The 72,089-nt window shown below is 39.2% G+C and overlaps 1 protein-coding gene and 1 pseudogene across 1 annotated transcript; both read right to left on the reverse strand.

Moving 5' to 3' along the window:
- Window positions 1–1,352: 1,352 nt before the first annotated feature.
- Window positions 1,353–34,957, reverse strand: LOC107779684 (caffeoyl-CoA O-methyltransferase 3-like). The gene is made up of 5 exons (XM_016600155.2): window positions 34,822–34,957; window positions 2,426–2,505; window positions 2,169–2,309; window positions 1,768–1,903; window positions 1,353–1,646 (listed from the first exon to the last, which is right to left on the reverse strand). The coding sequence occupies exons 1-5, from the start codon at window positions 34,903–34,905 to the stop codon at window positions 1,353–1,355; spliced, it is 735 nt and encodes a 244-aa protein (XP_016455641.1). The 5' UTR covers window positions 34,906–34,957.
- Window positions 34,958–35,622: 665 nt separating this feature from the next.
- Window positions 35,623–43,370, reverse strand: LOC107779682 (serine carboxypeptidase-like 7; annotated as a pseudogene).
- Between the last annotated feature and the right edge of the window lie 28,719 nt (window positions 43,371–72,089).

Genomic DNA, 72,089 nt, shown 5'->3' on the forward strand with positions numbered 1-72,089 from the left:
GGGATGTGTCGGGATGGTTTCTACTGTTGTTATCATTAAATTCCGCAATTTATGTATATTATATCATGTTTTATTACTGTTTATGATAATTAACTATTTAAAAGAGGTGTTCCGTTTTGGTCTGGCTGGCCTTGTCTTCACGAGATGCGCCATCACGATCGGGTTCGGGGTTAGGGTCGTGACAGTCAAACTCCATAGCTGGGCTCTTCAACAAATACTTAGTCAAACAGTAAAATCTTATATTCTGGATCATCTCTGTTATTTCTTGAAACTTCTCTTTCATTAGTTGAACTGCGGAAAATATAGATGATATTATACTAGCTTTGAGTGCCTGTTAGCATAATATGTTCTGGTTTCTTTTTAGAGGCTTAGTCCTCCGGATTTTGGCACGTGTTTGTTAGGCTTTTCTTATCATATTTCATTTTTCTATCTTAAGGAAAGATAATATATTTGCCATAATTAATTTTACTTTTTACGAAAAGATTTATTTTTATTTTTTATATTTGACTTGTCTTTTTTCATAGAGGAAAAGATTTTGATTTTTATAAATTAAGGATAAGTAGCATGCACAATGTAGTATTGAGAGTCTTGTTTAGGGGAAAATTTGTGAAAGAAGTGTTAGCCTACCACTTGTGTGTACTTTTTTATGATATTGTTCTCTTAATATTTTGTACCCTCTTTCATACAGTGAATGAATTACTCATCTCCGCATATGAACGTAGGTCAATTGATAAAATCATGTTAAATGTTTGTCTCTTTTGGTATATTTTCTTTGGTTGTATGATTTATCGCTGTTTAAGATTTGTTGTACTAGCTTCCGCATGACACCACTATAAGAATGTATTTTTTAGCTTGATTCTTGAACCAATCTTTAATATTGTGTGACGGAATTTTGTAGCTAACTTATGTTCTCTTGTGTTATGAAACTCTAAAACTCAAATATTTTCGTGAGAATTGTTATATATTGCCTACATTATAGCTTTGGACATTTGATCTTTATCCTTGAACCTTTTCAGTTGATAAAAATGAATTGTGAAATAAACAGTAGGTAATATAGACAATGCAACCTTTATCAGAAAATATAGAATTTACAAAGAAGGTAAATAACGAATGATTTAAAACAAGGGAATTTCATGAATAATAAATCCTCTATTGCCATGAGCCATGTGGCATGCCTTCAATTCTTGATTGCCACTAAAAGCATTGCTGGGCTAAACCAACCAATATTATATGCTTTAGGTCAAGCTTGTATGATTTTTCTTAAAATGCCTTACACCATTAAGAGATTTCTATAGTAAGCTTCTAATTTTTTCAGCTACGACTTTGTTAACACAGCCAACAAATACTGTATATTAACCAATGTGGTGGCAGAAGGTGATGCCATCACCGACGGAAAGTTGGCAGATTTCGATTCTCGGATCAGCAACCAATGCCTTGTTGGGTTCTAATAAAAAATCCCTATAATACCTAACATATTTCCTAAGGGGTACATAAGAAGGTGCTACAACTGATCCATTCCAAAGGGTGTTGTTATATCCAATTAGTCCACCAATCTTGACCAAGTCAATCAATATCTTGTGATAATTCAAGTAGTTTTCTTTACCAGCATCCACAAATATGAAATCATATGTTTCATGGTATTTGCCCTGTTAATTATTGCCACCATTGTTTCATACAAATTAATATTGATGTCTTAAAATAGAGAAATAGTAATCAAGCATATAAGTTAATGATGTTTAATTTATTCAGGGGACTTTAGGTACTTATGTCTTCAAGCATTTGGTCAAGAACGGGAAGTGCATGACCTTCTTTGAATTCAATCTTGTGAGCTAGTCCAACTTTTTCAATTACTGGAAGACCAATCTCATAGTTTTCTCGATTGATATTCATGGCTAGAATCTGAATCAATTTAGCAAATTAACGCAAATCTATTAAGTTCAATTAAAAAAGACAGTCTAGTGCACAAAGCATTCCGCATTCACGCAGGGTCCGGGAAGGTTCGCACCCTTTAGGGTGTGATGTAGATAGCCTACTCTAATGCAAGCATTAGTGGCAGCTTCCGCAGCTCGAACCACGACCTATAAGTCATATGGAGAAAATTTTACCGTTGCTCCAAGGATCCCCTTCAGACTGCAATCAATTAGTTGGTAAAAATTATAATTATCTTGCCATCATCGGGAAGAGCCATAGTAGTAGCAAGCAAATAGTAACCAATAAAAACACCAATTTCCATAGTATTCTTGGCATTGATGAGTTTGAGAAGCATGCTCAAGAATTGGCCTTCATCAGCAGAGGTGGTCATGATATTCCTGTTTTTTCCAAAATGAATATTTTCATACTTAACTCCAACTAGAAAATTACCACATTTAAGTATTCAATTTGGTTGAACCAAAAGTTAAAAGGAAATTAGGAGAATGTTAATTACCAAGGGTGTTTTGCAGTAATCTCTCTTAGCTCTTTCATGGGTTCAGGCTCTTTTGGATAGACGCTTGTGTCAAGAATGTACTGTTGAAACACAATTCAAACAATTAAAAAAACTCAATATCTTAAAAAAGATTTTTTTTTGAAGGGAGCCTTATCATAACTGGTAAATTTAGTACCATATGACCAGGAGATCACGGGTTCGAGCCGTGAAAATATCCTCTTGTAGAAGAAATGCAGGGTAAGTATTAATAAGTTTCTTTAGGACTGCAATATTTATGTTATTTTCCTGCAGTTTGTATTTTTAGTTTTATTAGGAGTTAGTTATCATGGTTAGTTCCATGACTTAAAAGTATGGTCATGATCTATTTCAGTTTTTTTTAGGATATGTTTTAAGAACTTATCTTTCTACAGAATTAACTGAACTCTTTGTAAGAGCTCAACAGATTCTTGGTTAATTGATATTGGTTGCACTAGCCACATGACTCATGACAGGAGCCCATTCAAGGAGTTGAAGCCCACTGAAATATCCAAAGTTAGGATAGGTGTTGGCCCAAGTAAATGTGAAGTTTTGAAGACTGACAAAAGAACTCAGACATGGACCAGGTCAATCTTGTGAAGCACAGTCGTGATCAACCCAAACATGTGAGATGCACGTAAAGGAGATAAATCTAACTTATCAGAAGTAATATCTCCTGATCATGATAAAAAAAGTTGCATATTCGATAAGGAGAAAGACCCCCTTACACAAAGAGAACACAGTTTAGGAAGATGATAGAGTTAGAGTATGAGATCAACTAGAACTCTTCCACCATGGAAGAGTAACATCTGTATCCTATTCAATCTCTAATTACTAACCCCTTAACTATCACTGTTATTCTCTTTTATAGGTAATGCACATAAACAGAAGTTAAATGTTAATTGAGAGCAAAATAGCAAGGCAGTTTTGCAAGCAATTTATGTGTGATTCAGCGTGCAATCCTGAAGCTACTTGAACCAGATAGAAGAACCAGTCCAAGCATCTATATTTTATTCTAGTTCAATTGTAGTATGTGATTTTACATTGTACCTTTCAGCTTATTTAGAAGCAATTGCATTAGGGACTTAGAGTTTTCAAGTTAGAGTTAACTTGAAGTTGTCGCAACAGTTGAGGCTGTGTGCTACAACGGGATTAGAGTTAATCCTAGGTTTACAAAAGAGTTTTTGTAAATGCAGTTTTTGGCTCAGTGATTTTTGTGGAGAGTTTGGAAAAATCCTACTGGAAGGTAGGTCGTGGTTTTTTCACCTTTTGAGCCAGGTGTTTTTCACGTAAAATCTCTGTTTTCTTTATTTTCTGTACTATTATTCTGCAACAGTAGTAGTTGGAACACATAGAAAAACCAAGTCCTTCCATAATCAGTTTAAGCGAAAAATTGGTCACCACACAAATCACCCTTTCTTGTGTGGTATTGAAGTATTAAACATCAATTAGTATCAGAGCTGATTATCCTTGAAGAGGCTAACACCTTAGGAACAGATCAAGATGAGTGCACCACCTGGAAACTAGGAAGGGCAATCCACTGCTAGGCCTCCACTCTTTAATGGCCAGTACTATTCCTGGTGGAAGAACAGGATGAGATACCACATCATAGTAGACGACTATGAACTCTGGAACATAGTTACTGATGGTCCTCTGGCTACTACAAAGAAGAATGCTGAAGGAGTGGACGTGCCAAAGACAAGAGCTGACTGTACTGCTGAAGATTTGAAGAAATGGGAAAAGAATGGCAAGACCAAGAAATGGCTTGTGTGTGAACTAGGTCCAGATGAATACAACAGGATTCAAAGTTGTACCACTGGTAAAGATATATGGGACACCCTAAAAGTGGCCCATGAAGGAACTCATCAAGTAAAGAGATCAAGAGGAACACTTCTATATTCTCAATATGAGAATTTCACCATGAAGGAAGGAGAAACCATCCAAGAGATGTACACAAGGTTCACAACACTAACAAATGAACTTAAGTCTCTTGGAAGAATTATCCTTGAAGAAGACAAGGTTGAGAAAATCTTGACAAGGGTCTTGCCAGTAACTTAGGATAGCAAAATCACGGCTATTCAGGAATCAAAGTACATTGCTACCCTCAGGTTAGATGAGCTGATTGGAAATCTCACTGCCTATGAACTGAGAAGGCAAACTATGAAGATGGATGCACCCAAGAAGGAAAGAAGCCTGGCTTTTAGAATAGCTGAAGGTGCAGACTTAGAGGATGATGAAATGGCTGTGGTCACAAGGGATTTCAAGAAGTACCTAATGAGAAGAAAGGGTTCTTCAAGAGGTGCAACCTTCAACAAACCAAGGGCTCCTGAAAAACAAACCTACGAGGGCTGCTACAAATGTGGTAAGACTGACCACATGATAAAAAATTGTCCCCAGTGGGAAATTTAATGGAAGAAGGAAAGGCTGAACAAAGAAATAGGAAGAAGGAACAGGTTCAACCCAAAAGGAACAAAGGATCAACAAAGGCTATGGTTGCTGCTTGGGGAGAAACCTCAGATGAGGATTTAGAAGACGAAGCTGGAGATGAACAAGCACATATGGCCATTGGAGAATCAGATGATGAACAAGAGGTACGTGTTATTCATCTCAAAGATAAGATTAATTTTTTGTCTAAAGAAAGGCTATCTAAATTGCTTCTAGACTTCATTGATGAGTCTGAGGACATAAACAAAGAGAAGGAACAACTGTCTAGGGAATGTGTGATCCTAAAAGCCAAGTGCAAAAATTTGGAATTTAGGGCTAGTGAAAGTGATAGTAAAAATGCTAAGTTGAAGAACTAGGTTCTTGAACTTGACACCAGTGTCTTAGAACTTAGGTCTAAAAATTTAAAACTAAAATTAGAAACAGGTAAGAAGAAAGCTGATCACACACATCTCATCTTAGAAGAAAATCTAGGAAAATGAAGGATGAGTTGTACAGGAAAAATGAGCAGATAAGAGTCCTAAAAGAAGATCTAGGCATGGTGAAGCATGGACTAGATAGAACTTGCAAATGGAATAAGTCCTCTGATGCACTATCCTGGCTACAAGAGCACCACAGTATCAACAAGAGAGGACTTGGCTATGGGACCCCAATACCTAAGTGGGATCCCAAAAGCAAATACATCACACTTCCTAAAAACAAAATCTGTACACACTGTGGTATGACTGGTCATTACAAAAGTGAATGTATTGCAAAAGAAAAGGCCAGTCAAAAGAACAAAACCTTTGTTCAAGAGAAAAAATAGGCTACCTAGAGTGGCCAAAAGGAATTTAATTCACCCCTTTGCCTATAGAAAGGGACCCAAACTAGTTTGGATTCCTAAGACTAATCCCTGATTTCGTTTTGTAGGTCCGAGTGAAGGGAAGTAGCCAAATATGGTACATGGATAGTGGCTTCTCAAAGCATATGACTGGAAGTAAGAACCAGTTCTTTTCACTTGAGGATCTAAAAGGAGGTAATGTCTCCTTTAGAAATAAGAAGAAAGGTGAGATCATTGGGGTTGGAAAGGTAGGTAAGACAGACTCACATTCCATTGAGAATGTCTACTTGATAGATGGCTTGAAATATAGCCTAATCAGTGTATCACAACTGTATGACAGAGGTAACCTGGTAGCATTCACCTCTACCAAATGTTTTATGATTAATCTTACCACTGACAAGATTGTTTTGCAGGGAAAAAGAGTTAACAATATTTACATTGTAGATATGTCCACTTTTTCAGAAAATGAACTCACTTGCTTGAGTGTGTTGGACAATGATCCCCTCATGTGGCACAAAAGACTTGGTCATGCAAGTCTGAATCAACTCAACAAATTAGTCTCCAAGGACCTGGTAATATGGTTACCTAATATCAAGTTCAAGGAAGACAAAGTTTGTGAGGCCTGTACAAGGGGGAAGCAGGTAAGATCATCTTTTAAAAGCAATGAAAATGGTAAGCACAACTAGGATGATGGAACTAGTTCATATGGATCTCTGTGGTCCAATGAGAACATTGAGCAGAGGTGGTAAGAAATATGTGCTGGTACTTGTTGATGATTACTTTAGGTTTACTTGAGTATTGTTTTTAACATCTAAGGATGATGTATTTGACATGTTTACTGCCTTTGTTAGAAAAACTCTGAAACAACTAGGTTATCAACTTGCAACAGTTAGGTCTGATCATGGAACTGAATTTGAAAATGCTAAGTTTGCTGAATTTTGTGATGAGCATGGTATAGATCATAATTTCTCTGCCCCTAGGACACCTCAAAAAAATGGAGTAGTTGAAAGAAAGAATAGGACTCTTGAAGATATGACTAAGACTATGCTTCTTTCTAGTAAACTGCCCCATAGCTTCTGGGCAGAGGCTGTAAATACTGCATGTTACATCACTAATAGATACATGACTAGACCTCTTGTAGAGAAGACTCCCTATGAGTTACTTAAAGGGAGAAAACCAAACATATCCCATCTTAGGGCATTTGAATGCAAGTGCTTTGTGCACAATAATAGAAAGGACTCCCTAGGTAAGTTTGATCCTAGAAGTAATGAGAGAGTATTCTTGGGATATTCTTCACATAGCAAAGCTTATAAAGTGTACAAAAAAAGAAATTTATGTGTAGAAGAAAGTGTATATGTAGTTATTGATGAAACTAACATTCTCTTTAAGAGACAGGAACATGAAGCTGAAGCTATTGGGCTGGTAAAAGAATTCAGTGAAGTCATAGCTCAAGTTGAAGATGCACCAAAAGAAGAAATATGTGATGGAACAGGTTCCTCCATCCAGGGCAACTTGACAGGGGGAACTGAACAAAGAAGAACTGAAACCAATCCCCTAATGGAACCTGTACACGAGCCTGTTCCTCAACAACAGAACATGGGTGAAACATCAAACAGACACTAGTTGGTTGTGAAACCTTACAAGTATCAAAGTTCTCATTCCATTGAGAACATAATTACCGATCTAACATCTGGAGTTAAAACTATATCACAATTAAAGAATCTATGCGCTTTTGATGCTTTCTTATCTCTTATTGAACCTAAAAATGTTGCTGAGGCTTTGTAGGATGCAGATTGGGTAAATGCAATGCAAGATGAACTCAATAAGTTTGAGAGAAGTCAAGTTTGGCATCTAGTTCCAAGACCCAAGGATAGATCAGTAATTGGCACTAAATGGGTCTTCAGAAACAAGCCGGTTAAGATGGAACAGTTACAAGGAATAAGGCAAGGCTGGTGGTCCAAGGTTATAGCCAAGAGGAGGGCATAGATTATGATGAGACCTTTGCTCCAGTTGCAAGACTGGAGGCAATAAGACTCCTCATAGCCTTTGCAGCACACATGAAATTTACTCTTCATTAGATGGATGTCGAAAGCACCTTCCTAAATGACTACCTAAAAGAAGAAGTGTTTGTCAAACAACCTCCAGGGTTTGAAAGCAAGGAGTGTCCAGAACATATGTACAAATTAGACAAGGCTCTCTATGGACTCAAGCAGGCTCCAAGAGCATGGTATGAACAACTATCCAAATTCCTACTTGAACATGGCTACAAGAGAGGTAAAATTGATAGTACTCTATTCCTGAGAGAAAAGGTGTAGGGCTTTGTGCTCGTTTTCAGGCAAATCCTAAGGAATATCACTTGACTGCTGTCAAGAGGATACTGAGATATTTGAAAGGCACTACTCATCTTTGCGTTTGGTACCCTAAAGGTAGTAACTTTAATCTAGTGGGGTATGCTGATACTAACTATGAAGGTTTTCTTGTGGATAGGAAAAACACCTTAGTATGGCTCATTTTCTTGGTTCATGTCTGGTATCATGGGCCACTAAAAAGCAGAATTCAGTGGCCTTATCCGCTGCTGAGGCTGAATATGTTGCTGCTACCTCTTGTTGTGCTCAACTGTTGTGGATCAAACATCAGCTGATAGATTTTGGCATTGAAGTTGGTTGCATCCCTATCTTTTGTGATAACACTAGTGCTATAAGTATGACAAAGAACCCAGTTCATCATAAGAGGACTAAGCACATAGATGTTAGACATCACTTCTTAAGGGACAACTATGAGAAAAGATTAATCACCATAGAATTCTGTGTTACTGATAAATAAATTACTGACATATTTACTAAAGCACTGAGTAAAGAAAGCTCTGAATGGAACAAGTTAGAATTAGGGATGATTAAGATCACCTAATGGGGTCAGCTGAGAATGCACAATGAAAAATAATTGAAAAAAAAACTGAATTTGTTTTTTTTGGCTAGGAAATCTGGAACTTATGTAAATACCTAGATTAATTTTTACTCAGTTTCATACTGTAAATAGTATACTCTTGTGACATGTGTTGATATGACTCACTGATCTCTAACAAAATTTTCTCTATTATGGTAATTTGAGGCATGATCAAGAGAATTCTAAATGAAGAACCTGGTTCATCAGTATTGGTCATCTGAAAAAATGAGGTATGTTTTCTATACTCTGCACAATTAGAAATATAAATATTTAAATCATGAGCAGAGTCCTACATATGTTCAAAAACATAAGAAAATCCTATCCGTTTACTTTTTGAACCAGTTCTGTCTCTACTAGAGTTCTCACCATGTAAAATGCCTAAAATCTAGGGAAGTTTAACTGTTCATTCAACCTGCAATTTTAGGTTGATTAGTCCTCTAATTGAATGTAAAAGCTACCATTAGTCATTTAATAGGTCTCCTTCTTTAAATATCCATCATTACCTTCTGCCACCCTCACTATTCCAAACCGTCAAAAATCCATTTCGCTCTCAATTGTTCTCTCTTCCAAAAGCCTAACTCACAAATTCTCTCAAGAAGTCAGTTACAAGATAATCCAGGCACTCCTCCACCACTCTCCTCTCCTGACTCCTCCACACCACCTCCAGCCAGCACAACCAGTCAACCTAGGAGAATAAGAGTAAAATGCTTGCTCGGAAAACGGTGGCAACTGGTGCTCTTTCAAAGAAATTGAATGAGAAATTAAAGTCAAGCCAAGCCCAAGATTCTTAGAACTCAGATGATTCATTAAAATCTACTAGTGAGGGAAAAGGAACTGGGTCTTCTGACTCTGAGAAGGCTCAAAACTCCCATTCTAAGGTAAGTTCTGCTTTGACTGAAAATTTAGAAAATAGGTTTGTTTTGGTTGGGTCTGTCAGGAATGTGGAATTGACTGAATTGGGAAGTAGAGGAGGTAAAAAGAAAATTGAAAAGAAAAAGAGAAAGAGGGTATATGTGTTGATGTGAGGGGAAAAGGGAAAGGAGTGGTCGGTTCTTCACCCACTTCTGAAGTGATGGTACCCACTATTTGTGGAGTCGATCATGCATATGTGGAAGAAAGTGGCAAGAAGTCAGGGGAAGTGGTTCAGGGGAAGCTACTAAAGGGTTTTTTAATCTAAGTTCACAGGAAGATGAACCTGGTTCATCTATTGAGGAGATCCTAGTAGACCTTCTAAAGAAAGTGGTACCGGTTATGATCCAAAGAAAAGGAGAACTCCAACACCAAAAGCCCCAGTGCTGCAAAACATTCCAAAAAACGAAAGGCTTCCTCCCCAACAACTACTGAAATTCCCTTGCCAAAGGATAGAGCCACAAGAAGTAGGGTGAAACAAAGTGAGAGTGAACTACAAAAGACTTTGTCTGAAAGTAAGAAGAAGAGGATGGATAAAGGAAAAGGTATGGTTGCAGAGTCCTCTGAAGCTGTTGATGTTGAGGAGATGGAATAGGTCCATCAGGAGGACCATACAACAATGGAGGTTCAGACCCCCAAGCCCAAAAGACCAAGACTTCTTCCAAGAAGTCTTCATCTGTGTCTAAGGCTGTTGAATCTTTATTGGCTAAGAGGACAAGGTTTGTAGTGAAAAACAAAAAAGTTAGAGTTTCTGAAGATGAGGAATGGAGTGGTAAAGAAGAAAGTGAGTCTGATGGTGAACAAGACAAGTTGACTAAGTTTGGCAAAAGACTTAGTGGAACCAGGAATGGTTCGTTTGGTTGATGCCCTAGCTGTTTAGGGCTGGAAGGACATGGTCCTTCAGATGGATGGAAGGCTAGCCAGGAATGAGATCATTGAATTCATGGCAAATGCTGAGGTCAATGATGGCAGAGTCACCAGCCAAGTAAAAGGAGTTTAAGTGACATTTGATGCATAGAAGCTGGGAGAGATTCTTGACATCCTTGCTGAGGGATATGATGACTACACCAGGCAAAAATGGCCAAGTCTGGATTCCCTTCCTCCTGCCCTTGAAATCACCAGGAGATTCTGTGATGTTGAAAAAGTGACTGAGGCCAAGTTTGTGCACAAGAGTGAAACGAAGCCATAACACAAAGTCCTTTTTGAGTTTGTCAACAAGTGTCTACTGCCCAGGCAGGAAAGAAGGCATATTGCTAACTATATGGACTTAGTTCTGATGGAGTGCCTTGAAAGTGGAAGGCAAATCAACTGGCCTGCATTCATCATCAAGCTACTGGACAGGGTTATCAATGGCTCCAAGGCCCATGCCACCCCCTATGGATTTATTCTGACTACTATTCTGGATCGATGCAAGGTGCCTCTGAAGAAATGGGAAATGGCCACAAGCAAGGACTACTTTGGAATTAATACTCTGATTGTTTGTGACTATCTAGTCAATGTCATTCCAAATGAACCCGGTTCATCCAAGAAGACACCTATCAACAGTAAAGTCAGGGCCTTAGTTCAGGAAAGTGAGGCTAAGGATGCTGAGATAGCTAGGCTGAAGGCTCACTTAGCAGAGGTTGAAACTGAGCGGGATGCTCTCAAAACTAAGCTTACCAAGGAAAAAGAGAAGAATGATGGGATTCTTCACAATATGATAAATCTTATCCAAGCCCAAAACCAACCCTCTAGATCCCCCAAGCCTTAGGAATTCCAGCCTTTATCTCCTGAACCTGTCTAGTACCATCAGTGACCCAGATTAGGGATTTCTCTTTCTTTTTGCTCATGTTTTGAATTTTTTTGCTTTCTGTTTGTGGATTGTGGTAGCAACATATCTTTTATCAATGATATCTATTGTTTTTTCTCTTGTTGACTGTTAATATTTCCTTGATAGTTTAAATATGTCTGCCTGATCATTGATGACTAATCCGTAATTGCACTTGCAGTTGTCCCAGTGGCCATGAGTACTTAATAAAATCTGGGACTCACACTTTGTTTATGCAACTTTTCGATGATGCCAAAAGGGAAAAGAGATATTGTGCTTTACATATTCTGAATATGTGATGTTTATAACCTAATTAACCTTATCTTTGATGATAAGTGAATTTTGTATTGATGAATAAGCTGAGTTCTTACAAGGCCTAAATGAGTGAAAATCATAGAGTTTGTCATCATAAAAAAGGGGGAATTTGTTGGCCCAAGTAAATGTGAAGTTTTGAAGACTGACAAAAGAACTCAGACATGGACCAGGTCCATCTTGTGAAGCACAGTCGTGATCAACCCAAATAGGTGAGATGCATGTGAAGGAGATAAATCTAACTTATCAGAAGTAATATCTCTTGATCATGATCGAAAAGGTTGCATATTGGATAAAGAGAAAGACTCTTTACACAAAAAGAACACAGTTTAGAAAGAGGATAGAGTTAGATTATGATATCAACTAGAACTCTTCCACCATGGAAGAGTAGCATATATATCCTAGTCAATCTCTAATTACTAACCTCTTAAATACCAGTGTTGTTCTCTTTTACAGGTAATGCACATAAGCAGAAGTTAAACGTGAATTGAGAGAAAAATAACAAGGCAATTTTACAAGCAATTTATGTGTGATTCAAACATGCAATCCTGAAGCTACTTGAACCAGTTAGAAGAACCAGTTCAAAACATCTATCTTTTATTCTAGTTCAATTATAGTAGGTGATTTTACATTGTACCTTCAGCTTATTTAGAAGCAATTGTATTAGGTACTTAGAGTTTTCAAGTTAGAGCTAACTTTAAGTTGTCGCAACAGTTGAGGCTGTGTACCACAACGAGATTAGAGTTAATCCTAGGTTTACAAAAGGGTTTTTGTAAATGTAGCTTTTGGCTCAGTAATTTTAGTGGAGAGTTTGGGAACATCCTACTGGAAGGTAGGTCGTGGTTTCTTCACCTTTTGAGCCAGGTGTTTTGCACGTAAAATCTCTTTGTTCTTTATTTTATGTACTTATTATTCCGCAATAGTAGTAGTTGGAATACATAGAAGAACCATGTCCTTCCATAATCAGTTTAAGCGAAAATTAGTCACCACACAAATCACCCCCCTCTTGTGTGGTATTGAAGTATAAAACATCAATAGAAAATGGTGACCATCTTTCTGCCAAAGGAAAAGGAACCATAGCTATCAAGACAAATGCAGGCACAAAGAGCATTTTAGAAGTTCTTTATGTACCCGACCTTGATCAAAACTTGCTAAGTGTAGGACAACTACTTGAAAAAGGATTCAGAATTTACTTCGAAGATCAGCACTGTCAAATCAGTGACGTGGCTGGACGTGAAATTTTCAGGGTGAAGATGAGAGGAAGGAGTTTTCCTTTCGATCCAACTGAGAAAGAGCAATTGGCTTATTCCACCAGAGTAAGTGTAACTGAAATTTGGCACAAAAGATGTGGCCATTGTCATCTACAAGCACTGTTGCTATTGAAGAAGGATGATATGACAAGAGGGCTACCAACTCTAGTTGATCATTTACCAAGTTGTAAAGCTTGTCAATTTGGTAAGCAAAACAGGAAGCAATTCCCTAAAGCATCATGGCGGGCTTCTCAAAGGCTGCAACTGATTCACACAGATATTGCAGGACCTTAAAGAACACCCTCCTTAAAAGGTAGCCTCTACTATGTTATTTTCATTGACGATTATACAAGATTCTGCTGGATTTTCTTTATGAAATACAAATCAGAGGTGGCTGGAATTTTTGGAAGTTTAAGAAGATAGTGGAAAATCAAAGTGGTTACAGAATCCAATCCCTATGGTCTGACAATGGAAAAAAGTATAATTTTGAAGAATTCAACAAATTTTGCGAGGAAGGTGGTATTGTTCTTCAGCTCACTGCCCATACTCTCCATAGAAAAATGGAGTTAGTGAAAGGAGGAATAGGTATATAATGGAGATGACAAGGTGCATGATGCATGAAAAAGAGCTGCCGAAAAGCTTTTGGGTTGAGGCAGCTAACTCGGCGATATTTCTCCAAAACCAACTTTCCGCTAAAATATTGCAGAATAAAACTCCATTCGAGGCTTGCTCATTCTCCAAAGCCTACAAATTTTATGATCCACAAACAGGAAAGATGATCCTCAGCAGAGATGTTCACTTTAATGAGGAAGAAACGTGGGATTGGGAGAATAATCAAATTCCAATCAAAGCATCAGAGAAGCAAGCATCTGATCAATGGGAAAATGAGTTAGTGGATCATCCTCCAATTAGAGGTACAAGATTACTTTCTGATATCTACCAACAAAGTAATATGGCAATTTGTGAACCTGCTGGGCACGAGGAAGCACTTCAAGATACAAATTGGAGAAATGCTATGGAACATGAGATGTTAATGATCATGAAAAACAAAACCTGGGAGTTAGTTTATAGGCCAAAGGATAGGAAGGTCATTGGAGTAAAATGGGTGTTTAGAACCAAGCTTAATTCTGATGGTTCTATCAACAAACACAAGGCTAGGCTTGTTGTCAAGGGGTATGGCCAGAATTTTGGTGTTGACTACTCAGACACTTTTGCTCTAGTAGCCAGGTTGGATACTATTAGATTATTGCTAGAAATAGCAGCACAAAAAAGCTGGAAGGTGTTCTAGCTAGATATCAAATCCGCATTTTTAAATGGTATGTTGGAGGAAGAAATCTATGTAGAGCAGCCAGAGGGTTTCAATGAGCAAGGACAAGAAGAAAAAAGTTGTCTTCTTAAAAAGGCTCTTTATAGCTTAAAACAAGCTCCAAGGGCTTGGTATACCAAGATAGATGAACACTTGTTGAGTTTGGGATTTGTAAGAAGTATGTCTGAAGTTACCCTTTATGTCAAACATAAGGGAACTGATCTTCTTATAGCTTCTCTTTATATTGATGTGTGATGACCCAAGTCATCACTTGTTTTAAAAAGAAATTCTGCATTTCGAGACCTTAAAAAGTCTTTCTGTCTCACCTCGATTTGTGTGCGCAGTCCAGGAGCATAATCAGAAAGCTAATATGTGAAAATCTGTGAAAATTGATGAATCTTGACTTTAAAATAAATTAAGTTGACTTCGGTCAATATTTTGGGTAAACGGACTCAGACCCGTAATTTGACGATCCCGGAGGATCCTTAGGAAAATATGGGACTTGGACATATGCTCGGAATCGAATTCCGAGGTCCTAAGCCCGAGAAATGAATTATTGTTTTCTGGAATATATATGAGTTTTTGAAAATGAAATGTATTTAAAACATGATGGTATTGGTCCCGTATTTTGGTTTCGGAGCCCAGTACAAGTCTTATATATGATTTGAGATGAGTCTGTGAAATTTGCTAAGAAACAGACTTGAAACGACGTGAATCAGACCGTATTTGAGAAAATTGGAAAATTTGAAGTTATTAAGAAATTTCATGATTTTGATGCTAATTTCATAGTTGTTGATGTTATTTTGGTGATTTGAATGCACGAGCGAGTCCGCATGATATTTTTAGGTTGGTGTACATGTTTGGTTTGGAGCCCCGGGGGCTCAGGTGAGTTTTGGATAGACAACAGAGTAGAATTGGACTAGGGAAAATTGCAGGTTTCAGTTGTTCTATTATAGGCCTGCAGGCTTCGCATGCGAGTTCGCAAATGCGAAGGTTGTGTCGCAAATGCAAACATAGCCCAGGCCAACCTACCTCGCAAATGCGATGTTTCCCCTTTTGGCCAGTCGTCGCAAATGCGACATGTTGATCGCAAAAGCAACTTCACAAATGCGAGCTTAGCAGAAGTCTAGGTTCTAAATTGTGAACCCCGATCGCAATTGCGATACCTACAACCTGTAAATTCATAACTTAGACGCATTTCAACCATTTTTCACAGTCTTTCAAAACCCAAACACCCTTGGGCGATTTTTCAAAGGCAACTTCTTCTCCAACTTGATTGTAAGTGATTTCTAACTAGTTTTCTTCAATCCTTAACATCTTTTCACATGATTTCAACTCAAAATCAATAGTTTTCATGGGGGAAATTGGGTGTTTTGGGTAGAACCTAGGTTTTTTTCAAATTTTAGGGATTTGGACCTCGATTTGAGGTTCGGTTTCAAAACCAATTATATATTTGGGTTTGTGGGGGAATGGGTAATCAGGTTTTGGTTCGAACCTCGGATTTTGACCATGTGGGCCCGGGGGCAATTTTTTAATTTTTGGGTAAAACTTATTTTCATGCATTAGAATTGATTTATTTAGCATTTATTGATGTAATTAAGTAACTTGTGGCTAGATACAAGCGAATTGGTGGTAGAATCAAGAGGTAAAGCGATAGTTGAGACTTCAATTGTGTTCGTGGCATCGAGGTAAACGTTTGGTCTAACCTTAGCTTGAGGGATTAGGAGTCGAGTCCTATTTGCTATGTGGTATTTGTTGAGTACAATGTATAGGCATGGTGACGAGTATCTATACGTTGGTGTCTAGCATGACCATGACTCTTATATTGTGATTATTATGACTTCGTTGTATTATTCATGCCTTGGTGATGATTTCTATTGTTGGTCAAAGTTTGTGGAAGTAATTGTGTTATTTGAACATTGAGGAGAGTTGGCTCAAGTTGTATAATGAAATGTGAAAGTATAAGTGGCAATTGAACCTTTTAGAGCATTGGCTCAAGTTGTGAAGTGAGTTGTGAAGTAAAAAGAGAAAAACAAAAGAGAATCATTATATTGCCTCCCTTGCCGGGATACTGTTGATATTAATATTATCTCCCTTGCCGGGAGGTTGATGCTTCTTTTGATATTGTTCCCTTGCCGGGACTCGATTGTTGAACTATTGTTCCCTTGCCAAGATTCTTATTGTAATTTCATTCATTTCCTTGGCCTATTATTTGTGATTGTTGTTTGGGTGAGGAAGAGTGTTAAAGCACGAAGGGTGATACCGTGTATTGTTTTGGTGAGAGAGTGTTAAAGCACAAAGGGTGATGCCGTGTATGATTTGTAAGAAAGAGTGTAAAGCATGAAGGGTGATGTCGTGCCGCACGATGTACAATTCCGTGCCGATTATATTGATTATATGGTGAGGACGAGAGTAAAAGCACAAAGGGTGATACCGTGCACATTTTCATTACTTGATTGCTTTGGTGAGGATGAGAATAAAAGCATGAAGGGTGATGCCGTGCACTATTTGATTTTTGATCTTTTTTGTTGATATCTGAGATATGTTGTTCCTTTTAATTACTCGTTGTCTTTATATTCTAAATTGATAGTCCCGCGCAGCATGTTTCCCCTCCCATACTTGACTTTATATTATTGTTCTTCTTTTCCGCTGTATATAGTTAAATTGCACAGGTTTATTTGGTAGTCTGGTCCTAGCCTCGTCACTACTTCGCCGATGTTAGGCTATGCACTTACCAGCACATAGGGTCGGTTGTGCTGATACTACACTCTGCACTATGTGCAGATCTCAGAGCAACAGCTTTTGGACCGTAGCTTGGGTGGCTGCCTTCATTCCACACGGAGATCCAAGGTAGTCCTGCAGGCATCCGCAAGCCCTGGCATCTCCCTCTATCCCTTTATCATGTTTCATTTACTTATTTCAGAAGTAGCATATCTATTATCTTTTAGACTTTGTATGTAGTATTCTTAGACCGTCTATAAAACTATGACACCAGTTCTGGGTAGTTGATGTTCAAACAGTTGTATTGGATTCATATTTAGATAGTTTATTGCTTTTCTTCCGCTTATTGTAAATTCTGTTGTCTACACGTTATTGCTTCATAATTGTTAAAGAATATAAAATGGGTAAAATGGTAATTTGTTCAAACCGTCAGCTTGTCTAACTCATATTAGTAGGCGCCAGTACGACTCCCAAGGGTAGGAAATCCGGGTCATGAAAAATTGGTACCAGAGCTCTAGGTTACATGGGTCTCACAGTTCATAGACAAGCTTAGTAGAGTCTGAGGGATCGGTATGGAGATGTCTGTATTTATCCCCCATAGGCTACGGAGTTAGAAAAAACTTCACATTTATTCCTTCCTGTCATGCAGTTTGGTTTTTCAATACTAATTGAATTTCTACTCTGTTCTTTCGCAGATGGCGAGAACAGGCGCTTCCTCATCCACTGACCAGCAACCCAAGCCCCCAGCAACAGCTCCCACGAGGGGCAGAGGGCGAAGCCGAGGTTGTGCTACAGGCCGAGGTAGGGGCAGAGCTCATCCCAAAGCAGCAACACCAGTGGTGGAGTCTCAGGTTGACTTTGATGATGAGGTTCCGACCTAGGCAGTTCCGGTGGGCCCAGATCAGGTCCCAGAGGGGTTCATTGCTACCCTAGTACTCTAAGATGCTCTGGTCCGTCTAGTGAGCCTTATGGAGAGTGTCACCCGAGCAGTCTTGCTTCCTGTAGCACCAACCGTCTCTCAGGCTGGAGGAGGAGCCCAGACTCCTGCTACTCGCAATCCGGAGCAGGTAGCTCCCCAGTTTCAAACTCCAGCAGTTCAGCCATTTGGAGCAGTTCAGCCGGGTGTGGTAGCTCATACCGGTGATGGAGCAGCTATGTCTGCCGATGCTTTGTGGAGGTTGGATAGGTTCACCAAGCTCTTAACTACTACTTTCAGTGGTGCATGTTCTAAGGATCCCCAAGATTATCTAGACAACTGTTTCGAGGTTCTTAGGAACATGGGGATAGTGGAGACCAATAGGGTCGATTTTGCTACTTTTCGCTTGTCTGGATCCGCCAAGACTTGGTGGAGAGATTATTGCTTGGCTAGACCAACCGGATCACCAGCTTTGACTTGGGATCAGTTCACTCAGCTATTTTTGGAGAAGTTTCTCCCCATCACTCAGAGAGAGATCTATCGGAGGCAGTTTGAGCGTCTCCAGCAAGGTTCTATGACTGTTACTCAGCATGAGACCAGATTTATCGACTTGGCTCGTCATGCTATTATCATACATCCCATCGAGAGAGAGAGGGTGAGGAGGTTTGATGAGTTTTCAATGTCTTAGCCTTATACTTCCTTTGTTTTGATGATATAACAAACTTATTATGAAGAACCAGATAGAGAATCTGTTCCACAGGATACATTTCATATGAACTTGTCAACAAATGGACGAACGACCACAGAGAGAAACACAACAGGGACCTGGTGACCTGGTCCCTTAGGGTTCTCTAACAGAAGTACAGGTCAAGTGCACAACTGGAATGTAGCAGAAGAAAGTAACCATCAGGCAACTGTTACAGAAGAGGAACACAACCAGGACCTGGTCCGTTGGTGTGTCCTGATAGAAGTACAAAGTCCACTATCCAGCTGGAATGCAACTGCCCAGGAGTGGATGTGCAGATAGTGCAGCAGTCACTTCTCATTGGGAAGAAGTACACCAAGAGTTGACATCACTATCTATTGTGATATCTTTTGTGATAAAACAACCTAGTGCAAGACACGCCATCACTTGTGCATTCAGTGATATTCTCTCAAGAAGAAAAATTATTCATCCGGCATTGAAGTCACTGGTTTGGCAAGAATAAGAAGATAACTCCACTAAGGATCAGTTTCTAAACAAGTCTTATGTACATTCATAGTTGAGTTGTAATCTTGTTAATTGTTCTACATTGTAATTCCTAGTTTGCTTTCTCAGAAGCGTTGTCTTAGAAACAAACCAAATTCGTTAACTTTAGAGTTTATGTTGTGACTAGGAATAGTCATAAGTTAAATCCTCTGTAACTAGGAGAGTTAGAGAGTGGCTTGTGGTGGTTGCATCATAAGTTAGTTTGAAGTCTTTGCAATAGGGTGTTTGCAAAGTGGCTTGTAATAGGTAGATTAAAGTTAGTTGAGTTAAAAGCCTACAAGAGTAGGTCGTGGTTTTTTGATCCCATTGTGTGGGATTTTTCCACGTAGAAAATCTCTTGCCTTCTTTACATTCAGTCTTTATTGCATTCTACGTATCAGTCTCATAGAGGACCAGATACTCTATAGTTTGGTGGACTCATATAAGCTATCAATTGGTATCAGAGCGGGTTCCTCCTATCAGGCTAACACCTAGGAAAGATCCTAAATGGATGCTTCACCAAACTTTGAAGAAGGACAATCAACATATAGACCTCCCAGATTCAATGGTCAATACTACGGCTGGTGGAAGACTCAGATGCATGATTTCATGATGGCCGAAGATTCAGAGCTGTGGGACATCATTTGTGATGGTCCTCATGTTCCCATGAAGAAACTTGAAGAAATAGGAACGTTGGTGCCCAAAGGTAGAAGAGAGTACAATGACACTGACAAAAAAGCTGTAGAAAAGCTATCGTGCCAAGAAAATCTTAATGTATGGCGTAGGACCTGATGAGTACAACAGAGTATCAGCTTGTGATACTTCCAAATAAATATGGGAAGCCTTACAAACTGCACACAAAGGAACCACTCAGGTCAAACAATCCAAGATAAACATGCTCACCACTGAATATGAGCTCTTCAAGATGAAGGATGATGGGTCCATACAAGATATGCACACCAGATTCACCTCCATCATAAACGAGCTTCACTCACTTGGAGATGTCATTCCCAGAAACAAGCTTGTAAGGAAAATTCTCAGTGTTCTACCTAGGTCTTGGGAAAGTAAGGTAAATGCCATAACTGAAGCTAAAGATCTACGGACTCTGACCATGGATGAGTTGATTGGTAATCTGAAAACATACAAGATGAAAAGAAAGAAAGACAGTGAAAGACGAGAGCCTAAGAAGGAAAAGAACCTGGTGCTTAAGGCTAAAAAGAGTGATTCAAGTGATGAAGATAGTAACATGGCCTATCTTACTAGGAGATTTCAAAAAATGGTTCGAAGAAATGGTGGCATACCAAAGTGGGGCAGTTCAAGTAAAACAAGGAACACCGATCTCTGTCACAGATGTGGAAAATTATGGCATTTCATCAAAGACTGCCCACTCGCGAAATATGAGTAGTACAAGCAAAATCCTGACAAAGCGGGAAAAAGGAACCTATATCCAGAGAAAAGATTCAATCGAAAAAGTGATGCAGACAATATCATTAAGCAGACTCTTGATGCTTGGGGAGACTCCTCAAGTGAATCCGAAAGGAAATTAGATGCAGAAAACAGTTCCATGATGGCAGTGGAAACTGAAGCAACAAAGTACGATTCACTATTCACGCTGATGGCTCAGTCAGATGATGATGATGAAGAAGATGAGGTAAACTTCAGGGATGTTCTAAGAAATCTGAAATCCTATTCTTCTAAGAAGCTAAGATCTTTATCAAATGTCCTAATTGATGCTTACTAGTCTCATAAATGATAAGGAGATCCTGACCATAGAACTAAGAGAGGTCGAACAATCTAGAGATGATCTAGTAGTCTTTGTAGTGGACTTAAATGAGACCATAGCTAATCTTGAACAAGAGAAGGAGGCCCTGAATGAAAAAATAACTAGTTTGGAAAATGAGAGAGACGATCTGATGGTAGTAGTTGTTGATCTAAAAGAAATAATACAAGGTCTTAGCAATGAGAAACACACTTTTGAAGAAAATGTTGCATCTATTGAAGAGGAAAGGGATGACCTACTAGTGATATGCACTGATCTAGAGGAAACCATTGAGGGACTCAATAGAGAACATATGAATGTAAGTCTTGGAAAAGGGAAGGAATTAGCTAGTGAGTCGCACATCTTGCTCGAAAAGGAGTTAACTGTTGTAAAAACCAATCTCTGCAGTGAACTCGAGAGGAATCAGCAACTCCAAACTAGTTGGAAAAAGTAAGAAATGATCTTGAGAAATCCCTGAAGTAGACCTAATCCTCAGATGTCGTCACTGCCATGTATCTCAACAATAGTGGGAGCAAGCAGGGCATTGGGTTCCAAAGGGAGAAAATTCCCTACAACCCACACATCAAGTATGTCACTATACCTGATAACTGGCTATGTACCCACTATGGAAACAACATGCATTTTAAATAAAATTTCCAGGCTAGGGTTTAGTCTGCTCAAAAGAACAAAGCATTTACTGATAGAGTGACTACTAGCAAAGGACCAAGTACCACTCGCAAAAAGCGGATGCTGCCTGCGTGGACTAGGAAATCCCTCATTCATCCTTTTTATAGTAACAAGGGACCCAAACTAGTTTGGATTCCTAAATCTAACCCTTGATGTGCAAGTGCAGGGAGTAGTGAGAGGAAGCAGGCTGCGATGGACTATGGACAGTGGATGCCTAAAGCATGCAGCTGAAAATATCATGAATTGCTTCTCACTGAAACCCCTACAGAAAGGGAATGTATTCTTGAGAATAAAGTAAAGGGTACATTCTCAGTGAATGAAAAGGCAGAAAGGTTCCTTTAGCATTCGAGTGGGAATAAGCACTATGTGAATGGCCTAAAAAGGGTGCGGTCACCAATCTGATTACTCTCCAAGTAGTCTCAGTGAATGAGGGTAACAAGAATAGTCACTCCTGCTAGTCATTAATATCCACAATATGGCGGTATGAGATGAGTGAAGTCACAACCACGGCATGAAGGATTGGTATATGCAAACTTCTCACCTCTAAGACCTAGTCAGCGGTCTGCCAAACTCAAGCATCACCTGGACATGAGTTCACAAAAATAATGAAGGAGGGGGAGAAGGGATCATGCACAATTACACCAAGGACTCCACAGTAACATGGCGTAGCTGAAGGAAAGAACGGAACTAGAAAATGCTGCATAGATTATGCTCATCGCCTATGGAATCACCAAGAAATTCTGGGCAAAAGGAATGAATACTACTCTCTACTTTGAGAATAGGTGTCGAACCAGGTCCCTCTGAAATCAAAAAAAAAACTCACCAGGAACTGCCAATTGGAAGAAAAGGCCTTGTTTCTAACAACAGGAAGGATCAACTTGGGAAGCGCAATGCAAAAAGGCGAGTGAAGGAATCCTTCTGGGGAACAACCCACAAAACAAGGCCACAAGGTCTCCAACAAAGGAAGCACTAAATGGAAGGAGATGCTTATGGGGTATTCAACAAGACACTCTACCTTGCCAAGAAATAAACCGTGAGGACTAATATGATGAACCAATCCTGTCTCTGGGAAATATCTGAGGCTTCAAATTAGGAGGATAATAAAGTAAGCAAGAAGAAGGAAACTAGCAAAAGACAACACAACATAATCCTCCATATCTCACAAAGAACCGGGTACGTCACTTGCTACCACTAAAGCTAAAGGAAGAAGTAAAGATGCAGCTCATGGCACTACACAAGCAGCAGAACACAAAGTGTGGGGAAATCAAATTAACCTCCATATTTCTCTTTTCAACCAACTTCTGTCTCAAATTGGAAAACCAAAGTGCACCTATCATGATGAATACCTTATCTTTCGGGAGACAATGAAGCAACGAAATGACCTCATCAACACCTGGAGAGAAATTGCAAACACATTGAAGGGTGAGATCTTCTTCTAAGGGCCAATATGAAGAAGGGATTGATTGGGGGAAAGGATTGCAAAACAGAAGACCAAACTCCAGATATCTACATCAAAGCCTCAAGTAGAGAATATTTCGGATAAATCAAGGTGAAGACAGGGACACAAAAAACTAATGAAGAACCCGATCCTCCATTTGTTGACTGTGTAAGACACTGTCAGGTAAAGGTAGCTAAAGTGTTTTCTAACCAAGACTAACTCACATCAATACCATTGTAGGTAAACACGCATGACGATCATAGAAGCTAAAGGTACAGTTATGAACTGCAAGAGGCGAGCTGCTAAAACTTTGTTCAAAAGATTGCTCTTGGCATCAGCTTCCTACATCTCAGGTTAGTAGTAATGTGCTTAATTTTGCATGCCATTTCTAAACAAAAAAAATATAAATATTTTGTAATTCAGCTGCCACTTCATCCTACTTTTCAACGTCTGTGTGTCATGTCTTGTTCGTCAAATCCTTTCATCCTCTCTACACGGTAACACTTTCCCACAAACCTACTGCCATTTTCAAAATTATTCAGAACCTGTTTTGCTCTCCACTCATCATTAGTTATTCTTCCAATAAAACTTTCTTTCTCTCTCACGGAAAGTCATGAACCTTCATCTCCCGTGTATAGCTAGGATTCTCTTCCCATCTATCTCTTTCTCTCTCTACTCGTCTACTAAGTACTCATCTAATGGCGGTCGAACAATCTTATCATTCCCTCGCCATTAACATTGTTCCCACTTCTTCATTATCTTTGAAATAATTCCTTGAGCATCATTATTTCACACCTTCAACCACCTTACACACTTCTGGCTCCCCCTCCACCCTTACAGTTTTTTCATTTCTAATAAACCCTATTTACCATTATTTTGAGAATCATATGTCTAGTCAATCCTAGGATCTCATCAAAGACCACACATGAGGTCTTACTACTCGAGTATCAGAAGCCCCTGAGGATGATCCTGACCAGTACCTGAACACCTCCATGTTTGACTCAGTGACTCTCAAGGAGTCACCAGAAAAGCAAGCAGCTCATATGATTATGTCTATATCTGCTAAGAGTTTGATGAATGAAGGAGTATATCTCTCTTCTAAGTATCAGGGGGAAGACATGCCATTCATAGGAGATGTAAGAACCACAACACTCCTCGAGTCCTTGGCTCATGAGATATTCTTAGAAAAACTTCTGATGAACCTGATTCACTTCCATGCAAACTCACTCCTGCACCTCCTGTTCATTCCAAGCTCTTGGAGTCTTCTTCCAAATCACCCATCACCAGGTCCCTACAGTAAGAGAATTTTGAATCTTCATTGTAGAAAAGTAAGAGGAGTGTCAAGACAAGGAGAAAGAGGAAAATGAATCCAAAGGATTTCATCAAGAGTGTATCAGTAAACCAGATAGACAAAGATGCTTCTAGGGAACCTGGTTCCTTAGGGAAAAAGTCTATGAAGATTAACAAAACTGTTAAGGAACAAAAAGGGTCATCCGTGAAGTACAACAGCAAGTCTAAACGGAGTAAAACAAAGCTAGCCATGTATGAGGACAATACTGTGGGGGCAGCAAGCTGGAAAGGAAAGTCTGCCGAAGGGACTAGCAAACAAAAAGGGGAAACTGTTAAGGAACCTGGTTCAACAAGGTCCTTGACCTGTGATGGTGTTCTATGGAAGCAGAGATTAAGAACTCAAAAAGTGTTGTGGGGACAAACATTTGATCCAGCAGTTTCGGAGATGGCATGCATGAGACAAATTCTGAAGATTGTGAAATTTCAATAATGGGAACACCTGTTTGAAGGGAGCATGCCTCTAGTATATGAAGATGCAGTGCAAACCTTATACGCATCTCTCTTCACTGTTGAGGGGGATCATATATGTGCGCTTGTAAATGGGGTGGATATCATGCTCGACGCTTCAACATTGGGAAAAATTCTCAGAATTCCGTGTGAAGGTGTGTCCTCAGTTAAGGATGTCTGTGGAATAAACTTTTGGAGAGCCATCATAAAAGAGCAAGCTATTCAACAGGGGGAACAGGTCCATAAGAAAGTATTGCTTCTTGTGTACCAGCTTCTCTTTGAATTGGTTAATAAAGTACTCTTACCCTGCTCTGAGAGACGTTCCATTGCTACAAAATCAGATTTGGTCCTGATGGAAGAGCTTGATGAGTTTGTGCCAATCAATCTGCCTGCAATCATGATAGATCATATGCAGAAGGTGGCAAATTTTAAGGGTGGCAATCATGGGTTACCTTATGGCTTTCTCATCACTCAAGTGTTCAGATTCTATAAGGTTCCCTTGAGAAATCCCATAGTGGGCACACGCAAGAAGACCTCCTTTAAGACCACTCTAGAAGAATGTGACTTTATAGAAAAAGTTGGTGGAAGCATCTCGACCATTTCTCAGCTGATAAACGCTCAAAATACAGCTTCTGAGGAAATAAGAAGGCTGAGGGCTCGAAATTCCATACTGGAAACTCAGCTTAGCCAAGCAGTTAAAGGAACTGATTCTGTACATGAGGAGGTTGCCCGACTGAGAAAGGAAAATAAGAGACTTCGAGCTCAACTACTTGAAGAACAACTTGTTGTAAATGCTAGACTAGACCTAGTTCTCAAAATCATTGTTGTCTCTTCCTCCAAGCCTCCTTCTTTTAGTGCTCCCTAGGATCCTCCCTAGTGTCAAGCTAGTTTTGCTCCAACTTCATGTGGCTATTGTTTTACTTGTGCTTACTTGTTTTTGTGATGGCATATTGAACTTAACCATTACTACTCCTGTATTGCTCAGTACAATGTAAACATTAATAAAATAACTCCCCTTTCTTTATATGTATAATATTGTGCTCCTCCAGCTTCTCTTTTATGTCATGTTGTGTGCACATATGTGGCATGAGCTAGCTGTGTTAGACTTCTTTATGCTTATTATCTGCTTGTGCTCTTCGACACACTTGTTCTTTTTAATGATGCCAAAAGGGGAAAAAGAAGTGAATGATGTTGTTGGGTAATATTATGCCTGATATCAAAAAAGGAGAGGGGGTCTGAGATTGAGGGGGAACTAAAAATGACAAGGAGGGGAGATCTAAGATTAAGGGGGAACCGGTATCTCATCAATTCAATTCTGATCCAAACAACTGCTTTCCATGCCTAAGTTTGTCATCATCAAAAAGGGGGAAATTAATGAGTTTTCAATGTCTTAACCTTATACTTCCTATGTATTGATGATCTAACAAACTTATTGTGAAGAACCAGATAGAGAATTTGTTCCACGGGATACATTTCATATGAACTTGTCAGCAAATGGACGAACTAACACAGAGAGAAACACAATAAGGACCTGGTGACCTAGTCCCTTAGGGTTCTCTGACAGAAGTACAGGTCAAGTGCACAGCTGGAACGTAGCAGAAGAAAGTGCCCATCGCGCAATTGTTATAGAAGAGGAACATAACCAGGACCTGGTCCGTTGGTGTGTCCTGACAGAAGTACAAAGTCCACTATCCAGCTGGAATGCAACTGCCTAGAAGTGGCTGTGTAGCAGTCACTTCTCACTGGGAAGAAGTATACCAAGAGTTGACATCACTATCTATTGTAATATCTTTTGTGATAAAACAACCTAGTGCAAGACACACCATCACTTGTGCATTAAGTGATATTCTCACAAGAATAAAAAGCATTCATCGGGCATTGAAGTCACTGATGTGTCAAGAACAAGAAGATAACTCCACTAAGGATTAGTTTCTAAACAAGTCTTATGTACATCCATAGTTGAGTTGTAATCTTGTTAATTGTTCTACATTGTAATTCCTAGTTTGCTTTCTCAGAAGCGCTGTCTTAGGAACAAACCAAATTCGTAAACTTTAGAGTTTATGTTGTGACTAGGAATAGTCATAAGTTAAATCCTCTATAACTAGAATAGTCATAAGTTAAATCCTCTATAACTAGGAGAGCTAGAGCGTGGCTTGTGGTGGTTGCATCATAAGTTAGTTTGAAGTCTTTGCAATAGGGTGTTTGCAAAGTGGCTTGTAATAGGTAGATTACAAGTTAGTTAAGTTAAAAGCCTATAAGAGTAGGTCATGGTTTTTTTATCCCCTTGTGTGGGATTTTTCCACGTAGAAAATCTCTTGCCTTCTTTACATTTAGTCTTTACTGCATTCTACGTATCAATCTCATAGAGAACCAGGTACTCTATAGTTTGATGGACTCAAATAAGCTAACAAGGTTCATTGAGGGACTTATCCAGCCTATTCGACTTCATATGGCCAAGGAGGCAGGGAGTGAGATTTCTTTCCAGGAGTCGGCCAATGTGGCCAGGAGAGTTGAGATGGTTCTATCACAGGGAGGTGGTCAGGGTTCTAACAAGAGGCCTCGTCATTTCGGCCAATTCAGTGGTACCTTGTCTGGAGGCAGTAATTCGTATGGTAGAGGACATCCTCCTAGGCCTTTTCAGTCAGCACTTTAGGTTTCTCACGGTGCTTCAGGTGGTCGTAGTTCTCAGATGTAGTATTCTGATCAGCAGTCCTACAGTGCACCACCAGCTCCTATCAGTGCACTGACGCTTCAGAGTTTTCGGGTGGTCATTCAGGTCATTAGGGTCAGTAGTGTCAGTAGCCGAGGGCTTGTTATACTTGTGATGATGGGTCACATTGCTAGGTATTGCCTTCGAGCATCGAGCAACTCTGAACATCAGGGTTCCTGTGCCATGGTTCAGGCACCGAGTGTTCCACAGCCTGCCCAACCAGCTAGAAGTGGGGGTACAGGTGCTAGAGGTGGAGGTAGAGGTATTAGAGGTGGAGCTCAGGTTGCTAGAGGTGGAGGCCAGCTAGCAGCAGACCATCCCAGAGATTTAGTTCAGGGTAGTGGCGCCCAACCTCAATGTTATGCTCTTCCAGCCAGGCCCGAGGCTAAGGCTTCCGATGCAGTTATCACAGGTATTGTTCTGGTTCGTAGCAGAGATGCTTCAATTTTATTTGATCTGGGATTTACATACTCCTATGTGTCATCTTATTTTGTACCGTGTATAGTCATGCCTAGTGATTCTTTGAGTACTCCCATTTATGTTTCTACACTGGTGGATGATTCTATTATGGTAGATCGAGTCCATCGTTCATGTATAGTTATGATTGGGGTTCTTGAGACTCGTGTTGATTTGCTTCTTCTGGACATGGCTGATTTCGATGTCATATTAGGGATGGATTGGTTATCAGCTTACCATGCTATCTTGGATTGTCATGCCAAGACTGTGACCTTAGCCTTGCCGGGTTTACCTCATTTAGAGTGGAGAGGGACTCCTGGTCGTTCTACCTGTAGTGTTATCTCATATATGAAGGCTCGGCGTATGGTCGAGAAGGGGTGTTTGACCTATGTTCGTGATTCTAGTGCTGAGGTTCCTTCCATTGATTTTGTGCCCATTGTTCGTGAGTTTCTTGAGGTATTTCCTTCAGACCTGTCGGGTATGCCACCCGACAGGGATATTGACTTTTGCATTGATTTGGCACCGGGTACTCAGCTTATTTCTATCCTGCCGTATCGTATGGCCCTGCCTGAGTTGAAAGAGTTAAAGGAGCAGTTGCAAGACTTGCTTGAGAAAGGCTTCATTAGACCTAGTGTCTCGCTTTAGGGTGAGCCGGTGTTGTTTGTTAAGAAGAAGGATGGATCGATGAGAATGTGTATTAAGGTTACAATCAAGAATAAGTATCCATTGCCGAGGATAGATGATTTTGTTTGATCAGTTTTAGGGCGCCAAGGTATTTTCAAAGATTGACTTGAGATCTAGCTACCATCAGTTGAGGATTAGGGCATCCGATGTCCCTAAGACAGCTTTTCGCACTCGGTACAGGCATTATGAGTTATTGGTGATGTCATTCAGGTTGATAAATGCCCCAGCGGTTTTTATGGATCTGATGAACCGAGTGTTCAGGCCTTACTTGGATTCGTTCGTGATAGTCTTCATTGATGATATCTTGATCTATTCCCGCAGCCGGGAGAAGCATGAGCAACATTTTAGAGTGGTTCTTCAGACTTTGAGAGATAGTCAGTTGTATGCTAAGTTTTCAAAGTGTGAGTTTTGGTTGAGTTAGGTTACATTCCTGGGTCATGTTGTATCAGCAGAGGGTATTCAGGTTGATCTGAAGAAGATTGAGGTAGTCAAGAACTGGCCTAGACTAGCATCAGCTACAGAGATCCGGAGTTTCTTGGGATTGGCAGGCTACTATCGTCGGTTGTGGAAGGGTTTTCATCTATCACAGCCCCAATGACCAGGCTGACCCAGAAGGGTGCCCAGTTCAGATGGTCAGATGAGTTTGAGGCAAGCTTTCAGAAGCTCAAGACAGCTCTAACTACGACACCAGTGTTGGTTTTGCCCACGGGTTCAGGGCCTTATACCGTTTATTGTGATACATCTCGTATTGGACTTAGTGCAGTATTGATGTAGGATGGCAGGGTCATTGCCTATGATTTGCGGCAGTTGAAGATTTATGAGAAGAACTATCCGATTCATGATTTGGAGTTAGCAGTCATTGTTCACGCATTGAAGATTTGGAGGTATTATCTTTATAGCGTGGCATGTGAGGTGTTCACGGATCACAAGAGTCTACAGTATTTGTTCAAGCAGAAAGATTTAAATTTGAGGTAGAGGAGGTGGTTGGAGGTATTAAAAGACTATGATATCACCATCTTATATCATTTGGGAAAGGCCAATGTGGTGGCCGATGCTTTGAGTAGGAAGTCAGCCAGTATGAGCAGTCTTGCTTATATTTCGGTCGGTGAGAGACCGCTTGCTTTGGATGTTCAGGCTTTGGACAATCAGTTTGTGCGGTTGGATGTTTCTGAGCCCAGCCGTGTGTTAGCTTGCACAGTCGCTCGTTATTCTTTATTGGAGCGTATCCGAGATCGGTAGTATGGTGATCCTCATTTGTGTGTCCTTAGAAACACGGTGCAGCGTGGAGGTGCCAAGCAGGTTACCTTCGGAGATGATAGATTTTTGAGATTGCAGGGTCGAGTTTGTGTGCCTAATATGGATGGGCTCCGGGAGTTGATTTTAGATGAGGCCCATAGTTCCCGCTACTCTATTCATCCAAGCGCCGCGAAGATGTAACAGGATTTGCGGCAGCATTATTGGTGGAGAAGAATGAAGAAGGATATCGTTGCATATGTGGCTCGGTGTTTGAACTATCAGCAGGTTAAGTACGAGCATCAGAGGCTTGGTGGTTTGTTCCAGAAGATTGAGATTCCTGAGTGGAAGTGGGAGTGTATCACTATAGACTTCGTTGTTGGACTCCCAACGACTCAGAGGAAGTTCGATGCAGTGTGGGTTATTATTGATAGACTGACCAAGTCAGCACATTTCATTCCTGTGGCAGTCTCATATTCTTCCGAGAGGTTAGCTGAGATGTATATTCGGGAGATTGTTCGCCTTCATGGTGTGCCCGTGTCTATCATTTCGGACCGAGGTACGCAGTTTACCTCACATTTTTGGAGAGCAATTCAGCGAGAGTTGGGCATAGGGGTTGAGTTCAGCACATCATTTCATCCTCAGACGGACGGGCAGTCCGAGCGGACCATTTAGAGTTTGGAGGATATGCTCCGAGCTTGTGTCATTGACTTTGGAGGCTGGTGGGATCAGTTTTTTCCTTTAGCAGAGTTTGCCTACAACAACAACTACCAGTCGAGTATCCAAATGGCTCCTTATGAAACTTTGTATGGTAGGAAGTGTCGGTCACCGGTTGGATGGTTTGAGCGGGGAAAGGCTCGGTTGTTGGGTACAGATCTAGTGCAGGATGCCTTAGACAAGGTCAGGGTCACTCAGGATAGGCTTCATACAACTCAGTCTAGGCAAAAGAGTTATGTTGACCGTAAGGTTCGTGATTTGGCATTTATGGTCGGTGAGCAGATATTGCTTCGAGTGTCGCCTATGAAGGGCGTGATGAGATTTAGGAAGAAGGGCAAGCTTAGCCCTAGGTTTATTGGACCGTTTGAGATTCTTGATCGAGTGGGAGAGGTGGCTTACAGATTTGCGTTGTCGCTGAGCTTATCAGTCGTGCATCCAGTGTTTCATGTGTCCATGCTTCAGAAGTATCACGGCGATTCATCCCACGTGTTAGATTTCAGCACTGTCCAGTTGGACAAGGATTTGTCTTATGAGAAGGAGCCGGTGGCTATTCTAGACCGGCAGGTTCGTCAGTTGAGATCAAAGCATTTTCCTTCTGTTCGTGTTTAGTGGAGAGGTTAGCCTGCTGAGACATCGACCTGGGAGTCCAAGTCAGATATGCGTAGCCGTTATCCCCATCTTTTTCCCGACTCAGGTACTTCCTTCTTCTGTCCGTTCGAGGACAAACAGTTGTTTTAGAGGTGGAGAATGTTTGGGTCATCACTTGTTTAAAAAATAAATTCTGCATTTTGAGGCCTTAAAAACCTCTTTCTATCTCACCTCGATTTGTATGCACAGTATGGACACGTAGCTGGAAAGCCAATATGTGAAAATTTGTGAAAAATGATGAATCTTGACTTTAAAATAAATTAAGTTGACTTCGGTCAACATTTCGGTTAAACAGACCCAGACTCGTGATTTGACGGTCCTGGAGGATCCGTAGAAAATTATGGGACTTGGGCGTATGCCCGGAATCGAATTCCGAGGTCCCAAGCCCGAGAAATGAATTTTTAAAGAAAATTATTTTCTGAAATATTTATGAGTTTTTGAAAAAAAAATGTGTTTAAAACTTGGTGGTATCAGGCCCATATTTTGGTCCCGGTACAGGACTTACATATGATTTAAGATGAGTCTATGAAATTTGGTAAGAAACGGACTTGAAACGACGTGAATCGGACCATATTTGAGAAATTTAAAGTTCTTAAGAAATTTCATAATTTTGATGCTAAATTCATAGTTGTTGATGTTATTTGGTGATTTGAATGCACGAACGAGTTTGTATGATATTTTAGGTTGTTGTGCATGTTTGGTTTGGAGCCCCGAGGGCTCAGGTGAGTTTTGGATAGGCCACAGAGTAGAATTAGACTAGGAAAAATTTCAGCTGTTCTATTGCAGGCCTGCAGGCTTTGCATTTGTGAAGCCCGGCTCGCAATTGCGAGTTCGCAAATGCGAAGGCTGTGTCGCAAATGCGAACATAGCCTAGGCCGGCCTACCTCGCAAATGCTAGGAACTTATCATAAATGCGAGGAACTTAGACGCATTTCAACCATTTTTCACAGTCTTTCAAAACCAAAACACCCTAGGGCGATTTTTTATAGGCAACATCTACTCTAAATCGATTGTAAGTGATTTCTAACTAGTTTTCTTCAATCCTTAACATCTTTTCACATGATTTCAACTCAAAATCAATAGTTTTCATGAGGGAAATTGGGTGTTTTAATGTTATCTCCCTTGCCGAGAGGTTGATGCTTCTTTTGATATTGTTCCCTTGTCGGAACTCAATTGTTGAACTATTGTTCCCTTGCCGGGATTTTTATTGTAATTTCATTCATTTCCTTGACCTATTGTTTGTGATTGTTGTTTGGGTGAGGAAGAGTATTAAAGCACGAAGGGTGATGCCGTGTATTGTTTTGGTGAGAGAGTGTTAAAGCATGAAGGGTGATGCCGTGTATGATTTGTGAGGAAGAGTGTAAAGCACGAAGGGTGATGCCGTGCTGCACGATGTATAATTTCGTGCCGATTATATTGATTATATGGTGAGGACGAGAGTAAAAGCACGAAGGGTGATGCCTTGCACATTTTCATTACATGATTGCTTTGGTGAGGACGAGAGTAAAAGCACGAAGGGTGATGCCGTGCACTATTTGATTTCTTATCTTTTTTGTTGATATCTGAGATATGTTGTTCCTTTTAATTACCCGTTGTCTTTCTATTCTAAATTGATAGTCCCCCGCATCATGTTTCCCCTCCCATACTTGACTGTATATTACTGTTCTTCTTTTCCGCTGTATATAGTTAAATTGCACAGGTTTATTTGGTAGTTTGGTCCGAGCCTCGTCACTACTTCGCCGAGGTTAGGCTAGGCACTTACCAGCACATGGGGTCGGTTGTGCTGATACTACACTCTGCACTGTGTGCAAATCCCGGAGCAACAACTTTTGGACCGTAGCTTGGGTGGCTGCCTTCAGCCCACACGGAGATCCAAGGTAGTCCTGCAGGCGTCCATAGGCCCTGGCGTCTCCCTCTATCCCTTTATCCTGTTTCATTTACTTATTTCAGAAACAACGTATCTTTTATCTTTCAGACTTTGTATGTAGTATTCTTAGACCGTCTGTAAAACTGTGACACCAGTTCTGGGTAGCCGATGTTCAAACAGTTGTATTGGATTCATATTCAGATAGTTTATTGTTTTTCTTCCGCTTATTGTAAATTTCGCTGTCTACATGTTATTGCTTCATAATTGTTAAAGAATATAAAATGGGTAAAAAGGTAATTTGTTCAAACAGTCGGCTTGCCTAGCTCATATTAGTAGGCGCCATCACGACTTCCAAGGACGGGAAATCCGGATCGTGACATGATGATCTCTTGGTGACAGGGAACAATGCGTGCCTGGTTGAAGAATTTAAGAAGGAAATGATGGAAGTTTTTGAAATGGCAAACCTTGGGCTAATGACATACTTTCTGGGAATGGAAATCAAGCAAGGTTCTGATGAAAATTTTTATCTGCCAGAAGAAGTATGCAAGGGAGATACTTAAAAAATTAGGCATGGAGAACTGCAAGGCAACAAGTACACCTATGAATCCAAAAGAAAAGTTAAGCAAAGAGGATGGAACTGATAAAGTTGATGAAGGAAATTTCAGAAGCTTGATTGGGTGCTTGATGTATCTCACTGCTACAAGGCCGGATATTCTATTTGCTGTAAGTCTTTTGTCTAGATTTATGCATTGTGCTTCTGAAATGCATTTCAGAGCAGCAAAAAGAATTATACGATACATTAAAGGTACTGTCGACTATGGTGTCAAATTCAAGAAGTGTCAGAATCTCAAGTTGTATGGATTCTCAGACAGTGATTGGGCTGGATCCTTTGACGATACGAAGAGTACATCTGGATATTGCTTCAGCCTAGGATCAGGGATTTTTTCTTGGTGTTCCAAGAAGCAAGAAACTGTGGCACAATCCACTGCAGAGGCTGAATTCATTGCAGCAACAGCGGCAGTAAATCAAGCCTTATGGCTGAGAAAAATACTGTGTGAATTGCATATGGATCAAAGAGATATTACAGAGATTCATGTTGATAATCAAGCTGCAATAGCTATTTCACATAATCCAGTGTTCCATGGGAAGACTAAACACTTCAACATTAAGCTTTTTTTTCTTGAGGGATGAGCAGAAAAATGGAGAAGTGATTCTTGTATACTGCAAATCTGAAGACCAGCTAGCAGATGTGTTTATGAAATCTCTTCCCGTCAGCAAGTTCGAGTTCCTGAGGCAACAACTTGGAATTTGCAGCTCCTAATGCAAGGAGGAGTGTTAATTAGTTGCTTTAGGACTGCAATATTTATATTATTTTCCTGCAGTTTGTATTTTTAGTTTTATTAGGAGTTAGTTATCATGGTCAGTTCCATGACTTAAAAGTAGGGTCATGATCTATTTCAGTTTTCTTTTTAGGATATGTTTTAAGAACCTGCCTTTAACTGAACTCTTTGTATGTTAGTTTCTAAGTCATCTTCTTAATTTTAGTTCTTCATATTCTCCCTGCTTCTTGTTGTGTTTAAAAGTAGACACTGTCTTCATCGTGTTTTGCTGTCATTTGTGCTTTAAATCTAACAATAAGGCTGCGTACGATAGATTCTTGTGGTCCGGCCCTTCCCCGAACCTCGCGTGCACCGGGCTGCCCTTTACATATATGATTTGTATGTAGTTTACCTGATAAAGGGCATCGCTTTGTAAAAGACTCTTGTGTCCAACTTCTTGGTGTCTTCCATTTTGGTTTTCTCCATTGGTTGCCATTGCTGCTTGTGAATATTTTAACTAGTATATATAGTAATTTGTTTCTGAAGTAGATAAGTTTAAGGTAGAAACCTGCTTTTTGGAGAAATAAAAATGGTATTTATAGAAAACCAAAGAGACGTGACCATATAGAGTGGAGGAGTTGGTGTGCTGAAAATTAATGATTGAAAGTTGGTGAGTTTCTGGTTCTGTTATTCCTCTTACAATTTCTGGGAAAATACAGCCAAGTGACCAACTCCTTTTCTTTGACTTCAACTCTGTCACCTAACAATATACCTTCCAACAGCCCTCACTTTCCCAATTTCAAATTTTAGTCTATAATTTAGATTAAGGAATAATATGCACCATCCGTGTAAATATATTTACACCATCGTGTTATGTTTACATGTTGTAGCAGGTAATATATCTTATTTTCAAGATTATAAATCTCACATTTTAAGGGGATTTACCTGTATGTATACTTTAGATGACCTGATAGTATAAAATGTATTACACTGATGACACATATTCTTTATTTGAAGAGACTGTCAAGAGGACAACGTATTAGCAGACATATTTTCTTAAAAAGCTTTAAGATTAGTTACTCTTTAAACACGATGCGAAGTTACAAAAAAGTAGTTGGTTCGGCAACTATAGCGAGCCTGATAGTTCTTATCTTGTGAAAATTCAAGTATAATGCTGGAATAGTGGAATAGAACTTCTTAGACATGGTTCATATAATTCTAGCTGAAGAAGAGAGGCAGGCACTTTCAGGACATATCTTTTTATTTACAACTTTTCATAATTATATACTACTGAAAACTGAACCTTGACTTTGGTTTTATTCTATTAAGGCTATAGCCCTTTCCCCTTGAAATAAAAAATGAATGTTTGAACTGTGCCAATGGAATCTTGACAGTGATTACAAATTATGATACATTTGTTGATTACAAAGGCTTGTAAGACATCAACCTTTTGAGCATGGCCAGACATTCACGAGGCTTATACTCTGGTGCAGTATGCCCTGCTCCCTGTAACAAAATAGTGCAATTTAAACACCAACTATTTAACAAAATTTTTTATCTTCAAACTTAACTGAGAAAAGCAAGTGAAAGAGATATCTTGCCTTTACTGTGGCAAATGTCATCCGATTTGAGTAACTTCTCGTGTAACTACAATCATGCAAAAGACAAAAAATGAGTTTAACTTCTATACCTTGACAGAGCTTATGACTAGCGTACAATGTTTTCATCATAAACTAACCCGGCAACTTGATTGTCAACGATCCACGGTCGCCAATCATCAACAATGGAGTAGTTAAGAGATTTTATCCATGCTTGAGTTGATAGGAAGGTAACAACCTTGTCATGATCTCCACTGCTTAATTCAAAAAACATAGAAAACTAAGTAAATAGTTTCACAGAGATAATAATCTTCAACTATTTATGTAGTTATTCCAATCTTGCAAACACAACAATCTTACTCAACCTGTATATAAGAGATCTGTAACCTTTAGCACTGAGGTTTGCATGATATGGTATGCTACTCATGATTGTCTTTTGGTATTGCAAACTTGCACATCTCACCCATTTTCCAATAGTTCCCTGTAATCAAATTGATCATATTTTTAGTTTTGTGTAGCACACTTTGTTAAATTTTGTTGTTCTTCAAAAAAAAAGGCAGCATGATGCACAAAGTATCACGCATTCATGCAAGGTGGCCGCATCTCAAGGGTGTGATATAGACAGCCTATCATAATGCAAGCATTACTGCTTTCATGGCTCAAATCCGTGCTCTATAGATCACACAGAGATATTTTTACCGTTGCTCCAAGGTTCCCCTTCCAACAAGAACTAACGTACCTTTCGGATATGGAGGGCCTCTCTAACTTGGCCATCATCAGCCCAATGAGAAGAAAGTTTGTACCAATCATTCTAAATCAATTGCAAGTTGTAAATTCTCGTAAGTATCTCAGTGAAACAAAAAATCAATAGCATAAAGAATGCTAGAGTTTGTTGATGAGTACCCACGCGACACTTTAGCGCAGGGAGTTGTTGAGGATTGTTAAGTTGATGAAACTTCACATTAAGAGATCTTCTTTGGCCAAACAATAGGTGTGGCTTTGGTGAAGCAAACTGACATTTGGGCTCCAGAATATGGGGATTATTAATTCTTTTCAGAAGCTGCATAAGGTCAGTATGTTAATGAACCTATCATAAAACAAACAGATGATATTTGATTTTCCTCAAAATAGGATCCAACCTCTTGAAAAGTATGAACATCTTGCAAACATTGTGTATTGCTTGGATCAGTGTTTTGATACTCTCCTTTACAATTTCTCGTCAAGGACTATTTGAGAAAGGGAAATCAATTAGTTCTAAGGACAATGTAAGCAAACTAAATTAAAGCGCATAACTGGAGGATATTTAAGATCTTACGGTCAAACCTCTGTATAACAGCATCCATATATAATAGTCATTTACTATAAAGCCAAGTTTTTCTCGGAGCCGATTTTGTATGTTATGTTATACTAATATATATCCTCTATAACAACACTTCATTATAGCATCCAAAAAATATCGGAACAAATGTAGCTATTATAGAAAGGTTTGACTGTACTATATAACACCAAAGGAAAACCAACCTCATAGAGTTCATCAGAAATAAGTCCCATTCCATAAGCAAATGGAATCTCATAATTCTTTTCACCTTTAAAAGTCGATGGATTTCCGAGTAAATATCCCTGAAACCACTTGACGAGAGATATCAGGTCATACATTTTGCAAATCAACTCACATTCTACAGTGACTTTTGATTCTGTGTGATGCCCATGAAGGAGGGGGCTGATGAGGGCAAGTTAAGTAGGACTGACTAGCTTCTAGGCTGCCAAACTTCTGAATAAGCGGTGCACATGTCACCTTAGACGAATCCCCATATCGGAATAATAGAGGAAAGTGATGAACTTTATAAGGTATGACACAAGTTCACATGGTGCACGCGCTTTTGGGGCTCGAGGTGGCGTAGCCCGAAAGACAAATCCGTGCGAGCCTAGGCCCAAAGCAGACAATACATGCTATGGGCTTGGGTCGTGACATTCTCATAACAATTTCGTTACAAATTCTGAGTTGGTATGTAATCCGTCTGCTTATCCGTAGGGAAAAGAGAATATATACAAGAAAAATGACAAACCTGAAGATCCACAAAAGGTTTTATTCCCATCTCATTTTCTGCATTATCACAAGGCCACAAAATGTTATAGTACAAGAACAGAACACCTTACTACCTTAGGCTGCCATTACTTGTTTCACAACTATTTGAGGGAAAATATAGTCTTACTAGTTGCTATAATTTGAGTAATGATGGGAACAACCATCCCTGAATATGAGTCGCCGCCAACATACAATGGATTCTTTAAGAATTCTGGGTGATCAAGGAACCACTGCAAACAACATAAAATTATTGACTGTTCTACTACATATTGAACAACATTGAGGGGCAAAGGAGAAAATACATTTAACTAATAATTTCGTGAAGAATCTAATTACCTTGTAAAGGAACTCATATGCTTGATCACTTGCTTGTAAATCAGATGACTGTAAAGCTGTTGGAGTTCTTGCATAGGAAAATCCAGTGCCTACTGGTAAGTCTAAGAAAATAATGCTTGCCACCTAATAATTCCATCTTATTTTCAACATTTTGTGTTGTGCAGCGACCTTATGTACATAATACAGTTATAATTCACAATCAAGTACTTACCTTTGTCCATGAGTAAGGATTCAGTTTCATTGTAGGCAAACTCCCATTGTATTCCACTGGCTCGAAAGTTATAGGTCCTTCATATATTCATAAGCTAAAAATGTAAGAAAGTAACCTATATGGCTTGTAGAAAGATAGAAACTTTGGTTCAATTCAAGTAACACTTTTCTGGTGTGCTAGTTTATTTTCTTTGGTCAAATATAGGGGTTAATCCTACGTATTGTCACTAAATTTTACCCACTATAAGATAAAGTGAAAATATTATTTTTGTTACAAGAGGGAGGCGAAGTTAGCAGTTGCAGCTGCAAAAACGACATCGTTCAAACGCTTGAATGTAGAACTTGAGGAAAAAGGCTGAAATAAGAAGTTGTACATGCTAGCCAAGGCAAAGAAAGGAGAGCCCGAGACCTGGATCAAGTGAAGTTCATCAAATGGCAGACATACTTCCATAAACTCTTGAACTTAGATGGCTTGTAGAAAAGCAGAAACTTTGGTGATTCATTTCAAGTAACACTTTTCTGGGGTGTTCTACTTTAAGTTGTCAATGATCACAACACAAAGTCTACGCTTTAGCTTGTGTGTGAAACTAAGATCTTTATTTTCTTTGGTTAAATAGAGGGGCTAATCCCAGTCACTGAATTCTATCCACTTTAACATAAAGTCAAAAGATGTTTTTTTTTTGTCACAATCAGTGGAGGAGCCACATGCACTCAAAGGGTGTCGATTGGCACTGCTTCGTCGGAAAATTACACTGTGTAGCTAAACAATTAATATATATATATACACACACTATGTATTGACACCCCTTACTTCTTGGGAGTATTTTTATATTTTGACCCCCTTAATGAAAATCCTGGCTTTATATATCTATCTATCTATCTATCTATATCTATATCTATATTATTATAAAAGTGGGAAGCTTTTAACTAAAAAGTTGAATTACTTAAATACCCTTTTAAATAACCTAAATGCCCAACTTATACCAAGAATTTAAATAAAACATCAAATTTTAAATAAGACACCAAATTTATTTGAAAAGACATGATCCTTCATATTAGTGAAGCTAGCGACTCTTCACAGCCTTGAAGTCTAAAGGCAAACGTTTCATTTTTGGGCAGCCATATCAATTGAGGTTACTGAAATTTAAAATAAAAAAGTTCATGATTTTGGTTCATACCTCCTTTGATACGGCAGCTTCTTGCAAGGTAGGTTTTTATGGACTCATTTCTCCTTTTTATACTCCTTGAAGATAATGGAGAAACTTTATATGAAATGTTGGCTTAATAATCTATGATTATTTGTTTAATGATAGCAATACTATTTTTCAATTCTTAGTTTATGCAAGCAAAGTAAAATAATGTTACGTGCCTTTAGTGCACTATTGATTCATGATTCATGAAAATAAGCCAAATCCAATAATTCTCCACGTTGGCTAATTTACTTTGTTTTAAATTACTGACAATTAAACTATCATATAAAGTTATTTAAGTAACTTTATTATTGTCCCAATTTTATAGATGTATGTGTATATATGTAAATATATAAACATGTAATTGTGGTGAGTTCAATTTTTAATGTACGTGCTACGAAATTAAACAGTCTAGTCCATTTAGTCAATCCTTTTCAGTCTTCACACTTATGCATGTGGTTTCCATAATCTGATTCCTTTGCAAAGTCAACAACCTCATTCGGCTTGCGGTGCCCCGAAGGATTTTCACCAGCAAACCTCTCTCATTTATTCATCTCTCAACTCACCGTCGCCTTACGGTGCCCGTGAGGGTTTTCACCAGTAAGACTCTCTCATTTTTTTAATTTCTCTCAGCTTTCCATCGCCTTACGGTGCCCGTTAGGGTTTTCACCAGTAAGACTCTCTCATTTTTCATTTCCCTGCTCAGAACGGAGTGTTGCCCCTCATATGAATCACCTCTACTTGCTCGACTTAGCATCTCTCGAAGTCTGATCGGAAAGTCTTTCTTTGGACCGGAATGTGAACTTTTGGATAGGGTTAGAAAGAAAGGGTATCAATGTGCATTTATTTAAGTATGTGACATAATTTGTATAAGTACGTGCACTTGCATAAATTTTATTTTGTAACTTATATTTTATCACAAATTTAATATTGTATCCAATGTAAGTTTGTTTGTTCTCTTTTAACAGGTTATTTGGATTACACGATCACGCAATTGGTAATACTTTTATTTTTTTACTGATTATAATTATGTTAAAATACTAACTAAAATGATAATAGCTACTTCCTCTGCAAGATGTTAATTTAATGACAAGACTATATTTGATAATTCTTTATATGAATTTTTGATTTTTCTTCACACATCGTAATTACTTGATAATTATCATTAATTCTAATCTCATAATTTTCAGATGCAATTTGCATGTTAATAATAGTAAAACCACTTCTTGGAGAAGAATGAAGCAAGATAATAGAGACAATAGTTACAAATAAAAAGTAAATTAAAATCAAACAAATTTTAACAAAAAATTATCATTGACGTACTAGGATAAGTTAATGAAATTTATGCAATTTGTAATCTTAAAATATTAATGTGATCAATATAAATGATACTTTATCATGAGAAAACTTTTGCCGAAAAGATGGTGAAAGTTTTAAAAAATGAAAGATGTTAAACCAACCAATGACATCTAAAAATTATAATGGGTCAATCTGCTGCCAAGTATACTTTTATCCTAAGAATTTGTCTCCCCCCCTCCCCTCTCCCCTTCCAAAAAAAATGAAGGATATTCTTTCAAATTCGTTCAAAAATAATTTAGCATATATTTATATTTTGCGATGATGATAAATAAACACTTGGTCAAACAATGTCTAATTGGATTGTATCTGCTACAACATGTTTTCTCATATGGCCAATTTTTTGTTGTATTTTTTAGAGGGATATCAATGTCAATGAAGAGTCCGGGACATGAAAGAGCAATCAAAATAGATAAAACGAACATATGCCATGAATATCGTCTATAAAGAAGTACTATTAGGTAAGATACACTTCACTACATTTTGTACCTTATAAAATTAAAATAAGTAAAGAAATCATATTTATCTAATTAAACTTTAATTGTCTCATCTTCTTATGTTTAGAGGATATCCAATCATCTTGACATCAACAAACAAGCCACTATGCAATGATCCACATTTATTATTTGCAGAAATTTATCTGATGGCACTATCTTTGGTAATTCTTTATATATGACTTTATTAATTATGGGTAAAAACTTACCTTAATTATGTTTGTACATGTTTACTCACTTATTTTAATGTCATACTTTTTCGGATGTAGTTTTTGTTTTAGTAACAACAAAATCATATATTTTGGAAGGATGAAGTAGAATAAGAGAGATAACAGTTACAAATAAAAGATAAAATTATTATTACACATGTTTATGATAGGTGTTCATTTTATATTCTATGTAGATAAAATATAATGTAATATATGCAGCTTGTAAAATATAAGTATGATTGTTGATTGTTCATCTTCGTAAATTTAGATGATTAAATTATTTTGTCCTCGATAAATAAATCACCATTCCACATTGATCATTCACATATATACTTAATTTTTTGATGTACTTATATACTCAAAAGCTTTATTTCAATAGTAATGATGATATTATTATATAAAATCAAGTACCACAGGACTCGGCAAACACGTGCAACATATGTGCCGAGAATACTCTTAACACTTTGATAAATTAAATATTATTGGTATGTGCGACATATCTTAGTATTTCCAACACACATTTCCCAGTAAATGCATGTTACGAGAACAATAATCGTCGATTGACAATTCACATTCATCATTCATTAAAACTGTAGTTATTCTTCATCTATAATTATTTACTCAAAATTTTTGTTTCAATACTTTATTTATTTTATTTTACAAATCGTGTACTACATGATTGGGCATACACGTGCAACGCACGTGATATATATATATATATATATATATATATATATATATATATATATATATATATATATATATATATATATATATATATATATATATATATATATATATATATATATATATATATATATATATATACCCCTTGACTTTTTGGGAAGTACTTTTATATTTTGATTCCCTTAATGAAAATCCTGGCTCCGCCACTAATCACAATAAACTGAACTTTAACCGCCATGACAGTGAAGTTATCACTTTTACTAAATTACCAATTACAATGCTTTTATCACATAAATTTAGCCATAATCACCTTAAAAGTGAAGTAAAGGATTTTTTAAACTATTCGTCAATAGAACTTAAACTCGTATGACATACCTATCTCGTAGATCAGCCCTGATAAAGCAGAGCAACCAGGGCCTCCTGTAATCCAAAGTAGAAGAGGGTCTGATTCTGGATTAGACTCCGACTTTAGAATAGTTGCACATCTTCTGAATCACCTACTCCAATATACCTGGAAACACAGTTTTAATCTAATTAATATCAAAACCTTTAAACCATACTAATATGTAATGATTCTCACAAAGAAAACTACAAACATGTTCGGGAAACTAAAATACGTTATTAATTTCTAGTTTCTCACCCAGTTTCCAGTTCAAAAGGAAGCGGTCCTTTAAATCCTGGAAGTAACTTCACTGGTGAAGCAGCTATTGCAAGCTGTGTACATAGCTTTGTTACAAGAAGAACTAAAAGCAAATAACCTAGCTCTATTTTTGCCATATTTCTTATCCAATAAAGTTTTGCTTAAAGTTAAGTCACACATTAAATAATAATATTACTCTAGCTTGAACAAAAAACTACAAGACAAAAGGGACAGAAGTCACGTGACAGGGTATTCAAGTTGATGATTATCTCTTTCTTCTCTTCCAATGATAATGATAATTCTATTGTGTCATACATTGCTTATCTTTTTCTAATAATTTGTCTGGCGCTGTGATGTCTATTTCTTAGAAATAGTACAGTGCCGTAAACATCACAAACGGGATATCATGTCAATTTAAATTTATACAATTGACTCTACGAAATATTTGGGAGGTAGTTTGACACAGACGTGCATTAAATCAAAGATGGAGATAGAAGATAGAGCAAAACTTTTAATCTTAGAATTATGAATATAACTACTGGCATTGGCGGATGTAGCTTAGACGGTACGGGTTCGACACGGATCATAAATAATATATGTGAAAATACTGAAATGTTAATAAATATTATATTGTAAACTCATAATTTCAAAAGTACAATAAATTTATGGTCAAAAACTAAAAGCTGAACCTATTTGTAGCTTTCTCTCAGCTCCATCATCCGATGTAGAGTATTTTTTGTCATGAAAATGCACATCATTGCTCATGCAGGCAGGAAAAAATCTCATGGAGATCAGGCAGATTTATAGCGTAATATATGGGATATGTGAACCATGGTCTTTCTATAACGACCCGACTGGTTGTTTTGATCATTTGCACTTCGCTCGGTAGTTTGAGGAAATGAGTAACTCCGTATGATATATTATGACTTGTGTGAATCATCGGTTTTGGTTTTCAGGTTATTCAGAACTGATTTGAAAGAATGATTCTCAACTAGGAAGCTTTAAGCTGGAAGAGTTGATCAAGTTTGACTTTTGTGAATTTGACCTCGGAACGGAGTTTTGATGGTTCCGTTAGGTCCGGATGGTGATTTCGGACTCAGGCGTATGCCCGAATTTGTATTTGGATGTTTCTAGAATGTTTCAGCACAAATTGGCAAAAGTTGGAAATTTGAAGATTTGGAAAGTTCATAAGTTTGACCGAGGGTTGACTTTGAGGATATCGGATTCGGATTGTGGTTTCGGAAATTGGAATAGATTTTATATCATTTGGGACTTGTGTGAAAAATTTGGGTTCATTGCGGGTTGATTTGGTATGTTTCGGCACGAGTTTTGAAAGTTAAAATTTCAAAGTTCATTGATTTTTGATTTGAGGTGCGATTTGTCATTTTTATGTTGTTGATGTGATTTGAAGCTTTGAATATGTTTGTATCGTGTTTTAAGACTTTTTTTGAATTATTGAATAGGTTCCCGAGGGGGCTCGGGTGTGTTTTAGATCATTAGTTGAGAAACTAGTTAAGTTAAGGATTTGGAGTTTGACCATGATCAATATCGGCAAGATGACCTCTTTTTGATGTTTTGAGTGCGTGCGCAGGTTCATAGCCCGTTTTATGATTGAAACGCATATATGGTTTGTGTCCAGGAGGCTCCGAATGAGTTTTGGGTGCTAAAACGAAAATTCTTTCGTTGTTGATTTTCTGGTATAAAATAATTACAAAAATATTATTTTTTATCCCTTAAATTTCAAACTTCATTTAAAATTTCAAAACATAATATTTCCCTCATTTTTAGGCCAAATTGGGTGATTCAAAGGCCTATATTGACTGAAATTTTACAAGAAATCTATTAGAGCCAACAAAAGCGAGTTTCAGAATCATTTGATATATGAAATGAGGCAGAACAGTTGGGAAAAAATATTTAATACAAAGGGTTTGTTCATTTGGTCATATTTTGAGTTTGGGAGCTCGGATTTGGGCAATTTTTAAGGCGATTTTTTACCATATGAAATGGGGTAAGTGTTCTCTACTCGATTTTGATTATATTCCATGAATCTATCTTTGTTTTTGGTAATTGATTTGTTAACTTAAAGAGAAAATTGAGGGTTTTTGCCTAAAGTTTCAAAATCTGAATTTTTGAGTTTTGAACATCAATTTGGAGTCGGATTTGAGTGAAACTAGTACGGTTGGACTTGCAACTAAATGTATTTTCGGATTTTATAAGTTTCGTCGGGTTTCGGGGTGCAGGTCCGAGTTTTGACTTTTTGGCCGATTTTAGGCTTTTGATTAATGATTCGACTTTATCATTTTGAATTGTTTCCTTGGACTTTATTTGATATATTTGAGGTGCTTTTGGCTAGTTTCGAGTCGTTCGTAGGTTAGTACGCGCGGGATGGCATTTTGGAGCGTCGTTTGGCTTGCTCGGTATCGGTATTGGTTTTTAGGCTTATTCGAGGTAAGTAACACTTCTAAACTTTGTGCTAAGGGTATGAAACCCCGAATTATATTTTATGTGTTTAGTGTTGAGGTGACGCACGTGCTAGGTGACGGGCGTGTAGGCATGCATTGCGTGAATTGTGACTCCGTATCCCTGTGGTACTGTATAGTTACCTGATCTTATCTGCAACTATGAAATCTCTACGTACTAAAGCTATTGAGCTATGATCCATGTTAGAAAACATGTCTATGCTACGTGTTGATTCTGTTGGGACCCACTGCGGTCATATTGCTGTTGAATTATTTGTTTAAGTTGCAATTTCATACTCAGTCATGTTTATTTATTTCATATCATATCTCAGCCTCTATTGTTATTCATTGACACATCATATTATCATTTTGGGCTAGTTTCATGGCTTTGTGAGCCCGTAAGACTGAAGAGATTGATGACTGAGTGAGGTCGAGGGTCTGATTGTAAGGATATTGATATTTTAGCACGTGAGTTGTCCTTGTGAATTATAGCGCTTGTGTTGAAGGAGCCCCTACGGAGTCTGTACACACCCCCAGTGAGCGCAGTTACCTTCACACACACACACACATACACACACACACATACACACACACACACACACACACACACACACACACACACACACACATATATATATATATATATATATATATATATATATATATATATATATATATATATATATATATATATATATATTATGGCTATATGTGGATTGGGCTGCACACCGCAGTAGGTATTGTACAATGCTGAGATTTTGAGTGTACTGAGTATTGCGCATGGTGAGAAAGAATGCGAGATAATGAGATTGAGTATTTTGAAAGTGTGAGTACACGAGTTCATTACTGAGATGCATTGCATTTGACATTCGTAATTGAGATACATGAATAGAGATGCATTTCCTTTTGCTACCTGGTTTTGGTGACATTCATGATTTTACCTGTATCTTGACATATAGGCATAGAGATGTACCTTCCTCATGCTATCTGAAAATGAAATATCTTATTTGTTGTTGAAGGGTTTTTGGGATAAATCACAGTTTTCAAGCTTACTCATATGCTTTGGTTTTTCGGTGAAAGATTTGGGATTTACTATTATACTTGAAAAGCATGTCTATTTTTCCGTAACTGTGAACTAGTTGAGCATCCTACTATCACGACCCCAGTTCGCCCTCCATGAACTATCGTGACAGCACCTAGTCTCTACGACTAGGTAAGCCTAACAATGCGGAAAATAACTAAACTTGCGGAATAAATAGTCAACAGCCATAAATAACTGAAGGAAACAATATTTACATGCCGCTCAACACACACACACAACTCCTCAATACTCTGATACACTATCCCAAAACCCGGAAACTCACAGATCCACAAGCTGAGATGAACACTACATAGCTCTAACTCTGGAATGTCTAATAAGAACAGAAAATACAGAAGGGCTAAAGACTAAAGGCAGAAATAGAAAGGGGCTCCTTGGTCTGCGGATGCGACAGATGTACCTCGGAGTCTCTAAAGCAGTCGCCTCCCTTAACGGTAGTAAGCCTGATCCGCGGTACCTGGATCTGCACATGAAAAACATGTGCAGAAGAGGCATGAGTACACTACAGCGGTACTCAGTAAGTGCCAAGCCTAACCTCGGTTGGGTAGTGACGAGGAAGGTCGGATCCCTACTAAGGTTAAATAAAATATAAAGATGACAGGATAAGATAAGCAGTGCAATTGAGAATCTACAGTAAGAATCTATACAGGATAATAAGATTACAATAACGAAAACAGAGATGAAAACAAATCACAAGGAAGTAACCGGGGATCTCTAAGAATCCCGAGAATCTTTTAGTATCCTCAACATATACTAGGGATCTCTTGGTATCCTCAATATATGCCAGGGATCTCTTGGTATCCCGAGGATCTCTCGGTATCCTCAATATATGCCAGGGATCTCTTGGTATCTCGAGAATCTATCGGTATCCTCAATTTACGTGCTAGGGATCTCTTGGTATCCCGCACCTCAGTCCAAGTCATCAATATGAATAGGGGATCTCCCGGGATACCGTCCCGTAGTCCCAATTTAAAACATAGAGCAGCAACACGAGAATATTAAATTAAATGCTAATTTCGTACCGAGTAAACACTTACTTCTAGCCTAACATGCTTCACGTAATGCAATTCAGGCAATTTAAGCAAATAGGCAATTAAGTCAACTAAATATGCCTTTCTAGACTAGCAACATGCTAGATTCACAAGTAGAATAAAACAGGAAAAAAAAGAACTCAATTGAAATACTTAAGGAACAACCGGATTTTCAATAATTAGCTCAAGTATGCGCTCGTCACCTCACGTACAGGGCATATCAATTATCAAATATAGCACATCCTAAGGGGAAAGGTCCCCCACACAAGGTTAGACAAGCCACTTACCTTGAACCGGCTCAAACTCAACTAGAAACCACGCTTTTGCCACGAGTATCCGATTCCAAATGGCCCAAATCTAATCAATTCAATTGCATATCATAAATATCATCTCAAACAAATGATTCTATGTTTTAATTCAAAGCTAATACGCGAAATTATGAAAAATGACCAAAATGCCCCTCGGGCCCACGTCTCGGAGTCGGAAAAAAATTTATATTTCCAGAAACCTCGCACTCTCACGAGTCTAACCATATGAAAATTATATAATTCTGACACTATTTGGTCCTTCAAATCATAATTTTATATTTTGAAAGGTTCCACAATTTTCTTCCCAAATTCCATCTCAAATCACGAATTAAATGATGAATTCAATGATAGGTTCATGTATTCTAGCCAATTCTGGGTAAAAATCACTTACCCCGATGAATTTCTTGAAAAACCTTCGAAAAATCGCCAAAGTCCGAGCTCTCTAGATCAAAATATTAAATAAAACCCAAAACCTCGTATTTATAGGGTACGCCTTAGATCTCAGCCTCTGCGGGCCGCACAAGACACTGCGGTCCGCGCAGAAATGACCGCGCAGGCCTTCCTCTGCAGTGATAGGCTTTAGTATTTTGGCTATAACTTTCGCTACCGATGTCCAAATTATGATATCTTTACATTTATGGAAACTAGACACGAAGGGCTAACTCTTTCATTTTTGAATCACGTTAAAATTCCTTGTAGATCAAAAGATATGGGCTTCTGAAGTAGGACCAGCGGGAAGGTTCTCCACCGCGGTCGTGCCCACTTTTGTGCGGTCCGCGCGACACCTACCGCGTCCGCACCCATTTTTGTGCGGTCCGCACAGAACTCACCGCTGGCGCACTTATTTTTGTGCGGACCGCGTGGGTGAGTTCCGGGGCCTGCAACCCTCCTGGACCTGCTATAGCTATGATTTTTGGCCTAAAATATCCCGGAACCTACCCGGGACCCCCGAAACTTCAAACTAATTGTACCAACACATCCCATGACATCGTTCAAACTTGTTCAACACTTCGGAACGCTTATAACAACATCAAATCACCAATTTAACATAGGATTCAAGCCTAAGAACTCCAAAAACTCTTAAATTATGCTTTCAATCAAAAGGTATAACAAATCTCGTCCGAATGACCTGAAATTTTTCACACACATCCTAATGGCACAACGAAGCTACTGCAACTCTCGGAATTCCATTCCGACCCCTATATCAAAATCTTGCCTATCAACCGGAATTTGCCAAAATATTAATTTCGCCAATTCAAGCCTAGATCTTCTCTACAACTCCAAAACCCATTCCGATCGCGCTCCTAAGTCACAAATCGCCTCCCGAAGCTAACCGAACTATCGGAACTCACTTCCGAGCCTTCTAACACATAAGTCAACATCCGGTTGACCTTTCCAACTCAAGCCTTCTTAAAAGAGACTAAGTGTCTCATTTCTTACCAAATCCTCTCCGAACTCGAACTAATCAACCCGATCACATAAAACACGGATAACAAAGCGTAAATAAACTGAAATGGGGGAAACAGAGTGGTAACTTATGAGACGACTGGCCGGGTCGTCTCACCCACCTCTGAGTTATTTTCATGTACCCTTTTATATATTTTTATGAACTATTGCTGGTTATTGGAGTTGGACTCTGAACCTTGTCCCATCTAGTCACTACTTTCAACCTAAGGTTAGGTTTGTTACTTATTGAGTACATGTGGTCAGTTGTACTCATACTATACTTTTGCACCTTTCATGCAGATGTTGGCTGCTGACATTGCTATGATCAATAGGAGTTGGATTTGAAGATATGTGTGCGTTCCGGTTGTAGCTGCCTCTTGTTCATGGTAGCCTTAGATTTATAAAATCTGTTATGTACATTTCGAACAGATCACTTATTTATTTCATACCAACTTTGTGAACTCCGAATATTAGAAGCTCATGATTTATACTACCAATCCTTGCGAAATGTATAAGATTTAGATATTTTTATTTATTTATTTATCTCATTAAATTTCATTAGTATTGGTTTATTGTCAGTTGGTTTACCTAGTGCGTTGGGTTAGGTGCCTTCACGACTAGTTGTATTTTGGGTCGTGACACTCTCTGTCAAACTAGGTATTCTATGTACATATTTTCTAGAATTGATCTAATATTATTTGCTGGCACACATGCTCCAATAGGCTAAATGGTACACTTGGTTGAATGTTGAGTTGTTTCCGCAAGGATCAATTCCCACTTAATACATTCTTTTTTCACCTTCCTTTAGTGGTGCATCCATGTTATAAAAATCCTAGATCCACATTTGATGGAGATGTGTTGGCATTCAATCGTCTACAATGTTACGTTGGATTTCGGTGTTATTGATTCATATTACATAGTTTTCTTATTGCTTTTGTAATAAAAAGGATTTGTTGTTTAAAAAAAAGGTTTTGTTACATTGTACTTTTGTAACGACCAGACCGGTGGTTTTGAGTGTTAGCCCAAATCCTTTGTTTATTGCCTCGTATGTGTTATAATATAGTTAGGTGACTTGCCGGGGTGGTTGGTTTTGGTTTCGAGTAAGTTTCGGAGTGGAATGAGATACATAGTCTATAGCTAGAAGGTTAAGTCGTAGGAGTTGACCGTAGTTTGACTTATATGAAGATGACCTCAGAATGGAGTTTTGATGGTTCCAATATCTCCTTAAGGTGATTTTGGTCTTAGGACCGTGTTCGAATGTCGATTTGGAGGTTCGCAGGTCGTTTCGGTGTAAGTTGGCGAAAATTGGAAAGTTGGAAAATTTTGGAAAGTTTGACCGGGAGTGAACTTTATTGATATCGGGGTCGGATTTTGATCCAGAAAGTTGGAATAGTTCCGTAACATCGTTTATGAATTGTGTGCAAAATTTGCTGTCAATCGCAGTTGTTCTATTATAAATTGGTGTAGGTTTCGGAATTCGGAAGTGTATAATTGCTTAGGCTTGAATTTAGTTTGCGATTCGTAGAATTTGTGTTGTTTGATGTGATTTTTAGCCTCGAGTAGGTCCGTTATATGTTTTGGGATTCAGATGGGTCTCGGGGGCCCTGGTGGGATTCATATCGAATCCGAAACAAATTGGACTTGCTGAGTTTTTGCTGAAGGTTGGCAGTTCTAGTGTCTTCGCACCTGCGGAGGGATTGGACGCAGGTGCGGGATTGCAAAAGTGAGAACTTGGTCGCAGATGCAGAACTAGACATGCCCAGTTGGGGGCGCATAAACGGAAGATGTTCCTCATAAGCGACTTCTCTTCTTCGACGGAGAGAGACGCAGGAGCGACAGTGGTTGCAGGTGCGACTATAACGACCCGACCGGTCGTTTTGAATATTTGCACTTCGCTTGGTAGTTTACGGGCATGAGTAGCTTCGTATGATGTATTATGACTTATGTGAATCGTCGGTTTTAGTTTTCAGGTTATTCAGATTCGATTTGGAAGAATGAATTTCATTGTTGAAGCTTTAATTTGGAAGAGTTGACCAAGTTTGGCTTTTTGTGAATTTGACCTCGGAAAGGAGTTTTGATGGTTCTGATAGGTCCGGATGATGATTTTGGACTCGGGCATAGGCTCGGATCTGCATTTGGATATTTCTAGAAGGTTTCAGCACAAATTAGCGAAAATTGGAAATTTGAAGGTTTAGAAAGTTTAAAAGTTTGACAGAGAGTTGAATTTTTGGATATCGGGTTCGCATTGTGGTTTCGAGAGTTGTAATAGCTTCGTTATGTCATTTGGGACTTGTGTACAAAATTTGGGTTCATTCTGGATTGATTTGCTATGTTTCGGCACGAGTTATGGAAGTTGAAAAGTTCAAAGTTCATTAAGTTCGATTTGAGGTGAAATTCATTGTTTTGATGTTGTTATGCATGATTTGATGTCTTGAATAGGTCCATGTTATGTTTTTTGACTTGTTGGTATGGTCGGACAGGGTCCTAAGGGGCTCGGGCATGTTTCAGATTGATTTCGGATCAATTTTCCTTCATGTTTGATTGCTGGTGTAATATGGTTTCTAGTGCCTCATTTGGTCTTTGCGATTGCAAAGTATGTGATGCAATCACGAGAGGGAGAACTGGAGCTTGGAAGGTTCTTAATCGTGGTCGTGATTAGAGGGACGCGATCGCGTACTTTGGAGCTGGTCACTGTTCGCATTCGCATGGTGTAGGACGCGTTCGCATAGAGTAAAGAGAGGGAATATGCGAATTTGAGTTTCTTCTACGCATTCGCATAAGTGCCTCCACGTTTGCGTAGGGGAGCAGTGTGTTCCGCATTCGCACGATTCAATCCGCGATCGCGTAGTGTATGTTGAGAGGTTGCTGACTTGTTCTTCGCATTAGCGGAGACTTGTTCGCGATCACATAGAATATTTTGGTTTCATTGTATTTTTGTTCGTCGCAAACGCGATGGACTTTCCGCGTTTGCGTAAGAGGAATGCCTGGGCAGATTATAACGTACTCTATTTCGGGAGTTTTGGTCATTTTTACATTTTTGGAGTTGGAGCTCGGATTGAGGCGATTCTTCAAGAAATTTTCACCATGTGGATTGAGGGTAAGTGTTCTCTATCATTTTTGATTTTATATCATAAATCTATCTTCATTTTCAGCATTTGAATGAGGGTTCCAAAAGAGAAATTGGAGGTTTTACCCTAAAGTTCATAATGTGAATTTTCGAGTTTTGGACATCAATTTGGAGTCAGATTTGAGTGAAACTAGTATGGTTGGACTCGTAATTGAATGGGTTGTCGGATTTTATGAGTTTTGTCGAGTTATGAGGTGCGGTCCCGGGTTAGACCTTTTGGCCGATTTTGGGTTTTTGATTAAAGATTCAACATTTATCGATGAGTTTGTTTCCTTTGGCATTATTTGATGTATTTGAGTTGCTTTTGGAGAGTTTCGAGCCGTTCGAAGGTCGGTACGCGCGGGATGACATTTATGGAGCATCGTTTGGCTTGCTCGGTATTGGATTTGGCTGGTTTGAGGTAAGTAACACTTCTAAACTTGATACTGAGGGTTTGAAACTCCAAATTACGTATTATGTGTTTGGTGTTGAGGTGACGCATATGCTAGGTGGCGGGCATGTGTGGGTGTGCACCGTGTGAATTGTGATTCTGTTATTTCTGTGGTATTGTGTAGCTACCTTATCTTATCTGTAACCATGAAATCTTTACATACGAGAGCTATTGAGCTGTGATCCATGTTAAAAACCATGTCTAGGCTTCATGCTTATTTAGTTGGGACCCACCGAGGTTATATTGCTGTTGAATTACTTGTTTAAATTGCAATTTCATACTCAGTCATGTTCATTCATTTCATATCATATCTTAGTCTCTATTTCTATCTGTTGACACATCATATCAACACTTTGGGCTAGTTTCATGGCATTGTGATCCCAAGAGACTGGAGAGATTGATAATTGAGTGAGGCCAAAGGCCTAAGTGTGAGTGATATTTATGGGATCGGGCTACACGCTGCATCATGTTATATTGTTTATATTATGGGACCGGGTTGCACACCGCAGTAGGTTATATTGATTTGTTCCATGATTGGCTTGATATAGAGCTTGGGCTGAAGGAGCCCCTCCGGAGTCTACACACACCCCCAGTGAGCACAATTGATTTATATCGAGGGATGGATCTTCTCTGGACATGGATCTTGTCCGAAGCATTTATATTTGGCGATGGATCTTCCCCGGGCTGGATTGGCCTTATACAATACTGAGTGACTAACTGGCAGTTACTGTGTATATATTTGGGGATAGATCTTCCCTGGGCCGGATTGGTCATATACAGTACTTAGTGACTGAGCATGTCGAGTGATTGAGCATGATGAGTGGAAAGTGTGAGACAGCGAGATTGATTACTCTGAGAGTGTAAGTACACGAGTTCATATCTAAGGTACATGGCATTGACATGCACACATGACATACAGGCATATAGATGCATTTTTCTCATGTTGTACGGTATCACGTCATTCATGACTTCTCACACATGTTGACATATATGCATAGAGATATATTTTCCTCATGCCATTTGAAAATGAAATATTTGCCTGTGGAAAGGTTTTTGAGAAAAATTATAGTTTCAAACTTACTCATATTTTTAATAATTTTGGTAAAAGATTTGGGTTTTCCACTGATATACTTAAAAGGCGGATCTATTTTTCTGAGATTGGGAAAGAGCTAAGCATTTTATCTCTTAGTTACTTGTTTATTATTGTCATTATGTTGTTATGAACTGTTGTTGGTTATTGTTGTCTGACCCGACCTTTGTTCTAGTTTGTCATTACTTTCAACCTAAGGTTCAGTTTGTTACTTATTGAGTACAGGGGGTCGGTTGTACTCATACTACACTTCTGCACCTTGCGTGCAGATATGGGGTGTTGATGTTGTTGTGTTCGATGGGAGCTAGATTTGAAGATGTACCTGCGTCCCGGTTGTAGCTGCCTCTTGTTCATGGTAGCCTTAGATTTCTAAAAATCTATTTATGTACATTTCGAACAGATGTTGTATTTATTTCATACCATCTTTGTAAACTCTAAGCTTAGCATATCATGATTTGTACTACCAGTCTTTGGGGAATGTATCAGTTCCAAATATTTTCTTTTATTTAATTGTCTTATTAATTTCATTGGAATTGGTTAGTTTTTAATTGGCTTAACTAGTGGGTTGGGTTAGGTTCCATCACGACTAGTTAGATTTTGGGTTGTGATAGCGACATTTGTGCCGCAAGTGCATACGCGCAGATGTGGATTCCGCAGAGGCAGAATCCTTGGACTTAAGTGAAGTCCGCACGTACGATGGTTTTTCCATAGGTGCGGAGTCGCAGAAGCGATTTAACTGGACAGAAAAAGGAGAAATTCGAGGGTTTGATCCATAATTTATTTTGGGACTTAGAGAGCTCGGTTTGAGGTAAAATTTCGAAGAATTTTCAGAGAGAACAATGGGGTAAAGAATTCTAACTCGTTTTTGATTAATTACCATGAATATATTGATAATTTCATCATTTAATTAGTCATTTGGAGTTTGAAATTGGGAAAATTGGTAGAAACTCCTTAGGCTAAATTTTTGAGTTTTGGAAGGTGAAATGATGCCGGATTTGAATAATTCTTGTATAGTTAGAATCAATATCGAATGGGTGTTCGATTTTTATAATTTTGGTCGGGTTCTGAGACGCGTTCCCTGGGGTGACTTTTTGGGTTGATTTCTCAATTCTTTGCAAAGATCATAATTTCATTGTTTGAATTAGTTTCCTGTAGTTATATTTATAGTATGATATTTTTGGCTAGATTCGAGCCGTTCAGATTTGGAAAATCGATGTAAAGGCCTTCTAGTTGATTGATTTAGCGTGGTTTAAGGTAAGTAGCTTGTATAATCTTGTGCGGGAAATTTTTTTCTTAGGATATGGTATTGTTGTGATAATTGTGATATGTGAAGACCGCGTACTTAAGGTGACGAGTGTGTACACGGCTAAATGTTGAAATTTTGATTTTTAGCTATGTAGTTTGTTTCATGCTTAATTGAGTTGCTTTAACATGTATAGTTACTCTATTTAGTCTAATTTACATGTCTACTTGTATTATCTATTATCTACAACTTGTCCTACATGTTTAGTTGAATTACTTGCTTCCTTTTATTCTGTACTCATTATTTAACTGTGAATTCTTTACTTGAAATTGCTATTCTTGGAATATCTTGTTGTTGAGATTGGTATTAAGTTGCAAAGGCCGTGGTTTCTATTGAGGCTAAATGTAAGTTGTGAAATATCATTTTATTGAGTTACTCTTCAGTTGTTATTATTGAGACTTTGTGTACATTGTAGCTGAGTCGTGGGCTCCTTATTATAAACTTCTGTTATTGTTGGCTTTCTGGCAAGTTGTGATATTGGGCACTTGAGGTGAAAATTGTGATACATTGTGATGTTGATACATATGTGGTGGTATAAGGTCTGAGTGTAGAAACGCATGAGGTGAGATAAGATGGCCTTAATATGCGTTGCTAGTAGGGAAACTACTAAAAGCCATGCGGTGTGATAAGGTGGGCTAAAACACGGGGTGCTATTTCAGAAAAAATGATTTTCAAAACTAAATGTAAAGACTTCCGCCGTGATATAAGGAAAGATTGTGAGTTACTTTTATGATTTGGGACTACGAGGCGGTACATCGGTAGTGGCCCTTGTTGATCTTCCTCTATTTGATGTATTTTCCTTGATTGTTGTCTCCCTAACATGTAAATCCTTGTTTCCCTTATGTGTTGTATTAACTATCTTGATTCCGTGTTGTTAATTTTCTGTAAATTTCTTATCGTTTCATTTACATTGTCATTATCATTATATCATTATATCTTTCATCTTGTTTCATATTATCTCCAGTAGGGCTTTGACCTGACTTCATTACTACACTATCGAGGTTAGGCTTGGCACTTACTGGATACCATTGTGGTGTACTCATACTACAGTTTTGCACATCTTTTGTACAGATGCAGGTACTTCCTATTAGTCCCGACATTAGTAAGCTAAGGTTGCTTTGGAGACTTCAAGGTACACCTGCTCGCGTCCGTAGGCCTCAGAGCCCCCGTCTATCTTGTTTTTCCTTATTTCATTACACTATCTTAGACAATAATGTATAGGATTGTTCAGAATTGTTACTAGGGCTTGTGACTTATACTTCACTAGGTTTTGGGAGTTGTACATTATGAGTTATAGATTTTATTTATACAGTTATTGACATTTTGAGATTTTAAGTTGTTACTTCGATTATTTCGCATGTTGTTAGGCTTACTTAGTTTTAGAGTTTAGGTGCCGTCACGACTTCCTACGAAGGGAATTTGGGGTCGTGACAACTTTTCACGTTCAACATAAAAAAGACTACATCTTAATTGTAGCATTATTCAACATAAATTCAAGGATGTATCATGAAGCCTCATGAGACAACCACCTCTTTAGTATGGCCAAACATTCAATTGGTTGTACTATGGAGTTGTATGCCCTCCTCCCTATAAGAGACAATGAAATATATATAAATAAAGCAAAATTAGTAATGGTAAAAAAAAGACAAAAAAATAATAATGAAAGAAACGATAATAGATAGAATTTGGAGAGGTGTCTTGCTTTGACTGTCGCAAAGGTCATCTGATTTGATTAAGTTGTAGTATACCTGTGTCACACCTCCTTTTTGCGCGCCCGCCCCAAAAGAATAAAATGCGCGAGAGAGTTTTTCCAATTTAAGTGACAATATTCGAAATGAGATTATTTATTTAATTCAGAGTCGCCACTTGGGAAAGGTTTGGCTTTTGGTGTCCCAAGTCACCGGTTTATCTTGAATCCCAAATTGAGGAAAATATTCGACTTTCCAAATGAAGTCTGCGAACCAGAAATTCTAAGTAAGGAATTCTGTTGACCCGAGGGAAGGTGTTAGGCACCCTCGAATCTCGTGGTTCTAGCACGGTCGCTTAAATTGTTATAATGGCTAGATATCTGATTTAATACATATTATTACTTATGTGCTTTCATTAAGTTTAAACCGCTTTTATTATTATCATTTTTATAGAATTGCAACGTCGTGAAAATGCGTCTCGAACCACGTCACAGTCAATGCACCCATGGTTGTTAATACATTCCGACTCCATTGAGATTTGAATTTGGGTCACATAAATGCGCACCCGAGTTTAAGAATGTAATTTAATTAAGTCGCGCCTAAAGAGTCTAACGCATTTATTGTCTTTGGGGAAGGCAGTGAAATTCACTAAACAGTCCATCCCAAATTCTAAGTATTTTATTGTGATCAGTTATTGAGGGTCCCGCAATTTGCATTGTTTTATTTGGCGAGGCTCGTCTCATTTTATGAAAGGATAAACCTACAATGACTACATTTTTCTATTATGTCTCTATAAAATGAAAGAGAAAAGGTCTTAATTTATATACATGCTTGAGTTGTTATAGTTGGGTTTCGAATATGATTCATAAATTCTGAAAATGATACAAGCAGGGCAGTCCGTCGCCAATGCGGGCCCAGGCCCAACGTGTATGACATAAAACTAGATCCGGGCCGTCTTATTCACATGTTACTACCTAGTTACATTATACTAGGCATGTTCTCAGTTTGTCAAATTAAAAAACTTAGCAATCTAATTTTAATCCTAAACCATTTACATGCTGAAATTAACCAATATTATTTAACTAAACAATATTCCTACAAGTTCCGAAATGGTCTATTCGTTTGATTTTTAGCTAGACGGAGTTACTACACCATTCATTTATTTTTAGGCAATATATATAGATAGTTCATCCGTTAAGCTATCGTCAGATGTTCCACTATATATATTAAATAGCTACATGATTCTGATTTTTGTAAGCTAAATAATTTATATATACAAATAAAATTCATAATATAATTAAAATAAATTTAGAACTTCAACTCTTCATTTTTCGTATTCATGCTTCCTGTTTCAGTTTACAATAATCAGCGTGTCAGTTGTGTACCTGATATTGGAAGCAAAAGAAAAGGGAGATCAGCAGAAATTCAGTAGCATACAACAACAACAACCCCAACAACCAGTAACAACCAGCAACGAGAAACTTAGTGACAGATTTTAAAATCAAGACAAAATCCAGAAACACCAACAACAATCAACGGACAGAAGCAAAGGGAATCTTTTCAGATTTTGAAAGACTAGTTAGTGTTTAACCCTTAATTTCTGAATCCGTATATCAGAATATTTGGATTGTATATCAGGTGTATACTATTCTTCTTTTGAATTTCCAGAATGTTTTTCTTTTTATTTTCTAAAGTCTTAGTATTTTTCGGAATTTCCTCTCAAAATTTTCTTATGTATTCTGTCTTTTTTTCCAAATCTGATTCAAGTCTCTCTATTTATTTCCCATCCCAAACCCTTTTCAATTAATAAAACAACCACTTTCTCCTTACCAAACTCACTACTAGTTAAAAAATACAATTATTATTTATTTAAACAAACTTTTTTTGAGCCCCGCAATCCCACTATGTCTTGTTCCCCACTTTTGATTAAACAAATACATTATTCCCCACCATTATGTTTTGTCCCCCATGCTTACATTAAACAAATACATTATTCCCCCTCATTATGTCTTGTCCCCCATGCCTACATTACTTTAATATTATTAACAAATTATTTAATTTTAATGGACAGAGCACTTAAAATAAACATTTGTTCAGAATTTTAATTCCAAAAATACCCCTCCGACCTTACTGAAATTACCATATTACCCCTGAACGTACTGCAAATTACCAAACTACCCCCGTCAGCTATAACCAATTCACCTAATCAATTTCAACCAAAATACAGCAAATATGACCAATTTCTAAACAATTTTCAACAACAAATTCAAACTAAATGATGAACAACAAAGAACAACTAAAATTATTTTGATTGAACAATATTTTTTAACAACAAACAAACCTACTTTCAGATTCAAAAAACAACAATAACAAACAACTATATTCAGATTTCTAAATTCAATAATCATTTGAACTTAAAATTAAATCTAACAACATTACAACCAACAATTTCTATATTAAAACTAAACAAGATCATGAAATAACTGAAGAAATAATCAAAATGATAATCAACAAACAAGAAGATCAAACTTATACTAATTTCGGATTCAAGAACAATCAAACAAAGTATGGACATAAATGAAAAGATTCAACCACAATAACAAGCAAGTTTTATTCAAATTCGAATTAAACTTGAATTAAGTTTAAACAAAACAAATAAACATATTCAAATCATTAAACTTCAAATAATCAATTGATTTTTTAAATTAAATCCAACAAAATACAACAAAGATACATGATTCAAACTAAATCAAAAAATTAAAAACCAAAACATAACTTCACATTAAATCACTGAATTAAACGAATTTCAAATAAAATGAACACGAATTAAATCTATATTAAACAACAAAGAACGTATTCAAATGATTTAAACTAACACTCTTCTATATTAAAATTAAATCCTCTTAAATTAATAAAACAAACTGAAAAATAATTAATTGAACTTCAATTTAAATCTAACAATATTATAATTAAACTAACAATTTCTACAAAAATAAACAAGAAAAATAAAACAACTAAATAAAAATCAAGAACAAGAATCAAACATTTAATGATTTCATATCCGAATAATATCAAACAAATTACGGACGGGAACGAAACTTAAACCAACTAACCGGATCAGAACGATGATGAACTCGAACGAAAACAAATCTGCCCGGAAACAAATATCGCACCAAAACCATTTGACGCCGAAGACGATCACGAACGGACAAACGAAGAATTTGAAGGAGAAGTAGCGGACAGCAGCAATCAACGAGCTGGATCTTGTGTCGCAGCAGCAATACGAGCTGCCATGGACGACGTAGCAGAAGAAGCCAGTCGACGCAGCAGCAGCAACGACGGGCAGCAGCAACGCAGCAGCAGCAACGACGGGCAGCAGCAACGCAGCAGCGGCGGAGCAGCAGCAGCGACAGGCAGCAGCAACGCAACACGTCCATCATCTGGTCGACTTCCACTTTTAAGTTGCTGGTGAGGCAAACAGCGGTGAGGTTTGTTGGCGGAGCTGCTGGTCGGAGAAGGCAGCCATGGTCGTTTGGGACGAGGGGGATGGCAGCTATGGTTGTTTGGACGTTGGATTTCAATGGCAGACGGGGAGGGTCGTTGGTGGTTGAAGCTGGGGTGGTGACGACGTGAGGGGTCTGTTTGGACGTGAGGATGGAGGGGAAGGGGCAGCCATGGGAGGTGGGGCTTGGAACAGGAGCAAAAAGAAGAAGAAAAGAGGGGGGCGGGTAGTTTAGTGTTTTAGGGTTTGGGGGATACAAAAAATGAAAATGAAGAAAAGGGGTTGGGCGGGTGGTTTAGTTATGGGGCGGATCGGGTCGACCCGGGTTGAAATGGACCGGGTCATAGGGAAGGTTGGGTATTTTTTGGGCCTGTGGCTTGAATTTGAAGAAGAGGCCTAATTCCGATTTTCTTTATTTTTTGCTCTCTTTTCTTCTTTTATTTTTTCTAAAACTAAATTCTAAAAATCCTTAAACTATCATATAGAACTAAATTAATTTATAAAAGTGCAAATTATCTCCCAATAAGAATTAACACAGAATTAAGTAATAATTAAGCATAAAATTATACAATTGGACATTAAATGCTAAAAAATGCAAAAGATGCCTATTTTTGTGATTTTCATTTTTTGTAAAACAAACTTAATTACTAACAATTGTAGGATTAAATCCTAAATGCAAATGCGATATATTTTTGTATTTTTATTAATTTAACAAATAAACATGCGCAGACAAAAATGCAAATAATTATCCAAAAATATCACAAAATTCAAAAATTGCACACCAAGGAAAATTATTTTATTTTGAATTTTTTGGGAGTAATTCTTTCATAGGGCAAAAATCACGTGCTTACAGCTGCCCCTCTTTGCCCGAAGACACGAAGGGTTTTCGTGCAAAGATAAAGTGAGCGATTTTTGTCCATCCGAGTACTCCGTATGAAGCATTTTTTGAAAAAGATTTGACCGAATCTTTGCTTCAGAGGTTTCCTACATATCCTGGGCTGAACAGGAATCAGGTCAATGTAGTTCGGGAAACTTTGGTAGCTGGGACTACCCTGGGATTGCGATGCTTGCTGTTACTGCTGTTGCTGTTGCCACTGCTGCTTTACTGAACGCCTTATTACAACCAAAGGAAAATTGAAACTGAACTAACTACTTATGCTTGTCAAACGCTAGTTAAGAGATTCCTATCTATAATTCTTTTGCAACTTGATCTTGGGTCTTAGCTGATTCTGCTTGTAGACTTCGATCCGAATCTTGATACTTGCAAGTTGTAGGCGCTTGTTTATTTCTGTAGTTTTGAGTGAAATAGGATAGGCGGAATTGGGAATGCGTTAGACAAATTTTAAGCGACTTGCCCTTTGTTTGTTCCGATATTTGGGAACAATCTTCTTTTTGTTCTTTTTTTTTTATTCTGGATTGAGACTCAAACCGTAGGTCATCTCGATCCATGCGCCTCGAGGTCAGACCTGCTGAGACAACAAAACAAATGAACGAAATTTTCTGCCACAGTTTCACTAGGAAAATTTCATGAGTTAATTGTCATGAAAATTTACAGCACTGATGAGGGGATTGGAAAAAATTCTAGTCTACAAAGCGCAACTCAGGGGTTGGAGCCCTAATGTCGCAAAAAAAAAAAAGCACAACTCAGGGATTGGAGCCCTAATGCTGGCTAAATGGAAAAAACGCTCAACTCAGGGATTGGAGCCCTAATGCTGGCTAACAGGAAAAACGCTCAACTCAGGGATTGGAGCCCTAATGTTGGCTAAATGGAAAAGCGCTCAACTCAGGTATTGGAGCCCTAATGTCGGCTAACAGGAAAAATGCTCAACTCAGGGATTGGAGCCCTAATGTTGGCTAAATGGAAAAGCGCTCAACTCAGGGATTGGAGCCCTAATGTCGGCTAACAGGAAAAATGCTCAACTCAGGGATTGGAGCCCTAATGCTGGCTAAATGGAAAAGCGCTCAACTCAGGGATTGGAGCCCTAATGCTGGCTAACAAAAAATGCTCAACTCAGGGATTGGAGCCCTAATGCTGGCTAAATGGAAAAGCGCTCAACTCAGGGATTGGAGCCCTAATGCTGGCTAAATGGAAAAATGCTCAACTCATGGATTGGAGCCCTAATGCTGGCTAAATGAAAAAACGCTCAACTCAGGGATTGGAGCCCTAATGTCGGCTAATAGGAAAATGCTCAACTCAGGGATTGGAGCCATAATGCTGGCTAAATGAAAAATGCTCAACTCAGGGATTGGAGCCCTAATGCTGGCTAAAACAAAATGCTCAACTCAGGGATTGGAGCCCTAATGCTGGCTAAAACAAAACGCTCAACTCAGGGATTGGAGCCCTAATGCTGGCTAACAGGAAAAACGCTCAACTCAGGGATTGGAGCCCTAATGTTGGCTAAATGGAAAAATGCTCAACTCAGGGATTGGAGCCCTAATGCTGGCTAAAACAAAACGCTCAACTCATAGATTGGAGCCCTAATGCTGGCTAAAGGAAAAATGCTCAACTCAGGGATTGGAGCCCTAATGTTGGCTAAAGGAAAGACACTCAACTCAGTGATTGGAGCCCTAATGTTGGCTAAATGGAAAAATGCTCAACTCAGGGATTAGAGCCCTAATGTTGGCTAAAGGAAAGACTGCTCAACTCAGGGATTGGAGCCCTAATGCTGGCTTACAGAAAATTGGGGATTCTAACTAACCCTTTTTTTTGAGTTTTCTTTCTTGCTTCTTTTTTTTTTTCATTTTTTTAATTATTTTTTGTTTAGTAAAATGCAGGAGAGAGTTTTGGGGAAACTTCCCTTTTGGGTTGATTCCTTATTGCAAAGCTGTTTCTTGCATTCATGTATTTCTTTTCTTTTTGGGCGATCCCTGCTTCTTGCACGGTTGCTTTGGATCACACCTGCTTCAATTTTTCAAACAAAGAACAATTGTTAGTTTGAAAATGGCGGTTGGTTCGATGGCCTTGATTGTTCCAATTGCTTTGTCCCGTCCTTATTCCTGTTGAGAAACTCTGCCATTAATTGGATTCACAGGCGAAACCCTTTTAAACTGCTCAGACTCGCATTCCCGGATTTTGTGATGATTTGCCCGTGTAAGGCTTTGGTTCTTCCATCCCATTCTGCTTGGGGATTTTTACCGAGGCAGACTCAGTGGGGATTTTTATTGTTGATACTCTGTGGGAATTTGTACAAGGCAGACTCGTTGGGGATTAGCTGGGGCAGACTCTTTGGGGGATTTTTACAAGGGAGACTGGAATTTTTACAAAGGGAGACCCTGTTGGGATTTGTACAAAGGGAGACCCTATGGGGATTTGTCATTTTTTATATTATTGTGTGGTGTGTGCGGCTTTACTTCGAAGGCAACCAACATCATGATCAATCGGGACTGGACATACGTACCACTGAAGCGGGGTATTCACTTCTTACTAAACGGAGCTCCGTAAAACCGGTCCCGCCACCTATTCTTTCCAGTATATTTGGAACTTGGGGTAAAAAATGAAAGGGATTCAAAGAAAAGTAAGACAAAGAACGGAGGAAACAAATTTAAAAGAGAAGTGTCCCTTTCGGGACAAGAAAGACTTATCTGAGGAAAACAATGCTGACTTTAAATTGACACGACATGCTTTTTGGACTGGATGCCCGACCTTCATGAACTTGCATTTCCTCATGAACCAGAAACGGATCTATGTTTCCAAACCGGTGGAACCTTGCCAAGACTTTCTAAGGTGGAATTACCTTTTCGGCCGACAGCGCCTTTTGCGCGTTTTCGCTAGTCGACATCTCTCATTTCTCTTCTTATTGTCGCTTGATAGCACTCTTTGCGAGTTTTTACTAAACAAGCTCTCTCATTTTCGATTTCTCTTCTCCCGTCACCTTACGGTGCCCGAAGGTTTTCACCGATAAGACTCTCTCGTTTTATTTCTCTCAATTTGAATGTACCGGCCTCCAATCATGATATCTCTCGGCTTCCCCTGCCTTTGGCAATTGATCTGAAGGACTTGTTCTTGGAATGGTAGATGAACTACAACTTCTAAGCCATTTGGTGTGCCCCGGTTTCAATTTCAGGGTAAATTGGGTTTTATTTTTGGTGTGACTGAACTTCAGAGAGAGGCTGCCTACGTATCCTTTCGGAATCAAGTCAAACGTAGTTCAAGCTCAATCAATTTTTTATTTTTATTTTTTTTTGATAGGTAACCAAAGAAATGTAACCGGCTCAAAGGGCTTGTAAAGAGAGTTGATAGTATTTGGGGTAGTGGGAATAAACCTTTCATCATCTCAAATGTGCCAGGACCACTGAAGTAAAACTCAGACATAGTACCTTTTGACTGCATCCGCATTCACTGCTATTTCAGGATCATTTCCTTCAATATCCCCCAGATACAATGCTCCTCTCGGCAATATCTTCCTGATGATGTATGGGCCTTTCCAATTAGGAGCAAATTTTCCTTTCGCCTCCTGGTGATGCGGCATAATGCGCCTCAATACCAGTTGACCCACTTCAAAATTCCTGGGTCGGACTTTCTTGTTGTAAGCACGGGCCATTCTTTGTTGGTACAACTGCCCGTGACAAACCACAGCCATTCGTTTCTCGTCAATCAAAGTCAACTACTCCAATCGAGTCTTAACCCACTCGCTATCTTCAATTTCTGCTTCGACAATGGTTCGGAGCGAAGGAATTTCTACCTCTGCTGGTATCACAGCCTGTGTCCCATAAACCAACAGATAAGGGGTTTCCCCTACTGACGTGCGTAATGTGGTGCGATATCCCAGCAATGCGAAGGGTAATTGTTCATGCCATTGTCGGGAACTTTGGATCGTCTTCCTCAAAATCTTCTTGATGTTCTTGTTTGCTGCTTCAACAGCGCCATTGGCCTTGGGCCGATAAGGAGTGGAGTTCTTATGCATTATTTTGAACTGTTCGCATACATCCCCCATCAAGTGACTATTCAGGTTCGCCGCGTTATCTATGATGATAGTTGCAGGAATACCGAAACGACAGATAAGATTTGAATGTACAAAATCCACCACAGCCTTCTTAGTGACCGACTTGAGAGTGACAGCTTTTACCCATTTCGTGAAGTAGTCGATAGCAACTAATATGAATCTGTGTCCATTTGAGGCCTTCGGCTCGATAGGACCAATGACGTCCATGCCCCAAGCAACAAATGGCCAAGGTGCAGACATGGGATGCAGTTCTGTAGGAGGCGCATGAATCAAATCACCGTGCACCTGACACTGATGACACTTTCGAACGAAGCTAAAACAGTCCTTTTCCATGGTCATCTAGTAATAACCTGCTCGAAGGATTTTCTTTGCCAAAACATACCCGTTTATGTGGGGCCCGCACACTCCTGCGTGTACTTCATGAATGATCCTTCCCGCCTCCTCGACGTCAACACATCTTAACAGATTGAGGTCTAGGGTCCTTTTATACAATACCTCGCCACTCAAAAAGAAACCACCTGCATGCTGCCTAATGGTTCTCTTTTGATCTCCAGTAGCATGTTCGGGGTATTCTTGTGTCTTCAAGAACCTCTTGATATTATGGTACCATGGCTGTGTACGCGATCCTGCCTCGATTACATTACAGTACCGTGTCTTTCCTTGATTTGGATTTCCAATGGATCGACGTGGGTGTTGCCTGGGTAGGGTAACATTGAAGCTAAGGTAGCAAGTGCATCCGCTAATTCATTATGACATCGCGGGATATACTTGAACTCTATTGATTTGAAACGCTTGCAGAGGTCCTCCACGTGCTGTCGGTAAGGAATAAGCTTGACATCCCGAGTTTCCCATTTACCTTGAGCTTGCCGGATAATCAGGTCAGAATCCCCCAAAATCAATAAATCTTCAACATCCTGATCAATCGCCATATGCATCCCTATGATGCAGGCTTCGTATTCAGCTGTATTGTTCGTGCAAAAGAAGCGCAATCTAGCTGTAGCAGGATAGTGCTGACTAGAGGGTGAGATCAAAATTGCCCCAATTCCTACACCTTTGGCGTTTACGGCCCCATCAAAGAACATCTTCCAAACATGAGCGTTTTTCGAGACTACTTCTATGGTGTTTATTTCTTCATCCGAAAAATAAGTACTCAATGGTTGGTATTCTTCGTCAACCGGGTTTTCGGCCAAATGATCTGCTAACGCCTGGGCTTTCATTGCCGTGCGGGTGACATAGACTATGTCAAATTCGGTAAGAAAGATTTGCCACTTGGCCAGTCTTCTAGTAGGCATTGGTTTCTGAAATATGTACTTCAAAGGATCCAATCTGCTTATAAGGTAAGTAGTGTGAGCTTGGAGATAATGTCTCAATTTTTTAGCAACCCACGTCAAAGCACAACACGTTCTTTCTAGCAAAGTGTACTTGGCCTCGTAGCCGGTGAATTTCTTGCTCAAGTAATAGATCGCCTACTCCTTCTTTCCGGTTATGTCATGTTGCCCGAGGACGCAACCGAAAGAATTTTCCAAGACTGACAGATACAAGAACAGGGGTCTCTCTGGATTTGGCGGGACCAGAACTGGGGGATTTGAAAGATATTCTTTGATCTTGTCAAAAGCTTCTTGACACTCAGCCGTCCATTTGATCGTTGCATCCTTCTTCAATAGCTTGAATATGGGCTCACATGTGCTAGTCAGCTAGGCAATGAATCGACTGATATAGTTTAACCTGCCCAATAGACTCATCACGTCTTTCTTCGTTCTTGGGGGAGGTAGATCTCTGATAGATTTTATCTTTGTTGGATCTACCTCGACACCTCTCCTGCTTACTATGAAACCCAAAAGCTTGCCTGATGGGACTCTGAAGGCGCATTTGGCCGGGTTCAGCTTCAAGTCGTACTTTCTCAGTCTCTCGAAGAATTTCCTCAAGTCTTGGATATGATTGTCCCGATTCCTGGACTTTACTATCATCGTCCACATACACCTCTATCTCTTGATGCATCATGTCATGAAAAATGGCAGTCATGGCTCTCATGTAAGTTGCCCCAGCATTCTTCAGGCCGAATGGCATAACCCGATAACAGTAAGTGCCCTAAGGGGTAGTGAAGGCAGTCTTCTCGGCGTCTTCTTCATCCATCAACACCTGATGATACCCAGCGTAACAATCTACGAAAGATTGTATCTCATGTTTGGCGCAATTATCAACAAGGATGTGGATGTTGGGCAATGGGAAATTGTCTTTGGGACTCGCCCTGTTCAAATCTCGATAATCCACACATACCCGAGTCTTCCCATCTTTTTTCAGCACTGGAACTACATTCGCCAACTCGGTGGTGTATTGGACTACCCGAATTACTCCCGTTTTCAACTTCTTGGTGATTTCTTCTTTAATCTTGTCACTGACGTCAGTTTTGAACTTTCTCTGCTTTGGTTGAACTAGGGGACAATCAGGGTGAATTGGCAATTTATGCACCACTAGATCAACACCTAATCCTGGCATGTCATCGTATGACCAAGCAAACACATCTTTAAATTCAAAAAGGAGTTGAATTATCGCGTCTCGTGTTTTTTCATCCATGTGAATGCTTATTTTGGTCTCTCGTATTTCTTCAGGAGTTCCCAAATTAACCGGTTCGGTGTCATTCAGATTCGGCTTAGGTTTATTCTCAAAGTGTTCCAATTCTCGATTTATTTGCCTAAAAGTCTCTTCTTCGTCATATTCCGGTTCTTGGTTCATTATTTCACAATTAAACAGCTCGTTGTGATCTGGGCGTGAAGTCTGCAAGCATGTCATATTATTTAAAGCCGCATTATTATAACTGAAAGAAAAGATAAAGGAAAAATAACAAAACATCAGAACAAAGGAAAAATGAGAAAACACTGATTCTTATTTTTTTGGAATTTGGAAGATAACAAGGTTTATATTTCAGGAATTCAAAACAAAAAACTGAAGGAAAAACATCTGAGTTACACCCTGGGGATAACTCGTGATGCAGGAAAGGTGGCGGGACAGGTCTACCCGGACTCCCGTCTAGTTGGGAACGGCGTGGCCTCCCAGTTTCGAAGCTTGGCATTTTGCCCCACATATAGCATCTCAGCGGTGCTTGTGCCTTCTCCCGGTTGAACCATGTGAGCTTCGTAGAGCATTCCTCTCATTGCCTCACAGATCTCCTCGATCTCTTCGGCTGTGAAAACCTCATCGTCTTCTTCTTCGATGTATTTCGGTCCGACGAAAGTCTCGTATAAATCTGGCAATGGCTGAGGCAGTTTCCAACCCTCATTTTTCCTCTTCCTTGCCCACTCTTCATTTTTTGGAGTGGGTTGAAAACCTATCCCAAAAAGTTTCTTGGTGGAAGGCAAGGTGATGGGTTCCGTTATTCCTTGCAGCGCTCGTCCAAGCCCTTTCCCTGGCCTGAATCCATGTCGGATCATTTCCTTAGCCACCATGATTGAGACGTTGGACAAGAAAAGTTGGGGGCAAGGTCTTCCTTCTTCATACTGCTCTGCTAGTACAACTTCGAAAGCCTGATAAACCGTGTGCTCTCTCCCTTCCCTCGCTTCAAGATATGGGATGGATGGGTCCAGATAAATAGACTGTTCGTCTTCTCCGTGGACCACAATTTCCCGATCTTCGTATTCAAACTTCACCATTTGGTGGAGAGTGGAAGGCACAGCCCCTGCCGCATGAATCCAAGGTCTGCCGAGGAGAAAGTTGTAAGACGTATCCATGTCAAGCACCTGGAAAGTTATTTCAAACTCCACTGGTCCTATAGTTAACACCAAGTCTATTTCCCCGAGGGTGTCCCTCTTGATGCCATCAAAAGCCCTTACGCAGACATTATTGGGGCGGATTCTTTCGGTCCCAATTTCCATTCTCTACAGCATGGAGAGCGGACAAATGTCAACACCTGAACCTCCATCCAACATTACCCACTTGACGTAGTAGTCTTCGCATTTAACTGTCAAATGTAAGGCTTTATTGTGAGCTGCTCCCTCTGGAGGTAAGTCGTTCTTGCTGAAAGAAACCTGGTTAACTGCGAAGAACCTGTCCGTCATTCATTCCAGTTGTTCGACTGAGGTTTCAACTGGTATGTATGCTTCGTTCAGGGTCTTGAGCAAGATCTTTTGGTGTTCGGCCGACCTCATCAGCAGAGATAGCATGGACACTTGCTCGGGGCACTTGCGTAGCTGATCCACCACTTCGTAGTCTAACATTTTCATCTTTGGGAAGAAAGCTTCCGCTTCTTCAATGCTTACGGGCTCCTTGGGTGGGAAGCGTTTCCATGTGGCGTTGTTTAACTCTTGAGTGTTCGAATACCTTCCAATGAAAGTATTCTCCGGAAGTTCTCCCGTGACTTCTCTGCCTTTGTAAGTAACCAATGTTCTCTGATAGTTCCATGGTACTGCGGACGGGTCTGTCATTGGCTTCTGTGGCACGCGTCCGATAACCACTGGCTCATTCAGCCGAGGTGGTTGAATCATCCCCTGGACCACATAGGCCCCTTTTGGTATGTACATTGGTTTTTCCCTTTTGACTTCGAATCTCTGCGGCTTCTCTGCTCGTCCTCGTGGAATGTAGAGAACTTCATTCCTTACAGGCACTGTCGTTACTGTCTTTGTCTCGACCTTCTCTTCGGGCTCAACCTTGACAGCACTAGCCTTCTTTTCACCTTTCTCTAGCTTCGGGGTGGTTTTAGGCTTTTTCCCTGCATCGACGATGGCGATTATAGCTTTTAAGGCAGGATCAAATTCTTTGTCCTCACAAATCATTCCAATCAACGGCCCGTTATTGTGAGCAGGCAACGGATTGTTAGTCACATTTGGACCTCCTCGTCCCTCAGTACTATCTTCCCCTGCTCTATCAAGTTCTTAACTGCCCTTCTCAAAGTCCAACAATCATTTGTATCGTTCCCTTCTGCTCCTGAATGATAAGCGCACCTAACACCGGCTTTGTAAGCAGGTGATGCCGGATTGTGCCTTGTCTGAGGGACTGGCTGCAGGAAACCCATCTGGACTAGCTTTGGGAACAAGGTAGAATATGGTTCACCGATGGGTATGAAAGTCCGTCTTCTAGGTGGTTCTTGAGGGCGGAAGTTATTTTGAGGGGGCTGTGGATTATAGTGGTTCCGGTAGGGAGGCTGGTTTCTAGGAGGTGGAGCTTGGCCTCAATTGGCTTGCTGTGGTGGATGGACATAGGGCTGGGTATTCATGACCATGTAGGGTTGAAGAGCATAAGTCACATTTTGGTGGGGGTAGTAATGTTGTGGGGTTCTTTCTGGAAATCGGGGCCTAGGATTACAATATTCCCTCGCTTATGATGCTGCCATGGATGATTTTTCCTTTTTCTTTCCACTTGCCATTCCTCCGGACCCGCTTTGGACGGCTTGGGAGGTTGCCCTTATGGCTGCTTGACTTAAGATTCTACCCGTTTTCAAACCATTCTCTACCATCTCCCCGATCTTGATTGCTTCCGCGAAAGGCTTTCCCATGGCTGACATCATATTCTGGAAATAGTCTGATTCTTGAGCCTGGAGGAAAGTAGTGACCATTTCTATCTCGTCCATAGGAGGTTTTACCCTTGATGCCTGCTCGCGCCATTTAATAGCATATTCTCTGAAAATTTCCGAGGGTTTTTTCTTCAAGTTTGACAGAGAATTTCTGTCTGGTGCAATGTCAATATTATACTGAAATTGCCTCACAAAATCTCTGGCGAGATCATCCCATATATGCCATCGAGATATGTCTTGGTCTATATACCACTCTGAGGCTATTCCTATCAGACTTTCTCCGAAGTATGCCATCAACAATTCTTCTTTGTCGCCGGCTCCCCGCAATTGGTTGCAATACTTCTTGAGATGAGCAATTGGGTCGCCGTGCCCGTCATACTTTTCAAACTTTGGTGTTTTGAAACCCATGGGTAAGTGCACGTGAGGGAACATGCATAGATCGGTATAGGAAACACTCTTTTGCCCGCTTAAACCCTGCGTGTTTTTCAAACTCTGCTCGAGGCTCCTCATTCTTTTTGCTATCTCATCTTGTTCAGCAGCTTTGGGGTTTTGATCCTGCCCAGGTGCAAACTCGTATTGAGGTTGTTGAGGATGAGTGTTGGTGGTGAACCGAGTTGGTTCTAGTGAGAAGGATGGTGCTTGAAATGTGAATGAGGATGAGTCAAAATTCGGCCTGTGTGTAGCGGGTTGTGCCACGATTGGACAGGGAGGTGCAGTGAATATGTTTGTAGCTACATCTGTTGTTGACATCCGAGGATAAGAATCAGAGGGTGATCCAGCAGAGTGGGCTGAAATGGCCGGGTACCCGAATGGGGTAGTTGGATAGCTTATGGGGATGTTGGAAGTCCCACTTGTCCTGGAGAACAACTCAGGGAACCCAGGGATTATACTTGGTGGCTCTTTTCCGTTATTCCAGTCATCCAACATTTCCAACATGCGGAGCCG

Source organism: Nicotiana tabacum, chromosome 16 (genome assembly GCF_000715075.1).
Source record: "Nicotiana tabacum cultivar K326 chromosome 16, ASM71507v2, whole genome shotgun sequence".
NCBI lineage: Eukaryota > Viridiplantae > Streptophyta > Magnoliopsida > Solanales > Solanaceae > Nicotiana > Nicotiana tabacum.

Bases quoted from the DNA above. Each gene is read 5' to 3' on its own strand.
- LOC107779684 (XM_016600155.2), bottom strand. From the start codon at position 34,905: ATGGCAACCAATGGAGAAAACCAAAATGGAAGACACCAAGAAGTTGGA. The intron at 2,310-2,425 runs GTAATTAACATT...TGGAAAAAACAG, and splicing joins ATTACTGCAAAACACCCTTG to GAATATCATGACCACCTCTG. The intron at 1,647-1,767 runs ATAAGTACCTAA...AATAATTAACAG, and splicing joins TTGACCAAATGCTTGAAGAC to GGCAAATACCATGAAACATA.